Genomic DNA, 60,948 nt, shown 5'->3' with positions numbered 1-60,948 from the left:
GAAAATAACGTGTACCATATTCAACCAATGTAATACGGGAGGTGTTGGGAAATAAGGGTTACATTACATTAGCAACAGTTGTTTGCCTGCAGTTTTGCATTTCGCCAACAGATGTCCCCATCTGTGTTTTTTCTGACCTTCACTGGGCAGTTTCTTGACAAGGATCACAAGACCACCACAACTACCCATTCATTAGTACCAGCTGTAGAAGTCACCCGGCGCTTTAACAATGAGAACCTGCACATCACACTAACCCTTTCGTGAAAAACCAGCCCTGAATGATGTAACGATTGCGTTATCAATGGAGCATGGAACAAAAGGCATTCAGACAATAACTTGAAACTTTTTTTCAGCCAGAAGCAGATAAACAATACCCCATTGTATCTACTGTATACGCGTAAGTCCACGCATTTCGCAGCGTGTCTCCGCAAAGATGTTTTTTTACAGCCAGGTTTGGCTTCACATAGCCCCGGCCTCCTTTCTCCTCAGGTCTGTTGCCCCAGCTCCATGTTGTTCCAATTACAAGCGCTCAAGGAATCTCTTTACAGAATGTGCTATATATGCACAACACAATTGGAAATGTTGATATTATATATAAATAAATATATCTGAATAATGCAAAAAACACCCATAGCTTTAAATACACAATCTTAAACAGTGAGGCACATTTTCCAGGGCCCAACCAAAGAAAGGGTGACAAAAGCACGCCTTGTTGGAGGAACTTTGTTTTGCAGACTGCACTGTGAATGCACATAGAGCCGTGTGTGAAAAGAGCAATTCAGTTCGGTGATTGGATTAACACAAACAACACAAACTCGATCACACGAATCATCCATGTCATGCCAGTTTTGATTACAGCAACAGTATTTATTTATATAGCGTCACTCATCAAAGGACCTCAAAGCGCTTTCATGAGTGGAATTAAACGCTACAGTTGCGTACTGCTGTGTCGTATTGTTTGGGGGAAAATGACAGCCTTTATATTCGGCTTTTAAAACAAAACACAAATATCTAGAGAGAACAAAACTTATATTTTATTTATAATAGACAGGCGTACCTGTTGGAGAATGGGGCATTAATAGGACTAATACAATGAAAACTGCAGCTACACTTTTACAAAGCATTTTAATAAAGCGTGGAGGCTGTTGTGGAGTTTAGCGTTCTTGGCAACTTTATACACAAGTCTACAATAGACTTCTAAACGCACCAAGGGACGCAAGTTATACTTGTATTTCTGTCTGCTCATAAACAAAGGGGGAAAAAGTATTGGAGCAAAGGAAATAGCCGCCTCCCCTTTAAGCATTTTGAGCCGCATGAGGTGGAGAAACAGCTGAAAATGCAACCTGATCCTGTGGGAGTTCCCTTTCTCTTAATAACATCGCTATCCCTCCTCTGCTCTCATGCAAACATACCACGGTGCAAGAGAGTGAGTGAGTGAATGAGGGAGTACCGGGGAGACTTTCACTGTGAAACGGACTTCGAAAACAAAGTAGAGTTTTTAAATGTGTGGAAACTCGAACCAAACTGGAATTTGACAACTTGGCTACCGACAGCAAGTGCTGTAATATCGAGCTCCATTGCAGGATTGCAGCGTTTGTCACTGCTGGTGATTGGAGATCGTGTGAACACATTACTCATTAGCCATGGATCCAATAACAAAGTGGACCCCTAAACACGTTGTGGACTGGATGAAAGGTAAGAGATATGTTGAAAGGTAAGGGGTATGTTGAAAGGTAAGGGGTATGTTGATATATTAAAAGGTAAGTGGTATATTGAAAGGTAAGGGGTATGTTGATATATTGAAAGGTAAGGGATATATTGAAAGGTAAGGGGTATATTGAAAGGTAAGGGGTATGTTGATATGTTGAAAGGTAAGGGATATATTGAAAGGTAAGGGGTATGTTGATATATTGAAAGGTAAGGGGTATATTGAAAGGTAAGGGGTATGTTGATATATTGAAAGGTAAGGGGTATATTGAAAGGTAAGGGGTATGTTGATATGTTGAAAGGTAAGGGGTATATATATTTCTTTTAAAACAAACTCTGATACAGCAGTTTCTGTCTTGTCACGTGCGCAGTGTTACTAAGACTGCTTTTTTCCACCTTCGTAATATCGCTCGTCTACGTCCTTTTTTGTCACTAGTTGATGCTGAAAGGCTAGTTCATGCATTTATTACATCTAGATTAGATTACTGTAATGCATTGTTGTGTAGCCTTCCAAATAGTTCTCTAAGAAGGCTCCAATATGCGCACTCAAGGGGACAGGGCTTTCAGTGTCTGTGCTCCCAAACTGTGGAATTCCCTCCCAAATATTATAAGAAATTCAGACACTTCAGTGATTTTTAAAACTCGTCTTAAGGTGTACTTATTTGATTTGGCTTTTGTATAACTCTCTTTTTTTGTTTTTTGTTTTCCTCTGTGAAGTGCCCTGGGATACTTGTTATGAAGGGCGCTATATAAATGAAATGTTGTTGTTGTTGTTGTTGTATATTGAAAGGTAAGGGATATATTGAAAGGTAAGGGGTATGTTGAAAGGTAAGGGATATATTGAAAGGTAAGGGGTATGTTGAAAGGTAAGGGATATGTTGAAAGGTAAGAGGTATGTTGAAAGGTAAGGGGTATGTTGAAAGGTAAGGGATATGTTGAAAGGTAAGGGGTATGTTGAAAGGTAAGGGGTATGTTGAAAGGTAAGGGATATATTGAAAGGTAAGGGATATATTGAAAGGTAAGGGATATATTGAAAGGTAAGGGATACATTGAAAGGTAAGGGATATATTGAAAGGTAAGGGATATATTGAAAGGTAAGGGGTATGTTGAAAGGTAAGGGATATATTGAAAGGTAAGGGGTATGTTGAAAGGTAAGGGATATGTTGAAAGGTAAGAGGTATGTTGAAAGGTAAGGGGTATGTTGAAAGGTAAGAGGCATGTTGAAAGGTAAGGGATATGTTGAAAGGTAAGGGGTATGTTGAAAGGTAAGGGGTATGTTGAAAGGTAAGGGGTATGTTGAAAGGTAAGGGATATATTGAAAGGTAAGGGATATATTGAAAGGTAAGGGATATATTGAAAGGTAAGGGATACATTGAAAGGTAAGGGATATGTTGAAAGGTAAGGGATATGTTGAAAGGTAAGGGGTATGTTGAAAGGTAAGGGATATATTGAAAGGTAAGGGGTATGTTGAAAGGTAAGGGATATGTTGAAAGGTAAGAGGTATGTTGAAAGGTAAGGGATATGTTGAAAGGTAAGGGGTAGGTTGAAAGGTAAGAGGTATGTTGAAAGGTAAGGGATATGTTGAAAGGTAAGGGGTATGTTGAAAGGTAAGAGGCATGTTGAAAGGTAAGGGATATGTTGAAAGGTAAGGGGTATGTTGAAAGGTAAGGGATATATTGAAAGGTAAGGGATATATTGAAAGGTAAGGGGTATGTTGAAAGGTAAGGGATATGTTGAAAGGTAAGGGGTATATTGAAAGGTAAGGGATATATTGAAAGGTAAGGGGTATGTTGTTGTTGTTTTTTAATGATACAAGGTGTTTTTAGGCAGCAATGCTGAATGGAACGCTAGAAAAAACTAACTTCATAAAGCACAAGAGTGTTTACTTTCTCTGAGTTTCGGGACTTCAATAGAAACTAGGGAAACGCGAATTAGCTTCAGGATTCTCATTCTGTATTCTTATTATTATTATTATTATTATTATTATTATTATTATTATTATTACGTTTTAAATCACAATCATACATATTTGTAGGCTATATAAAGTTCGTCACCCCATAAATTATAATACCATTACTCTGTAATAGCGACGTTGTAATGCTGTAACCTAGTTCAGGAGTTGAATGTAACTCTCAAGCAGTGCTGCATTGTTACAATACGCTGACTGTACGTGTAGGTTAAACATATTGAGCGTCCAAGTTCTAGTACCTATTCCAGTCATAATAACTGTGCCTTTTATTTTTTATTTTTCTGACAACACTTCTCAGATTACTGAAGCGTGCTGATAACATTGGGAAACATTGCTTTGTTTTTCAAATGCCATCATTAGTAAATAAACAAAGCTGCGAGAAAGGAGGGTGTGGAGTCTCCTGTTTAGCAGCATATAACTGTTTAAATATTTAAGACAGGCATTTCACTTTGCTGACACAACATCCTGAGCCAAATATGCTTAGTGGGCTGTTGGCAGGAGTGTCCGGGGAAGACAAACAGAAAAGTATACTGAAAATTGACCAGGTTAAAAAGTCACAGAGTGGGCCCAAAGATGTTTAGTAACACCAAAAAAATTACCTTTTTGGGGTCTCCACCTAACTTTAATGAGGTTTGATGTATTTGTGTCCCTTATGGGGGACTACATCTTACCAATAAGGCTGGCACACACACACACACACACACACACTAACTGTATGCACACATAATAAAGGCTACAGTAAATTCTGCGATTGAATACTTATTTTTTTTTGTGTGCATGCTGGGGGGGGGGGCAGAGAAAATATATTCATTTCATCATTCAGTCTCATACTTGAGATGGTTCTTGCGATCGGGAATATCGCTAAATTACATTTTAAATCTACCCTTTTCTTATATTTGTTCCTCCTGATAGGTTGGCAGTTTGGGATTCCAGAGAAATCATATGACACCATGACCTTTCAACCCAATTGTCACAGTGTTGCAAGCGTTGTCTAGAATGAGAAGGACCAAATACAAAATGAATTTGTAGAAACCTTTGTCAGCTAGACTACTAAGAAGTCTTTTAGTTTTACTGAGAATTAGGAGCAGTCACACGGCCATACAAGGCCTCCAAGGAAGACCAAAGTGAGTAAGACTTCAGTATTGGAGAAGCAGAACTAGAACTGCTCAGAGTGAGTTCAAACAAACAGAAAGAGCATCACGACGTGGTTCAGGCTTTCCTTTCTGTGACGTGGTTCAGGCTTTCCTTTCTGTGTCGTTTCAAGTATTTGTTGCTTGAGATTCATATTTTGAAGTGCTCAAGTCCTGAGGGAAGTCTTCTTTTCATATTAGAAATCCGAACTTGTCTGTTTTCCATAAAGGAGCACGTATAGATTCTCCAGCTTAGCAGCCTTAAGCAGTTTCTCACGAGGGCCAGTGGAGCAGTGAATGCAGCTGGTATATGAAAGTGTACGTTGGCAGCGTTGACAGTCATTGTGCCTGATCAAACTGCTTGCTGTTTGAGGGATGAAACTCAATGTCTTTCTTGTTTTTGTAAGAGATTATTGCTAAATATGCATTTACACTTTGACACCGATATGTAACTTTGGCTGCGTTGTAGACAGCAGCTCATAAAGCCATAACAGTTAACAGATGAACAGGACTTTGTCCAGTAGCCACATTTGCAGACACATTAATGTATTTTCCCATCAGGATAATCATCTGTTTTTCAAGGCAATAGCATCGGCCTCTTGTTAAACCAGGGCTTCTCAGAAGAGGGGGTTATTTTGACAAGTCACTGTATGTCGCATCAATAAAAACCTATAAATAAATGAAAATGTATTGTAAAAACAGCTGCAGGAATTCCCATTGCATCAGCACACAAGGGGAATGCCTTCCTAAACAATTCAGTTTGTTATCGCAATCCTACATGCTTGTACTCGACTTTCCCAATATGTTTCTGACGTGCTGTCTCCAGCAGTGTGTTCCATGGTTGCTATGTGGTGTGGAGGGGTTCTGATCAGAGCTGTGCTTAGTATGCTTGTTTCAGGAAAGTGCTTTGTGTTTGTGTATGTGTGGGTAGATCAGTACCATTGACTGCTTCTCTCCTGATTGTCTACATACTGTAACTGTCAATAGTCAGCATATCATGACAAAGGTAGACTGTAGGCATGGGAATTTTAAACATTTAAACGTATAAACTCTAGAGAAGTGGTTAAACGTTGAATAATATGCTAGACGCATAACCGGTCACATCACAGATTTCACCAAATGCATATTTTTTAATGTGTTCACTTTAGTAATTTATCCTCATATACAGTCAGTCCGTCGCGTATCCGACTGCTGTGGTGCCACAGTAAGGGCGGATATTATAAAAAGGAAGGGGTTTGGCAATTGCCTTCAAGTAGTATTTTTAATTGGTGCACAGAAAGATTGACACTGGGGCGGGTTTTATTCTTGGTTGATCTGGCGCTTCATTGGTACGTTCTGTGTTCATGCTGTAGTGGGTGTGGTATAGTTCAGTGCACGGGGGTAAGAGAGTTAATGACAAGCGTGTTTTGTGACGTTTGTATTTATTTTTAATAAAATTGCATCTCTAAACAAAGGAATGAGGCAAAGCCACGTTTGGATGTATTTTGAGGAACCGGACTGGAAAAACATGATATGTAAATAATGATGCCAAACAAAATTGCTGTACCACAAAAACACAAGTTCAATGCTTCACCATTGTAGCTCTTGCATCCCTGTGAATATGTATACTGTAACACGATTTATTTATTTATTTATTTTGCAATATTAATTCATAGAATGACTAAGTGTAAATGAATTATGTATAGGCTTTAATTTACCAGTGCACTGTTATGCAAATCATTTGTTTAAAAAAAAGTCCTTTATCTATGTAATTTGTCAACAGAAGGTGATATTTAAAATAAAAAAAGGATTCCCCATTTGTGGCACAGTTTGTAACAATGTATTGGAATCTGTGCATTTGATAGATTCTGTCACATTATTTTTTGTTTTGTTTTGTTATTTCAATCTAATGTAATGTAAAAAGGTTTATTCACTTTGTGCCCACAGGGCCAGGCACATCTCAATACGCAGTACAAATATACAAAGAGAGACGTTTACTAAGACAAACATAATAATACAATAATGCTTTTAAAAATACCAAATTCTCATTGTTGTTTTTTCTTTCTTTAGATTTTTTTTTGTATCACATGCGGTACAGCCGCTATAAGATCGTTACCTTTATTAACAATGTGCATGGATGAATCTACCAGTTAATCAACTAATGGCCATAAATTAACCGATCAAAATGCTAATCGAGTGACAGCCCTAATTTCAATATATACTTTGGTCTGTATGTGTTTTTTTTTTTTTTTTTTACTTTGTAGTCTTTACAATGTTAAAATGTTATTTGCTTATTTAGGGTTTCTTTGCTTAGAAAATATTAACCAGGGCTGTCAGAATGTACATCAGAATGTAATATAAAGAGAGTGTGTGTACGTAGATATGGTTTAAACATTTAAACTCTGACCCCTGCATAGCATTTAAACGTTCGTAATGTACCAAAAGCACATCCCTAGTAGACTGCATTAGGTGTGACGGAGGGACTGGTAAATGTGAACAGCTAGCTGAAACCCACGTAAAGCGCTGGCTTTTTACAAAAGTCAAATGAAAGTATTGAACAAATCCATGCTGTTCCAGAGCGGCCCTGTGACATTCTTCTATTGTGTGTCCAGTGAAAAGTCAGCTGGCTCAGGACAGGCGGTCAGCATTTATGAGTTCCTCTTTGCATTTTGTTTAAAATAAACGGTGGACTTCGATGCAGTGTGATTCAGTGAGCTGTGATTTGTTTGTCTGATAACTGTAGAATGCAATCGAGATGTTGGCAAAATTTAAGGTGATCAGTCCTTAAACTGGGACAGTATGGACATTTTCACTTTGGCAATGATCTAATATCATATTGAAAGTGAATGCAGAGACCCATGGTGGTATTCACAGTTGAATCTTTAACTTTTCAAAAACTTTTTTTTCTCTTATTGTCTTTGTAATTTCATTTCTACACAACAAGTATAGTTATTACATTACACAGTAGCAATTCAATAATATCACATTCCGAGATTCTATTTTATTACTTATACTGCAAATCGAGTCCCTTTTCTGCCTAAGAAACTGCATCTTCTCTCTTTGATTTCCACTTTCTTGGCTGTTTATTTTTTTGAGTCAACAATATAGGCTGAGACATGAATCAAGGTGTAATAGGATTACATTCTATTCCTTTTTCTGATATAATAATGTTTTGGGGGCTGATTTCCACTGAAACGAACGAGTGGTGAATAATAGCCATTGTCATGTGCACCCCAAACAGTTTCCACACGGTAGGGATTGAATCTCAGCCAAGTCCAATTAAGAGAAGTTATCCTGTTCCTTCATGGGAGCCAAGGGCTGCTAGGATCAGCCGCAGTGCCTGTCTAGTGTGGGAGCAGAATCGGAGCACTCCTTACTGAAGGGAGAGAATGGGGCTGTGATCATTATTTAAACAAGCTTACCAAAAAAAGACAAGAAAAAGGGGGGGCTGGAGCCCACTAAGTTAAACAGCGGGTTTTGTAACTAAATATTTCAGACATGTGATGGAGTCATGAGACAAACAGTGGCTTCTCCGCGTTTACCACAGCTATGAAGAGCCTCAGAGAGGGATGTACTGGAACATGTGTGAGGAATCAGTGTGTTAGTAACACTGTGCTTATACACCATGGCCTGGTGCAGATTGGTATGTGAGGAATCGGTGTGTTAGTAACACTGTGCTTGTGCACCATGGCCTGGTGCAGATTGGTATGTGAGGAATCGGTGTGTTAGTAACACTGTGCTTGTGCACCATGGCCTGGTGCAGATTGGTATGTGAGGAATCGGTGTGTTAGTAACACTGTGCTTGTGCACCATGGCCTGGTGCAGATTGGTATGTGAGGAATCGGTGTGTTAGTAACACTGTGCTTGTGCACCATGGCCTGGTGCAGATTGGTATGTGAGGAATCGGTGTGTTAGTAACACTGTGCTTGTGCACCATGGCCTGGTGCAGATTGGTATGTGAGGAATCGGTGTGTTAGTAACACTGTGCTTGTGCACCATGGCCTGGTGCAGATTGGTATGTGAGGAATCGGTGTGTTAGTAACACTGTGCTTGTGCACCATGGCCTGGTGCAGATTGTTTTGCATTTACCTTTTTCAGCTTGTACTGCTTTGGAACTGGCGAAAGCTGAATTAGAAATATTGATCATACAGCAGTGTGTGGCATGCTGGTTATGTTTGAGATATGTAAGGTCTAGGATCTCTGCCCTGTATCTGTTATATTTATCATTGTGATCAATTAGGACCCGCATAATAGTTAATTGGTCCAAAAAGCATAGTTTGTCTATTGGGATTTTAGTCAATTAGTCACATACCTTATAGACGCCTACTGATAGCTATTCCGAGGTTATTGATTCTTCTTTTCCAAACCATATATTGACACAATCTACTTTTAACAGGAGAGTTACCAAATTAATCTATTACATTTATTAATAGGGGCAGCAGTGTGGAGTAGTAGTTAGGGCTCTGGACTCTTGACTGGAGGGTCGTGGGTTCAATCCCAGATGGGGGACACTGCTGCTGTACCCTTGAGCAAGGTACTTTACCTAGATTGCTCCAGTAAAAACCCAACTGTATAATGGGTAATTGTATGTAAAAATAATGTGATATCTTGTAACAATTGTAAGTCGCCCTGGATAAGGGCGTCTGCTATGAAATAAATAATAATAATAATAATAATCATAATAATAATAATTCACATTTTGTTTAGGGCCAACGTTTATCTTGAGTGGTGGGGGATCAATGGTTTTGATTTCTGTTTATGATAGTAGCACTGACACAGTGTCTCCAGATGAATACAGAGTTGACTGCTTTGCTTGAACCAGCATCTCTATTGTGGATGGATAGTGAAGGAATTGGTTTTGATTTCTGTTTATGATATTAGCACTGACACAGTGTCTCCAGATGAATACAGAGTTGACTGCTTTGCTTGAAGTGATCTCTATTGTGGATGGATAGTGAAGGAATGAATTGGACGAGCTCAGTTTGGTTTTATGGAAACGAGCGTGTTTTGAAAAGCTTCCTGAGCAAACCCAATACACGCACTGAGCTGGGAAAGTCTTTAAGATGGGATCTGTGTAAAATTCACAGGTCAAAGAGCAAAGGGGATTATGACCCATGCTGTGGTAAAGAAAATGGCATTTCAGTTTTTTTAACCTGCTGCTAATGCTTAACATCACCTCTGCTGCGTGAAAACATACAGATAAACGGGGCCCATCAGTCAGTGTCAGTTTTGCACAAGAGCACAATCACCCAGAGCACATCGTTGGCCTGGCCAGTGGAAATAGATCAGAGATAACCATACCCTCCTCTGTGCACACGCCACACCCCTCTGTGTCAATCCATTTGAAAGCTGCTGTCTCTCAATGTAAACACGGGGAGGTACAGTGGGGTTCTACTGTTTTTACTGAAACACTGTGTTTGAGCCACATGGCTGCCAGGTCTATGGTCTGATATATTGTACTTTGTGGAAACGGTACTAATTATTTAGGAGGCTTCACTGTGTAATGGGCTTTAGGTGATGCTCCAGTAGCAGGAAAGTGCAATTACAGCATGTGTGCTCCAGTGGCTGTATTGCAGCAGAGTGCCAGCTTCATGCAGAAAAAGCATGTGTGCTCCAGTGGCTGTATTGCAGCAGAGTGCCAGCTTCATACAGAAAAAGCATGTGTGCTCCAGTGGCTGTATTGCAGCAGAGTGCCAGCTTCATGCAGAAAAAGCATGTGTGCTCCAGTGGCTGTATTGCAGCAGAGTGCCAGCTTCATACAGAAAAAGCATGTGTGCTCCAGTGGCTGTATTGCAGCAGAGTGCCAGCTTCATACAGAAAAAGCATGTGTGCTCCAGTGGCTGTATTGCAGCAGAGTGCCAGCTTCATACAGAAAAAGCATGTGTGCTCCAGTGGCTGCATTGCAGCAGAGTGCCAGCTTCATACAGAAAAAGCATGGGTGCTCCAGTGGCTGTATTGCAGCAGAGTGCCAGCTTCATACAGAAAAAGCATGGGTGCTCCAGTGGCTGTATTTCAGCGGAGTGTCAGCTTCATACAACCATTATAAAACTTTTAGACAAGATCTCTAGTAGCTGGGATTAACCCTGTAATGCCCATTTTTGTATCACATGTGATCCAATGCTTAGCCACCCCTCTATTATTTTTTTTTTAAATCCAGCCTCACAAGCCAGGATTTTTCATATGCAGTACGTTGTGTTGCCGAACAGAAAAAACAAGAAACGGAATCTAGTTACATAAATAAAGCAGCTTTTCTCATTTAATAAATGCTCGGGCATTACAGGGTGTTAATTTCAAAGACTCCTCCGACACACACCTAAGATCTAAGTGGTTTCTTAGCATCTTTTAAACATTGCATTTATTCCGTCATGCACACACAATACAGTGATGCACATATCTGCAGTGTTCAATACGAGCGCTTCATACAGGAAGCATTGTGACTGGTGTGTGCCATGCACACGACAGTGAATTCCATTGGGTCATGACTGTTCAAAGACCTCTCGGACCGTATTCAGACACATTGTTCACGTATTGGCCCCGCAGTACACAGCATTGGTCAAGACAAGTCAGCCTCATAACATTGCAAATTTATCAGAAGTTGCTGTTCAACAGGTTTTGGATTAGCATGTTTGTTAGGCGGCTCCCAATCTGATTTCAAATCACTCCACCAAAGGCTTATATGCAGTGTTTGACCTGCTAGCAAGGCTGTACTTGCATGTTTCAAAGGGATCAGAACCCTTCTGTTCTATGGATGCGGTGTGCTCTTGACATGTGTAGATGAAATTGCCATCTTATGAAACCTTTTTGTAAAATTGTGTAATTACTTCTCAACAGATTTATTGAAAAAATAGTATCGTAAAATGTTTGACCTGAAGAGCAATAAAAAGTGCTTTCTTTGATTAATTGCTGGGCTTAAAGGTCACAATGAGTAGAAGCTACTCCCAGTTTGAGTAGCGCCTCAGACTGGCTGCATGTCTGGGCGAGCATGGGTATTTTTAACTCTGGGCAGGTGCAATTTCAGATATCAGATCAGAAACCTTCTGTTTTATTAGTGCTCTGTGAGCTTTTCTTGTACACTCTTTGTTTGTTTTAAATACTCTGTGGGTGTGTTAAAGACCTCTGGTGAATTGCCTTCTAAAGCAAAGTGATCTGGCTTTTCTGTTCCGTACTACATCATGGATGTTATTGCTGTGTTACCTGTTTGACAATGTGGGCATTAATCCTGACACTATCAGTGCACTGGAGCATGCATTTTGAAAAGAGCTTTGAAACAGACTTTAAAGTTATAAGTGTACAAAGTTATCAGGTTTTTAACAATGAAAAAGAAAATGACAGGTACGTTATTTAAATAGCTGTAGCAGCACGTGGGGACGTGTTAAGCTATATTTTTCGGAACCCCCGCTACTTACTCTTTAAGTAAACAGTATATTGCACACTAGATAGAAATAAACAAAGCTACTCTTGTGATATTCATATATACTGTGGCGATCTCGGTTCCTGCAGGCTGGGGTTTCTCACAGGTAGAGGTGGGACGGGAACCCGGGACCTCCCGCTCTGAAGCATAGCGCCGAGACCGCTGTACAAAAGAGCCGGCTCCCTTGCAGGAGCAGATATTGGGATTCTGTCTTCATGTTTAGATTGCGTTCACCTACCAGCCCTGATCCCTACCCCTCTGCACGCTTCTCTCTCTCTATAAATATATATAGGGCTGGTGTTCATTTGCTCTTTTTAATTTAAAACAAAATATTATGATGTAAAGGTGATGTTTCTTGTTTTTTTTTTTCACTGTTTTGCCCTTGAAAGGTTGGTGCAGACAGAAGAACAAATCCGTTCTGAAAGCATGGAAGTATTTTTTTTCAGCTATGAATGAAGCTGTCCAGACTTGCTTTAAGGACAGCGCAGGTATTTTAGAGTTTTAATAAGGGTCTGCTGAAACCTGCACTGCTAGGGGGACAGTTTTGATCAACGTTTTTAACCTTCTTTCCTTTTATTTAAAGAAACTATAATATTGTTTTCTTTTGTTTGCTGTGCTGACAGTTAATTACTTGATAGTGCATGCAGACTGCTTTATTTCTGCATGTCAACATGGAAACCCAGCACTATCGCCATGAATATAGAATAAGGTAAATGGAACCAATGCTGTCATCTAAATGTTTCTCACCTCTGGGCACCCTTTCTGCACAGTTACTGCATTCACACTGTCTGTCAGTAAAGGAAAGTGCCAGGGCTTCACCAGGCTGCTTAATGACCCTGCCTCCTGCGCTCTGCCCTGAAGCAAGTGAAGTCCGGTTCACACAGCACGATCAGGATCCTCAAGCACCTCTCAAGTTACAGGAGCTGTTTTGTGAAACTGCATGTGGAGTTGACTATGGTTCTTTGAACAAGCCATGCACAGCGTCCGCCTCGCATGTTTTCATTTTGCTATGGCCACTCTCTTCTGTGTCATTTCCTCAGCCATAACCCCAGTGCTGCTGGGAGCCAGATTATTTTTGCTTCATTACTCAATCAAATTTATTTTGTATAGCGCCTTTCATGCCAAGGCATCCCAATGCGCTTCACATTACAAATATACTATACAATAATATAATATACAATAAAATATCAAAAAACATCCAAAAACAAATACACATTAACAAACTGCGAGCATAAAAAGGAGGTTTCCAGTCAATGCTGGATTTAACACAGAAAATATAAATGCAGGGTACAGTAAATACGTGTGTGGGCTTTTCGTGCGCTTGCATCTATGAGCCAGACGTATATTTAAATTGTCATGTATGGAAAAGCGAAGTGGTAGATGCATTGCGAGGTTTCTACAGCGTAGTCCCTTTGCTCCAGCAGCCCTTGCTGCTCATACATTTCCGTTCAAGTCATTGTTTTGTTTTGGCAGGAGGAGGTGGCAATAACAGTACAGTACTGAAATGGGAACACTTCCTTAACCATTGTACTCAGAGCCCTGTAAAGTTCTTTTTCTTTTTTGTATAATTTGTTCGTTTTATTTTTCACAAATTGTTTTTATTACAGATACACATTAATAAAACAACTCAAATAGATGTGCATCAATAATAGTATAGTTGTATCATGTTTTAACTACATACATATTTTGTTATTAAACATTATCAGTTTTTTATTTTATTTTATTTAACACAAATAATTTACATACCATAATTTCTCATTAGCGGCAGTAACGGTAACATAGTCCCCCACTCTTTTCAATCAACTGCCTATTTACAGTAATATATATATATATATATATATATATATATATATATATATATATATATATATATATATATATATATATACAATTTACACTGCCCTACTATAGTGGGGCTGTCATAATAATTGCACATACATCAATCTACCCATTTAAAAAATATATATATTTAGGAATTGTAGGGCACCAAATTATACATCTGCGCAAGTGCTAGGCAGAGCTTCCGTTTCCCTTCAGACCGTGTCTATGGTAACGGCTGAGCCTTGACAACTACGGTTGCGAGTACTGTATATACTTAAAGTATTTTTTTGTATAAACCTCCCAATTTAAAAAAAATGTCATTCTACGTTTGCTTTATAATGTTTTTTTTTTTCTTTTTTCGTTTTCTATGTTGCATTTCGTATTTGCGAAAAACAGTACAGTACATGTAAAGCGCATTCAGTTTATTGCAGTAATCTCTTTGCTTGGATTGCTGACGGGGCACACGGACTGTGGTTTAGTGCTGGAGGAGGGGCTTTCTCTTGAGGCGCTCATGGCAAAGATTAACGTTTACTTCTGATAGACTCCATGTACTGTACTGTGGTACAGGAAGGCTATGTTATGAAAAATCAGCTGGATTTCATCAGCATTAATTAGTCAGACTACCTTTCAGAGCATAATCCATATGAGCAAGGATGCACAGGGCACCTTCTTGGTGTTGTCACTGTAAAGACTGAAAATAAGACAAGTGGAACAGGACCATCTTGTTGGATTTGTGAAGCTCTGCCTTGTTTAATGCTTCAGTGTAATATTTTTCTTGACACAGGTGCTTCCTGTGCTTGCTTGCTTGCTTTCTCATTGTACTCCACTGAAACTGAATGGGCGTTGCAGTCATGCCCTAGTCTGTGTGGTGAACAAACCACACTGGGAATTACTGGGAAAGTTTGGTTTCTGTTTCAGGCCTGCTTTTAAGAATGGTTTTGATGATTTCCACTGTACATGTTTCATAATGAATATGCAGACTGTCTCTCTTGTGTTCAGCAGTTTCTTTCTTTTTAGAAAAAGTGGATCTGGCCGTTCATTCATTTTACAAAGGAATACAGCCTGTATCTGGGTGTTTTGCCAAATTCTTAACCATTGGTTTAACATGTTGAGTCATTTACAGTCAGCAGATGGACTGAAACTAGAAGCCTGGGTTTTATTTTTATTTTTGTGGGATGTTGAAAGTGGGTCACCAGATTCTGTGGAGGTCTCCTTTATTGTGGTTGATAGTACAAAAACCCATGTGGTGGGGTAAAGGGCCCGAAGGCAGTAACTAATTCTGCACCATGCCGGCAGTGTGATCTAGACATAACGTTTCTGTCATTTCTTAAAGCTTGTTTCAAGGGCTTCTCACCATAAACAAGTAATTGACGTAAGACATTAACACACCTCTGCCATACCATTATTAACCTATTGTGGAAGTCCCCATAAGCCTCCAGCCACCTGTAGCTTGGTACACCACAGACCCACAGGAAATAACGGGGCATCCCAGTGCCTGAGACACACCCAAGTGAACAGGTTAAAGCAGAACCTTCTGTACTGTAGCCTAGGGCCCTGCCACTGATATGTGACCTTGCAGCACACAGCAACACAAAACGTTCTCCGGCAAACAGGAGCAGCAGTGTGGAGTAGTGGTCAGGGCTCTGGACTCTTGACCGGAGGGTTGTGGGTTCAATCCCTGGTAGGGGACACTGCTGCTGTACCCTTGAGCAAGGTAATTTACCTAGATTGCTCCAGTAAAAACCCAACTGTATAAATGGGTAATTGTATGTAAAAATAATGTGATATCTTGTAACAATTGTAAGTCGCCCTGGATAAGGGCGTCTGCTAAGAAATAAATAATAATAATAATAATAACAGTGTGCTTCGTCAGTCAGTGTATACTGAGAAAGTCCACGCTGAATGATCAGATGTGAAAGCCTTTGTAAGTGGCTATGATTGCATTCTTCAGTTCCCCTTCAATAGAATGTTTAGGACAATCTCCATTCCTTAAATCCCCACGGATTGAAAAGTTTTAAAGCAAGAAGATGGCTGTTGTAAGTCTGCTACTGCCAGCATAGCTGCTACCAGACTGGTCCAGTGGAACCGTGGGCAGATTGCCTGTGTTTACAATGAAGTGCCCTGGTGAACTGGTGTGGTTTCACTGGGCAACCTCTGCTGTATGTAATTATATATATATATATATATATATATATATATATATATATATACAGACGTGCTCAAATTTGTTGGTACCCTTACAGCTCATTGAAATAATGCTTCATTCCTCCTGAAAAGTGATGAAATTAAAAGCTATTTTATCATGTATACTTGCATGCCTTTGGTATGTCATAGAATAAAGCAAAGAAGCTGTGAAAAGAGATGAATTATTGCTTATTCTACAAAGATATTCTAAAATGGCCTGGACACATTTGTTGGTACCCCTTAGAAAAGATAATAATTGGATTATAGTGATATTTCAAACTAATTCGTTTCTTTAATTAGTATCACACATGTCTCCAATCTTGTAACCAGTTATTCAGCCTATTTAAATGGAGAAAAGTAGAGGAAAATCGACCCCAGATTGAACAGAAGGATAGTGCGAATGGTAGAAAAAGAACCAAGGATAACTGCCAAAGAGATACAAGCTGAACTCCAAGGTGAAGGTACGTCAGTTTCTGATCGCACCATCCGTCGCTTTTTGAGCGAAAGTGGGCTCCATGGAAGAAGACCCAGGAGGACTCCACTTTTGAAAGAAAAAACATAAAAAAGCCAGACTGGAATTTGCTAAAATGCATATTGACAAGCCACAATCCTTCTGGGAGAATGTCCTTTGGACAAATGGAAGCTGGAGCTTTTTGGCAAGTCACATCAGCTCTTTGTTCACAGACGAAAAAATGAAGCTTTCAAAGAAAAGAACACCATACCTACAGTGAAACATGGAGGGGGCTTGGTTATGTTTTGGGGCTGCTTTGCTGCGCCTGGCACAGGGTGCCTTGAATCTGTGCAGGGCACAATGAAATCTCAAGACTATCAAGGCATTCTGGAACGAAACGTACTGCCCAGTGTCAGAAAGCTCCGTCTCAGTCGCAGGTCATGGGTCCTCCAACAGGATAATGACCCAAAACACACAGCTAAAAGCACCCAAGAATGGATAAGAACAAAACATTGGACTATTCTGAAGTGGCCTTCTATTAGTCCTGATCTGAATCCTATCGAACATCTATGGAAAGAGCTGAAACTTGCAGTCTGGAGAAGGCACCCATCAAACCTGAGACAGCTGGAGCAGTTTGCTCAGGAAGAGTGGGCCAAACTACCTGTTAACAGGTGCAGAAGTCTCATTGAGAGCTACAGAAAACGTTTGATTGCAGTGATTGTGCAACAAAATATTAGGTTGGCGGTCCCATCATTTTTGTCCATGCCATTTTCATTTGTTTTATTATTTACAATATTATGTTGAATGAAAAATCAAAAGCAAAGTCTGATTTCTATTAAATATGGAATAAACAATGGTGGATGCCAATTACTTTTGTCAGTTTCAAGTTATTTCAGAGACAATTGTGCATTCTTCGTTTTTTGTGGAGGGGTACCAACAAATTTGAGCACGTCTGTGTATATATATATATATATATATATATATATATATATATATATATATATATATATATATATATATATATATATATATATATATATATATATATATATATATATATTACTTGGAAGATTAGTGTTGGTTGTACAGTAGGTTATGTTTGGAGATATATATGTGCTTGGATGATTAGTGTTGGTTGTACAGTAGGTTATGTTTGGAGATATACACTACCGGTCAAAAGTTTTAGAACACCTCCATTTTTCCAGTTTTTATTGAAATTTACACAGTTTAATGTCTCAATGTACTCTGAAATTAAAGCATAGAACAAATAAACAACTGGAGATAAAAAAGAAATCATGGAATCGTTTTGTTTAACAAAATTTAATCTAAATTTTTGACTCAAAGTAGCCACCTTTTGCAGATATAACAGCCGAACACACTTGTGGCATTCTTTCTACAATGGAAATCAAATATTGTTCGGAAAGTTCTTCCCAACACTGTTGCAGAAGTTCCCACAAATGTGTTGCACTTGTAGGTTGCTTTGCTTTCACCCTTCTGTCCAGTTCATCCCAAACCAGCTCGATGGGGTTTAAGTCTGGAGACTGTGCTGGCCATTCCATGAATTGAAGCCTACCGTCTTGTTCTTTTCTTCTAAGGTAGTTCTGACATAGCCTGGAGGTATGTTTTGGGTCATTATCTTGCTGTAGGATGAACCCCTGACCAACTAGGCGTATACCAGAGGGTATTGCATGGCGCTGCAAAATGCTGTGGTAGCAGTTTTGGTTCAGGGTGCCAGTCACTCTGTGCAAGTCGCCGACTCTGGATTCAGCAAAAGAGCCCCAGACCATCACGCTTCCTCCTCCATGTTTGACAGTTGGTGTCACACACCGAGGAACCATCCTTTCGCCTACTCGACGGCGTACAAAAACCCTGCGTGATGAACCGAAGACTTCAAATTTTGATTCATCGGTCCATAAGACCTTCTTCCAGTCTTCAGTAGTCCACTGGCGGTGCTTCATGGCCCAGGCAAGCCTCTTTTTCTTATTTTGCCATCTTAGCAATGGCTTTCTTACTGTCACTCGACCTGTCAAACCTGCAGCTCAAAGTCTTCTCTTCACAGTTTAAACTGAGACTTGCTTACTTCGACCAGTGTTAAGCTGTGCTTGAAGCTGTTGTCCTGTGAGCCGCCTATCACGCAAGCTGTTGACTCTCAGAAACTTGTCTTCTTATTCTGTTGTGGCTTTGGGTCTGCAAGACCTCTTCCTGTCAGAGTTTCCTCCAGTTTCCAAGTGCCTTTTGATGGTGTAGGAAACTGTACTCACTGACACCTTGGCTTTCTTTGCAATTTCTCTAAAGTAAAGACCTACACTGTCTGTCTTCCTTTGTTAATTGCCTTTTTCTCGCCATTATGAGAGCAATATACTACTTCCTGCAGTACAATACTGTCCAAATAATGCTTAAGAGGGTGTAGTAACACAGTCTGTTCCAACACTGCTTTTATACAGACAGAGGGTTTGCAGTTTACCGCTTACCTTTGTACCATTTCAGGTTATTCACTGGACTTGAACTGCTTAAATTTCAATAAAAACTGGAAAAATGGGGGTGTTCTAAAACTTTTGACCGGTAGTGTATATGTGCTTGGATGATTAGTGTTGGTTGTACAGTAGGTTATGTTTGGAGATATATATGTGCTTGGATGATTAGTGTTGGTTGTACAGTAGGTTATGTTTGGAGATATATATGTGCTTGGATGATTAGTGTTGGTTGTACAGTAGGTTATGTTTGGAGATATATATGTGCTTGGATGATTAGTGTTGGTTGTACAGTAGGTTATGTTTGGAGATATATATATATATATATGCTTGGATGATTAGTGTTGGTTGTACAGTAGGTTATGTTTGGAGATATATATATATGCTTGGAAGATTGGTGTGGGTTGTACAGTAGTTATATTTTTCTTGTACACTCAATATAAGCTGTGGATGAAAGCTGGTTATGATGCTGTATCTTTGTTTATTTTAAATACTGTGTGTGCGTGTGCATGTGCGTGTGCGTGTGTGTGTGTGTGTGAAAGACATCTGGTGAATTGCCTTCTTTAGCAAAGTGCATGTTTAAGAAAAGATTGTGCATTTTGTTTGTGCATTTTGTTTGACAACTTTTTACACTTATAACTTTAGTCTGTTTCAAAATGGCCACTCTAGTGCACTGGCATTTGAAATCTGGCCTCTAAATCATTGCAAAACCCCCCCCCCCCCAGAAAAAACACACAAGTGGCTCTGGCTTTTCTGTTCCGTACTATGTCGTGGATGGTATTGCTGCACTGCCTGTTTGACAATGTGGGCAGTAATCCTTACACTATCAGTGCACTGGAGCAGACATTTTGAAAAGAGCTTTGAAACAGACTTTAAAGTTATGTGTAAAAAGTTGCTGGGATGTTAACAATAAAAAGAAAAATGACAAGTACGTTATTTAAATAGTCGTAGCAGCACGTGGGAATGTGTTACGCTATATTTTTCAGAAGAGAGTTTGGAGAGAGAACACTAAGCAGATTAAGGATGTATGTCCAGGTTCCTCTAGGGTTAGAGTTGTGTTTGGAGAGAAAACACTAAGCAGATTAAGGATGCATGTCCAGGTTCCTCTAGGGTTAAAGTTGTGTTTGGAGAGAGAACACTAAGCAGATTAAGGATGCATGTCCAGGTTCCTCTAGGGTTAAAGTTGTGTTTGGAGAGAAAACACTAAGCAGATTAAGGATGCATGTCCAGGTTCCTTTTGGGTTAGAGTTGTGTTTGGACAGAGAACACTAAACAGATTAAGGATGCATGTCCAGGTTCCTCTAGGGTTTGAGTTGTGTTTGGAGAGAGAACACTAAGCAGATTAAGGATGCATGTCCAGGTTCCTCTAGGGTTAGAGTTGTGTTTGGAGAGAGAACACTAAGCAGATTAAGGATGCATGTCCAGGTTCCTCTAGGGTTAGAGTTGTGTTTGGAGAGAAAACACTAAACAGATTAAGGATGCATGTCCAGGTTCCTCTAGGGTTAGAGTTGTGTTTGGAGAGAGAACACTAAGCAGATTAAGGATGCATGTCCAGGTTCCTTTTGGGTTAGAGTTGTGTTTGGAGAGAGAACACTAAACAGATTAAGGATGCATGTCCAGGTTCCTCTAGGGTTAGAGTTGTGTTTGGAGAGAGAACACTAAGCAGATTAAGGATGCATGTCCAGGTTCCTCTAGGGTTTGAGTTGTGTTTGGAGAGAGAACACTAAGCAGATTAAGGATGCATGTCCAGGTTCCTCTAGGGTTAGAGTTGTGTTTGGACAGAGAACACTAAGCAGATTAAGGATGCATGTCCAGGTTCCTTTTGGGTTAGAGTTGTGTTTGGAGAGAGAACACTAAGCAGATTAAGGATGCATGTCCAGGTTCCTTTTGGGTTAGAGTTGTGTTTGGAGAGAGAACACTAAGCAGATTAAGGATGCATGTCCAGGTTTCTCTAGGGTTAGAGACCTGGCCAGGGGGTTGTGTTTTTACTTTCACTGCGTGTTCAAGTAGTGTTGCAGAGCAGCATCCTTTGTGAAGCTGCGGGGCTCATCTGGAATCTGCTTCATATCACTGTCAACCTTCCATCTGGAGCTTACCCAAGCGGAGATCATGTTTCCATTGCTTTCGTTGTCAGACTGATCTGTTTTAATATTGGATTTATGTATTTGTTTTGTCTACCTAATGTCTCTGTCCACAATAGTGTGCTGTTTTAAATCAAGTACACTTTCACCACGTCTAAGGCAAATGTGAGCTAAAGCAGTGGCATCTTTCAAACCTAGCGATAATGATCTTCCGTTTAGACATGCAGCATGTGTGTAACTCTGTGTTTTGAGTGTACACTGGAGATCATTTCCTGCTTGTTTAAGCAGCTGCCCCCATGTCCTGCAGGAATTGGTTAATAAGCACCCGTTTTTACACAGCACAGCCCTCATGCTGATGTGTTGTATTTTGTGTTTCCTGTACGTATGAATACATCACTCCAGTATTATTGCAGGCGGCTAGTGTCTTTGTGAGCAGGGGAGGGGTGTGTTTGTGTGTGGTCGAGGAGTGGACTGTTTTCCTTGCCACCTGTCAGTAACTTTCAAGCTGTTGTCGTCCAGTGCTGATGGGATCACTTTGGTGGACTTGCTCTGCAGGCAGATTGGCCGAGCTCTCACAGCTGAAGTCTTGAAACAAGGAGATATTGATTTCAAATCGATCCCAGGGAACCTAATACACATGTTTAACCTTTTGGAGAAGTCTTTCCAAGTGGCAGCAGCTTACGATATACATGTACCAGGTCCTTCCAGACAACAGGGGGCCTTCGTATTCCCCCCCTTAAATCAATCAATGGGGGAGTGCTTGTGCAGCAGTGTGTGTGTGTGTGTAAATGTAAATCTTGTATTGTTTTGTGCATTGTGTTAATCTCATACAGTATTTGTCATTTTTAAATGTGTTGTTTAACTATAGTAAATGCATGCTTAGTTGATATCATGTGAATATCATTGAAATGTCCGTATTTAAAATTTAAAGTATACAACGTCCAGTAATTCCTGAGTGCGATTCACCAGCCCATCTCTGTAATCTAGAGCATCCTAAAGATTTTCATCGTGTCACTTTGGGTCAGCCAGACAGTTTGTAGTTTTGGTTGCATTGTGTTTTGACACTGCTCTGTTAATGAAGGAACACTTGAAAAGTCTGTTTTTAAAGTGTAATGTATGCAGTTGTGAGCAGTGCAATTGCAGTAGCATCCTCATTCACACAGCAGCGTCGGATATCGACACAGGGTGATTTCAATGTGGTATTTCTACACTACCGTTACCATCTCAAACAGTAACATTGACTGCACCCAACACCTCTGTGTGAATACACGAATTGGCTTTCATTAGAAGTAGCTTCTGTTAAGCAACTTCTAACTCCAGTACTTTATGGCACTCAAGCAGTTTTTGAGTCTGTGGGATTGTGACAGGGATGGCTGAGGTGGTGACATCAGGCCAGAAGCAGGAACCGATAGACACACAAGCAGGCAGGTATTTGGGTATTTCCAACAAAAATAAAATAAATATTTAAACACAAAAGCACTGCTCACAGAGCGGAAATGAAAGTTTAAACAAAAACAAATCACAAACACAAAACTGACTACAGGTCAGGCTGGGCAGTCGCCTTCACTGTTCCTATAGTTTATATTTTACTTTCAGTTTGACTTCTCTCTCTTGCTTGCTGTCATTCATCCTCCAAACACCCACCCGAAAAGGGAGAGCTGCAGGCTTTTTACATAAGTGACCGAGGGATTAATCAGTTATCAATTATCTGATTATCCCTCGGTCACATTCTGCACGGGTTTTCTAATTACAAACTGGTAGAGGATGAGCTGCCAACCCCGCCTCTGCCAGAACACTTTCAAAACAAAACACACGGCTACGCCGTCACAAAATAAATAATACAAAATGATACACAAGGGGCGGAGGGGTACCCCGTTCTAAAATAAACATAAACAATACATTTATTTTAAATAATAAACACAATACATTTAAACAGCAGGGCTTTGCCCAGCCCCATTTCATATCTTCAGGGCTATTCTACTGCCCTGCTACAGGAATACATTCACTTAAATGTAAAATGTCATTCATTTCAGTAGGAACTTTAAGGTTTCCGTCACACTTTACAACTAGTGATTAAAATACAAACCTTTTTACACTCTGATCAAGTTGGGTTATGTTTTTATGATGTACCATATGTTTATGGAAATTTAGAACAGTCTACTTTAGACCTGCAAATCCTTGATTCTTCCTGTTTATCTGAACCCTTTCTGAACCCACATTTTATAATTTCCATCGACAGGAAGACCTGGGGTTCCTTCCGAAACAGCAGGATCCAATCAATTAGTTCCCATTAGTGCAGGCATGTGAGAGATTCATAGTATCTGCACACTTTTGTGGTTTGAAGTCCTGGGCCAAAAATCCTCCCAATTAGACAGTGTGCCTTGATTGCACAGCCCTCCAGGAATGCTGCACGTGACCTTCAGTTATGTAACATCTCTGCTATCCTTATAGCGGTTTTTAAGAAGCACCAAATACTCAAAGGAAACACTGCTGTCCAATATTTGTGGAAAGGAAGCTGTATGCCCCATATTCTCTTCAATTAAAATACTTGTGAGGCTGTGCTGAAGCTGTTCATGGTGTTCTTGAGAGCCGACCGCGTATTGGTAGGTGATGGAGCCAGCATTGCAGCACAACCCCTGTGTAATTTGAGGAGGCCTCCAGTCTTATCCAGTACAGTATCTCAAGTACCTGCTGAAGGATAATAGCATTGTACTGGAAGTGCAGAGTTAAGCTCGGAGTCAGTGTTGGAGAATTTTAAAGGAAGGTTATGGTAGATTTACCATGGGGCTTGTCAATAGGCAGGCTTTATTTCTGGTTCAGGGTTCGTTCTGAAACCAGTGAGAAGATCCCTCCTGCCCTGATTGTTTTCCTAAGCTTGCAATGGATCTTGGTAAGGATGACTGACCCAAAGAGCAGACCAGGCCTGAGTTCAAAGGAGTGTAAAACCACTTCAGTCATCATGGATGGAAATGTTATTTGCTGGTTAATACTTTGCCAAGTCCCTTGGGTATATAACTTTTAAAGGGAGTCCTGTTGGAATTTTCTTGTGTAGTTAATAAAGCCCACAGTGTTTACTAACCCTCTTTCAAAAAGACACTTCAGGTTCTACATGTGCCCTTACGAGAAACTCCTAAAACCTGTTTCTGAACAGTCAGTACTGTAATAACATAAAATAGATTTCCAAGTTTAAAGCATTGATGTCCTTCATACTGTGGGGCTGCTGGGTTAGCTCTCTCCTCCAATAAGAGAAATTTGATTCCGCACATTGATATTAAAAACCTTAACATATCTACAGCTTGTCTAAGCATTAACTGGGTATTCAACCTTGCTGCAAATTTGAACCATTTTCATGTTATATTTGGATATTTGTCCCAGCGCTACTAAAAAAGACAACTTTAAAGTTGTAAAAATGTTGGTGAATTTGTCATTTTGCAGTCTATAGTCTGCATTTACAGCACTTCATTACCATTGTTAATTTTGGATTGTCCCACGGTGTACCACAGTAAAGTTTTAATAAAGGATGGGGTGAACGGGGTCAGTCCTTGAATTTTAATTGGAGTAGCTCAAAAGTTTGTTTTTATTTATTTGTTTCTAAAAGGTGTTAGAGTTCTGCTTATTAAGGTTTCTTTCTTTCTTTCTTTCTTTCTTTCTTTGCAGGTCTGGATGACTCCCTTCAGCAATACGTTTGTAGCTTTGAACGAGAGAAGATAAACGGCGAGCAGCTGTTGAAGATTTCTCACCAGGATCTGGAGGAGCTGGGAGTTGCACGGATTGGGCACCAGGAGCTCGTACTGGAATCAGTGGATCTGCTCTGTGCTCTGGTCAGTTTCATACGATTCCACAGCTTGTGGGAAAGTGCTTCCCACGGCTTAAAAACAGCTTAGAGCAGAACCTGTCCGAGCATCTGATAAAAAGAAACCCAGGGAGTTCAAGGGGCTCCGAAAAAATTGAGCTTTCTGTCTGGTAGTTGGAAGTCTCCTTGACAGGCCAAACTTGCTTCATCGTTCCAAAAAATAAAAATAAAAAAAAGACTTGGATTGGAATGTTGAGTCAGCTGTCTGCTTCCTGCAGCCAAATTTGGTGATTTTTTTAAAGCATTCATCACGACAGCATTAAAAAGCATAAGTTCAACCCAGAACACTGGCTCTCCTCATCGCTGTCTTTAATGCTACAGTGTATGGAAAAGACATGACCTTCAAATCCGAACCCACATTCACAAACAAACTGGTTTACTTTTATTTCGAAAATTCAATACATTTCTGTTGCAAATATTTATTTACTATTTGCACTTTAGTCCAGTGGTTAAAGAAAAGGGCTTGTAACCAGGAGATCCCCGGTTCAAATCCCCCCTCAGCCACTGACTCATTGTGTGACCCTGAGCAAGTCACTTAACCTCCTTGTGCTCCGTCTTTCGGGTGAGACATAGTTGTAAGTGACTGCAGCTGATGCATAGTTCACACACCCTAGTCTCTGTAAGTCACCTTGGATAAAAGCGTCTGCTAAATAAACAAAATAATAATAATAATAATAATAATAATAATAATAATAATAATAATAATAATCTAAATCATGAAAAGCTATTTGTTACATAATGACCATGGGCAAGCGCAAAGCCCTTGACGTGACTGTGTCATTTGAATAGATTCAATCCCAGCCAGGCATGCCTGCACTACTGAGATGATGGGAAAGAATGTTAAGTGAATCATGCTGCGTGAAATATCCAGCATTCCATTCCTTACAGCACTTTCTAGAAAGTGTTAGCTCTGGCTTAATAAGGAAAGGGATCGGGGCAGGCAGGGTGCTTAACAACAGCATGCACAGTCCGTTCAAATGGGGGACAGCACAGCTACAGGGGAAGAGTCATTCAGCTGATGGCTTTCTGTAATTAAGACAGTGATTGTCCCTCCCTGAATAATAAGTGACGCTTTTTATTAGAGTTGCAACTATACAACGACTTGTCATAAATATGGATTATAAACGCTATGTCCTTAAAAGATAGTATTGCAAAATTAGTTTCATTTGTTTGAGGAAACAAAACTATGAATTAGTTCATAACTGAAGAAAAGTAACATTGAATTGTCCCCTTTGTGCAGCCACATGATGCAGTAGAACTACAAGCACAGCATGTGGGTGCAGTTTAATGACAGTATTTGTGTTCAGCACTACATGGAGCTTTTTTCTGGTCTCTATCAGTGGCATGTCTCTAGCTCCTCCTGTAGTTTTTATAATGATCTGATTCAGCGGCCTTTTTTTTCATAAGTCTCTGAGAACACCCATTTTTGTTTTTCTACAGCATATTTTTGGAAAAAAGGTCATCCTTCTCAGTATCAAGCGCAGGTGAAGAGGTGTAGTAATTCCCTTTCAACTGTAACTGCAGTTAGAAAAAAAGCCACTAGACCACAGAACTCAAGCTTGCTGCCTGTTACAGTGACAGGCTGGATATTATATTATTCACACTAGCCGTCATAACTTAGTCAGTTCTCAAACAGACCAGGCAGTTCTCCAACACACAATCATTTCATTCCTACCAATTCTGTGAATTGCTCACATTTATTTAATGACATTTACTTACTTTTGTTTCCCAGGTGAATTCATTAAGATTGAAATTGCCTTTTCAAGGATGTCCAGGGTAATGCATTGGGTTTTCAGGGAAGGCCGGGGTGATGCATTGGGTTTTCAGGGATGGCCGGGGTGATGCATTGGGTTTTCAGGGATGGCCGGGGTGATGCATTGGGTTTTCAGGGATGGCCGGGGTGATGCATTGGGTTTTCAGGGATGGCCGGGGTGATGCATTGGGTTTTCAGGGATGGCCGGGGTGATGCATTGGGTTTTCAGGGATGGCCGGGGTGATGCATTGGGTTTTCAGGGATGCCCGGGGTGATGCATTGGGTTTTCAGGGATGCCTGGGGTGATGCATTGGGTTTTCAGGGATGCCCGGGGTGATGCATTGGGTTTTCAGGGATGCCCGGGGTGATGCATTGGGTTTTCAGGGATGCCCGGGGTGATGCATTGGGTTTTCAGGGATGGCCGGGGTGATGCATTGGGTTTTCAGGGATGGCCGGGGTGATGCATTGGGTTTTCAGGGATGGCCGGGGTGATGCATTGGGTTTTCAGGGATGGCCGGGGTGATGCATTGGGTTTTCAGGGATGGCCGGGGTGATGCATTGGGTTTTCAGGGATGGCCGGGGTGATGCATTGGGTTTTCAGGGATGCCCGGGGTGATGCATTGGGTTTTCAGGGATGCCCGGGGTGATGCATTGGGTTTTCAGGGATGCCCGGGGTGATGCATTGGGTTTTCAGGGATGCCCGGGGTGATGCATTGGGTTTTCAGGGATGCCCGGGGTGATGCATTGGGTTTTCAGGGATGCCCGGGGTGATGCATTGGGTTTTCAGGGATGCCCGGGGTGATGCATTGGGTTTTCAGGGATGCCCGGGGTGATGCATTGGGTTTTCAGGGATGGCCGGGGTGATGCATTGGGTTTTCAGGGATGGCCGGGGTGATATATTGGGCAATAAACAGTCCCCACCCCCCCCCTACCCAAAAAAAAAGTTTAAAAGTATTTTAACAAACAGGGCGAGTTTGGACAGCATACCTGAGGGTAAGCGCTTCGTGATAACTATCGACTCCAACAAATATTTCTTCAGCTGCTGTGATCAGTCAATCTGCCTTGAATTGTACCATACATCTTAAACCTTTTTTTGGTGATAACATTCCTGCTAATAGGTTACTTGATCTGTTTCTCTCAAGCAAATCAATGCCCTTTTGTTTTCAGTGGAATGTATTTTCTAATGATGAGGAAGCAGAAGAGGGGACACATGCTCCTCCCACCTGTCAGGGCTAATAAATTAGGGTTTCATCGCTGCATTTCCTCTATGGAATATGTGTGCAATGAATGTATGTTTCCATGGTCCAGACGGAGTACATATTGCAACAGATGGACAAGTTTACACAAGGCAGGTAAGTTTAGGACGCTGTAAAATGTCTTGATAATGTCTGAGTAAGCCCTTCACACATCCTTGGTAGAATGATTTTAGTTTGTCCCTCATCTGCACTTTATTAAAGAGGTATTCAGGTTGTAAAATGAACACTCCAGGGTAGTGCACTGAAGAACAGTTTTAACATCTGTCTGCCCAGTAGTGTGTCTCCTTATGTAGTTACTGAGTTAATGATTAAGGAGGGTGGAATGTTTGATCTTAATTTGTTCCTGATGACTAGCTCTGGAGTGCTTTTTGTTTTTATTATTATTATTATTATTATCATTATTATTTATTTCTTAGCAGGTGCCCTTATCCAGGGCGACTTACAATTGTTACAAGATATCACATTATTTTTACATAGAATTACATTATTTTTTACACATTATTTTTACATACAATTACCCATTTATACAGTTGGGTTTTTACTGGCGCAATCTAGGTACCTTGCTCAAGGGTACAGCAGCAGTGTCCCCCACCCGGGATTGAACCCACAACCTTCCGGTCAAGAGTCCAGAGCCCTACTTAGAGACGACTTAGAATTCCTCCCAAACCAGAGACGTTTGTTTAGATAAGAAAGAAACTTGCCAAGAAAAAGATGTGATAACCTTCTGTAGTATAATGCAGTGTTAAAAATACCCTTCTGTACAGTATAATGCAGTGATAAAAAATACCCTTCTGTAGTATAATGCAGTGATAAAAAATACCCTTCTGTACAGTATAATGCAGTGTTAAAAATACCCTTCTGTACAGTATAATGCAGTGTTAAAAATACCCTTCTGTACAGTATAATGCAGTGTTAAAAATACCCTTCTGTACAGTATAATGCAGTGTTAAAAATACCCTTCTGTACAGTATAATGCAGTGTTAAAAATACCCTTCTGTAGTATAATGCAGTGTTAAAAATACCCTTCTGTACAGTATAATGCAGTGTTAAAAATACCCTTCTGTACAGTATAATGCAGTGTTAAAAATACCCTTCTGTACAGTATAATGCAGTGATAAAAATACCCTTCTGTACAGTATAATGCAGTCTTAAAAATACCCTTCTGTACAGTATAATGCAGTGTTAAAAATACCCTTCTGCAGTATAATGCAGTGTTAAAAATACCCTTCTGTACAGTATAATGCAGTCTTAAAAATACCCTTCTGTACAGTATAATGCAGTGTTAAAAATACCCTTCTGTACAGTATAATGCAGTCTTAAAAATACCCTTCTGTACAGTATAATGCAGTGTTAAAAATACCCTTCTGTACAGTATAATGCAGTGTTAAAAATACCCTTCTGTAGTATAATGCAGTGTTAAAAATACCCTTCTGTACAGTATAATGCAGTGTTAAAAATACCCTTCTGTACAGTATAATGCAGTGTTAAAAATACCCTTCTGTACAGTATAATGCAGTCTTAAAAATACCCTTCTGTACAGTATAATGCAGTGTTAAAAATACCCTTCTGTACAGTATAATGCAGTGATAAAAATACCCTTCTGTACAGTATAATGCAGTGTTAAAAATACCCTTCTGTAGTATAATGCAGTGTTAAAAATACCCTTCTGTACAGTATAATGCAGTGTTAAAAATACCCTTCTGTAGTATAATGCAGTGTTAAAAATACCCTTCTGTACAGTATAATGCAGTGTTAAAAATACCCTTCTGTACAGTATAATGCAGTGATAAAAATACCCTTCTGTACAGTATAATGCAGTGTTAAAAATACCCTTCTGTACAGTATAATGCAGTCTTAAAAATACCCTTCTGTACAGTATAATGCAGTGTTAAAAATACCCTTCTGTACAGTATAATGCAGTGTTAAAAATACCCTTCTGTACAGTATAATGCAGTGTTAAAAATACCCTTCTGTACAGTATAATGCAGTGTTAAAAATACCCTTCTGCAGTATAATGCAGTGTTAAAAATACCCTTCTGTACAGTATAATGCAGTCTTAAAAATACCCTTCTGTACAGTATAATGCAGTCTTAAAAATACCCTTCTGTACAGTATAATGCAGTCTTAAAAATACCCTTCTGTACAGTATAATGCAGTGTTAAAAATACCCTTCTGTACAGTATAATGCAGTCTTAAAAATACCCTTCTGTACAGTATAATGCAGTCTTAAAAATACCCTTCTGTACAGTATAATGCAGTCTTAAAAATACCCTTCTGTACAGTATAATGCAGTCTTAAAAATACACTTCTGTACAGTATAATGCAGTGTTAAAAATACACTCCTGTACAGTATAATGCAGTGATAAAAATACGTCAGCCTTTGGTGAAACACACAAAGTAAAATGACTGCTCAATGGGATTTGTTTTCAATCGAGTTCTCAAGCTTGACAGGGCCAAAGAACAGGTCGTATGTCTCTTCTTTCAAACCTGTGTGAATGCAGATCTTTGTGGGTTTGTGGCTGAAGCACAATACTGCTGAAAGTGTGAACTGCCAGAACTGAATGAATCCCATTCTAATACCTGGGTTGGCCTAAACAAATTCCTTCTGTTACATCATAGGCATACAACAGTCTGGAGTATTGATGTCTTCATTGTACCCTGAGCTTTTCAAACAACATATATTGTTTTTTATAGTGTAAGATTGTATTTTGCTTCACGTTGAACAGCCTGCTCCTTGTCTGTCACTGATAGATTCAGTACAGTCTGTGCTCAGTCCCTGTAGAGCAGCCTGCTCCTTGCCTGTCACTGATAGATTCAGTACAGTCTGTGCTCAATCCCTGTAGAACAGCCTGCTCCTTGTCTGTCACTGATAGATTCAGTAAGTCTGTGCTCAGTCCCTGTAGAACAGCCTGCTCCTTGTCTGTCACTGATAGATTCAGTAAGTCTGTGCTCAGTCCCTGTAGAACAGCCTGCTCCTTGTCTGTCACTGATAGATTCAGTACAGTCTGTGCTCAGTCCCTGTAGAGCAGCCTGCTCCTTGTCTGTCACTGATAGATTCAGTACAGTCTGTGCTCAGTCCCTGTAGAACAGCCTGCTCCTTGTCTGTCACTGATAGATTTAGTACAGTCTGTGCTCAGTCCCTGTAGAACAGCCTGCTCCTTGTCTGTCACTGATAGATTCAGTACAGTCTGTGCTCAGTCCCTGTAGAACAGCCTGCTCCTTGTCTGTCACTGATAGATTCAGTAAGTCTGTGCTCAGTCCCTGTAGAACAGCCGGCTCCTTGTCTGTCACTGATAGATTCAGTACAGTCTGTGCTCAGTCCCTGTAGAACAGCCGGCTCCTTGTCTGTCACTGATAGATTCAGTAAGTCTGTGCTCAGTCCCTGTAGAACAGCCGGCTCCCTGTCTGTCACTGATAGATTCAGTACAGTCTGTGCTCAGCCCCTGTAGAACAGCCGGCTCCCTGTCTGTCATTGATAGATTCAGTACAGTCTGTGCTCAGTCCCTGTAGAACAGCCGGCTCCTTGTCTGTCACTGATAGATTCAGTAAGTCTGTGCTCAGTCCCTGTAGAACAGCCGGCTCCCTGTCTGTCATTGATAGATTCAGTACAGTCTGTGCTCAGTCCCTGTAGAACAGCCGGCTCCTTGTCTGTCACTGATAGATTCAGTAAGTCTGCGCTCAGCCCCTGTAGAACAGCCGGCTCCTTGTCTGTCACTGATAGATTCAGTACAGTCTGTGCTCAGTCCCTGTAGAACAGCCGACTCCCTGTCTGTCACTGATAGATTCAGTACAGTCTGTGCTCAGCCCCTGTAGAACAGCCGGCTCCCTGTCTGTCATTGATAGATTCAGTACAGTCTGTGCTCAGTCCCTGTAGAACAGCCTGCTCGTTGTCTGTCACTGATATATTCAGTACAGTCTGTGCTTCTTGTTTTGGGACCCTTACAGCTGAATGAAATTGAGCCACTCCTGCAAGATCTACATTCCAGTCACCTGGGGTGCGTTCAATAGGCAGAGTGCCCCAGAGCGTTACGTCACTTTCTATTGAATGACCTGCACACCGAGAGCGCATCCTAACAGTAGCGAGTCGTCAAGCTCAGAGCTGCCAGACATGTGTCCTCCAATACATCTCTAGTGGATTTTAAGAAAGTACATGCAGAGTGTTGCAGGGGAACAGGGTCCTGGTTACACTCTGGTATACCAGCTGTACCTGGAGATTAGATCTGATTCTTGAGAGCTCTATTGAAGCAACAGAGAAGTGATGACAGAAAATGATGCAAAGTGATACAAAACAGGAAGAATACATTAGTTAAGAATATTCTTTCAGATCCCAGAGCCCAGCTGAATTTGAATGTTTTCCAATCAGCCTCACGTTTTCTAAACCCTCCCCTTCACTGTTTGAGGGTAAAACAAATGTCTGTGAGGTGTATAAATAAACATATGTTCAGGAGGCAGCTGTGAGTTTGGAAAGTTGTGCTTTGACCAGTTTCTTTTGAGCAGTGGATTCTGCATGTTTCTGTGGGCTGCTGCTGGCAGTCGTGGTACATTTGCTCGTGCTGACTGCCAATAAAAAAGGTTTTCTGTACCTTTAAGCGTGCTTACGTCTGCAAATTCAGATACTTACCCTGTAATGAGGGACTTGCTAGTTCACAGCTGTTTGATAGTCCATGGTTTTACAGTACAGTAGGTCGAGATAATATGATTTTAAGTGTTTTCTGTATGCATTTGTACACAAACAGGTAATCTGTTTCCATAATGCATTCAGTCAAACCATACAAGTTAAAGAACACCTGTCATAATACTGTGGTCAAGTTTGCTACACAGCAGATTCAGTCCATTGTTTTTATTCTGAAGAAAACTGCTGTCACCCAGAACTAAGTGTTCTCACCTGACTTCCTCATGAGGACTCAGTGCCCAGTCGGGCTATGTAATGTTAATTGGTGCATAGCTGCATAAGCCTACTAAACGTTCCCTTTAGCTGTTTCATATACAGCTACTGGAACTATTCCTGTTGTAGGTATGTAATAAACAGTTTTTTGCATACCAGTAATGCTAAATCCTTTACTAAACACAGTTAAGGAAACCATAAACCCCCTGATTACTGTACAATTAAATAGATGCAGTGTTCTTGTTTTGGCTACATTGTGTTCTGGCAGAGCTGTAAACCTCTTTAACCTGATCAGGTGGCACATTGTGTTGTGTGTCTTGCTATACAGTAAGTGCAGTATGGCATGTGCATTGCTCTGGAGTCTGGACCCAGAGCAGTGATTGGTTGTTGGTTGGTATAAGCTCAGTGCTTCGTGGTAAATCCAGTTGGGTCTTTCAGGGTTTTATTTTACATATTTTTAGGAATGCCAATGGACATGGGCTTGCTTTTGTACTTTGTAGAACTGAAACCTCCACAGAGAAACAGCAGTATAATACATGCTGAGAACCAAAACCTCCACAGGGAACAGGAGTATAATACATTATTTATTTATTTCTTAGCAGAAGCCCTTATCCAGGGCAACTTACAATTGTTACAAGATATCACATTATACATTATTTCACATTATACAGATATCACATTATTTTTACATACAATTACCCATTTATACAGTTGGGTTTTTACTGGAGCAATCTAGGTAAAGTACCTTGCTCAAGGGTACAACAGCAGTGTCCCCCACTGGGGATTGAACCCACAACCCTCCGGTCAAGAGTCCAGAGCCCTAACCACTACTCCACACTGCTGCCCTACATGCTGAGAACCAAAACCTCCACAGGGAAACAGGAGTATAATACATGCTGAGAACCGAAACCTCCACAGGGAAACAGCAGTATAATACATGCTGAGAACCGAAACCTCCACAGGGAAACAGGAGTATAATACATGCTGAGAACCGAAACCTCCACAGGGAAACAGCAGTATAATACATGCTGAGAACCGAAACCTCCACAGGGAAACAGCAGTATAATACATGCTGAGAACTGAAACCTCCACAGGGAAACAGCAGTATAATACATGCTGAGAACCAAAACTTCCACAGGGAAACAGCAGTATAATACATGCTGAGAACCGAAACTTCCACAGAGAAACAGCAGTATAATACATGCTGAGAACCGAAACCTCCACAGGGAAACAGCAGTATAATACATGCTGGGTTTCTGTCCGCCTCTCGGTGGTTTAGTGTCCCTAGGAATCCGGGTTTGTACCCAGTTCTTGGTAACGCTACAGACCATGTACTTGTGTTGTAGGGTTAAACTTGCAGAGAGCTCACATGGGGTAGTCGAGGACCAATGTGCAGTAAAATGCTATTCCTCAGAGATATCATAATAGTAATGCATTAGAAATAAGATGTCCAACTGCACGATAAGGCCATTGAAGCGCTTTGTTTGTTTTTTACTGTTTTAAATCAGTGACAAACATCTGAATAATAAATAATTTATCAAGGTTTTAAAAAAAAAATTGTATAATTATATTCCCTGCACAGCATTCAGATACCATGCAATATGGTATGGTAGTATTATATTTTATTTTGTGTGCTAAATTATATAGGGATCAATAAGCTACTAACAACCAAACAAGCAAAATGGGCCAAATGGCCTCCTCTCATTTGTAAACTTTCTTATGTTCTTATATAGATAATAGAACCGGATCCCAAGTGGCGCATCCAGGACAGCGTGTGTTCGTCTTCGCTCTCCCAAGTCAGCGCAGGGGTGGTAGCAGTGAGCTGAGCATAATAAAATAATTGGCCATTCCAAATTGGGAGAAAATAATAAAAATAATTGGCAACGACTAAATTTATATATATATAAAAACAAATATATATATATAATTTTATTTATTTATTTATTTTTCAGAATTATGGCCTTGAAACTGACAACCTGAAGAGTTTAGTTGTGAAGATGCGAGCCTCGATAGGCAACCTCCAGAACTCAATAGCCAGCAGGAGGAACAATCCCTCGTATGATGGAGGCACATCTCGCAAGCCTACCAATGACTTCCTGACCTCTGTGGTTGAACTTATAGGCCCTGCTAAGGCCTTGCTTGCGTGGCTGGACAGGTAATAAGTTAACTAATTAACAATGGTGTGAGTGGCTGATTAAAATGCAAAGTTGCAAAACAATAAGTTCTGTAACAGTGGCTTGCAAAAATCCCTGTAAGTATAGTAATGTGTGTCAGCACACCTCTATAGCTGCTGGCAGCCTTTACTCCGCTACAATTTGCACGCTGTCAGCTGTCGTGACTGTGCACCGTTCCAACATAACTACAACCGTGGGCTGTCCTAGCAAACCACAGCATGCTGCAGTATTGTGAGACACGCCCCAGTCTACCTGACCTGACATCACAGGTGAGCAGGGAAAGCAAACGAGCATTCGAAACCACAGCATGCTGCAATATTGTGAGACATGCCCCAGTCTTCACCAAAAAGTGCATCAACTAAAAACTCATCATAAACAACAAGTTATGTTTGTTTTTTTAAGCGGAACATGTTTTAATGGAGAAATATAACTAATAATGTTGTGCATTCAGTGAAAAATTGTCATTTGCAACACAAGGATCATACTCCAATTTGGTCAGCTGCACAGACACTGAAATTAGCTTGGAAGTACTTTCACTTTTACCTTTAAAAAAAAAAAATACTTGATTTTATATGAGTTTACTGCAAATCTATGTAGGAAACCACTGCCAAAAGCTTGTGTATCTCTCCGTGGCTGCAGTGTGTGCCAGTTTCAAAGGACATTTGTGTTTGGTTACAGGACACCCCTGACTGGGATCAGCGATTTCTCATCAACAAAGAACAAAATCATTCAGCTGTGCCTGGATCTCACAACCACAGTTCAACAGGTCTGCATGATCTTCTGCCCCCCCCCCTCTGCCTCCCCTGTCCGCTTGCACAGTTCAACAGATCTGCATGCTCTTCTGCCCCCCCTTCTCTGTGCCTCCCCTGTCCGCTTGCACAGTTCAACAGGTCTGCATGGTCTTCTGCCCCCCCCTCTCTCTGCCTCCCCTGTCCGCTTGCACAGTTCAACAGATCTGCATGGTCTTCTGCCCCCCCCTCTCTCTGCCTCCCCTGTCCGCTTGCACAGTTCAACAGGTCTGCATGCTCTTCTACCCCCCCCTTCTCTGTGCCTCCTCTGTCCGCTTGCACAATTCAACAGGTCTACATGCTCTTCTACCCCCCCCCCCCCTTCTCTGTGCCTCCCCTGTCCGCTTGCACAGTTCAACAGGTCTGCATGCTCTTCTGCCCTCCCTTCTCTGTGCCTCCCCTGTCTGCTTGCACAGTTCAACAGGTCTGCATGCTCTTCTACCCCCCCCCCCTTCTCTGTGCCTCCCCTGTCCGCTTGCACAGTTCAACAGGTCTGCATGCTCTTCTGCCCCCCCCCTTCTCTGTGCCTCCCCTGTCCGCTTGCACAGTTCAACAGGTCTGCATGCTCTTCTGCCACCCCCCTCTCTCTCTGCCTCCCCTGTCTGCTTGCACAGTTCAACAGGTCTGCATGCTCTTCTACCCCCCCCTTCTCTGTGCCTCCTCTGTCCGCTTGCACAGTTCAACAGATCTGCATGCTCTTCTGCCCCCCCTCTCTCTCTGCCTCCCCTGTCTGCTTGCACAATTCAACAGGTCTGCATGCCTTTCTGCCCCCCCCCTTCTCTGTGCCTCCCCTGTCCGCTTGCACAGTTCAACAGGTCTGCATGCTCTTCTGCCCCCCCCTTCTCTGTGCCTCCTCTGTCCGCTTGCACAGTTCAACAGGTCTGCATGCTCTTCTGCCCCCCCCTTCTCTGTGCCTCCCCTGTCCGCTTGCACAGTTCAACAGGTCTGCATGCTCTTCTGCCCCCCCTCTCTCTCTGCCTCCCCTGTCTGCTTGCACAATTCAACAGGTCTGCATGCCTTTCTGCCCCCCCCCCCTTCTCTGTGCCTCCCCTGTCCGCTTGCATAGTTCAACAGGTCTGCATGCTCTTCTGCCCCCCCCCCTTCTCTGTGCCTCCCCTGTCCGCTTGCACAGTTCAACAGGTCTGCATGCTCTTCTGTCTCCCCCCCTCTTCTCTGCGCCTCCCCCTGTCCGTTTGTCTGCTTGCACACTTGCCTTGGGCGTTATTGTTTAATGAGAAGGAAGTATTAAAATGGCAGTTGGTCTGCAGGATGTACTCTTGCCCACTAGTGTAAAGACTAGAAATTAGAAGATCCTCTTTCTTAATAAAGGGCTCAGTCAAAGCAAGGAAGTTGACAAGTGTTACAATCAGCTCAGCCTCAGCTAGCTCATAGTTTTATTTTCCATTTTCCAGCAACATGAAAAAGACTATTTATTGTATAAACTGTAGTGTAATTTAAGAGATGTCCTAAACAAACACAAACTACACGGAATCCTTTATGATGATTTTTCTTAAGTATTGAAGTATTTTATTCAATGTTATCACCAGGTGCTGCTGAGGAAACATGCTATAGTGAAGTATTTTATTCAATGTTATCACCAGTATTTCATCCTGGGATGTGTTCCTTTTTGTTGCAATTCAGCAAAGCATTAAAACCCTAACCAGATGAAGCCCTCCGGCTATTCACATAATTGTGCTTTGTGTATCTCTTTTCTGTTACTGTTTCAGTGTTCAGGCATGTGTTTTCATTAGGTGCACGTCTAGCACACCTAGGTGTCGAATTGGGCAGATACTATTTGGCACCCAGTGAAAGCCTGAGGGTTTAAGCAAGGGCATGACCAAACCAACAAACAGATTTTATAAGAACAAATTAAGTAAACCAAAAATCTTGCACACATGCACATTATCTTAATTATTATTATTATTTTTTTTTAGTCGGATTGTTTTATGGAAGTTTTGTTGGCTTTCCAAGTATAGAGGATACATGTACCATTCTAGTAACACTTCCACTGGGCCTCACAGCAGCTTGTATGTATGTGTATTTGGATGTGTTCTTGTTCATTGCTGGGACAGTGCTAGGATTTATTACAGAGGGACTGAGCCTGGAAGAAAGGGCAGAATGTACATAGTCTTTGAAGTTTTAATTGATTGTCCTGCAGATGTATTCAGTGTCAGCTGCAGTCGGATGGTGTCTGGCGGGCCCACTTCACTATTGCTGCTGTTTGTATTCATATTGCTGTACTCGTCATACAGGGCCTTCTATTCCAATTAGTTTTTTCTGATTTTAAATATTTCTATTCTAGTCGTGTATTTTATATAACACGCTTGCAGCCTTGACCCTAGTCTTTGCAGACATGTCTGGATGACCAATGAACATACTCCATCTGTGACGTTCAGTCTTTTTCATTCACATCCCTGCTGTCACTTTTTGTCCCATACACAAAGTCTTTGAAAAAGTCTATGTTAAACTGTTCAGTAAGCACCAAATTAACTGTAAAACAAATGTTCTTCGTTTTAGGATTGCACAGTGTTTGAAATGGAGGAGAAAATCCTTGAAGTCGTAAGTATATTCAGTACACGGCATCTTTTCAATGCATTAGTGGTCATGATAGCAGTGTAACAAACACTGGATCAATGGGTTGTAGCCACACCAGTGAAAGAATTCTGTACAATGTGAAATGTGCAAACTACTTGCTCTTCAGGAGCTGAACGTTTTTATACAGCATGAAATGGCTGTTTTGACAATGGAAACTAATTTAAATACGAATTACATGCAAACTATTTTAGTTAAAACCGGCACAATGCAATTCTTTGTTTCGTATTCCGGCGTCTCATGGTTTTCTGAGGGAAGAATGTGAAGATTTTATCCTGGGCTGGGAAGTGTCCTAGACTGGTTGTGACAAATCTTATTGACCAAAGCATGTTAGTTTAGTTAAACCTATTTAGAAAAAAGCACAGCTGAACTGCAGGATTATGAAGCTGTAAGAATTTACCTTTTCGTTCATTTATGGCTGCTTTATACAGTGACTGCAAAACCCATAACGCCATTAATTAGCACTTCCTGCTTGTGGCATTATCCAGACAGACTCCATTGCTGGTGGGCTTCCCCTTGTTGACTCTTATAAAGAGCTGCTGGTGGAGGTAGTTTATCTTCTTTAATACAAACAATTGCAGAACTGTATGAAGTTGCATGAACAGAGCTTCAGATCAAATGCTTGCCCAGATCAAATGCTTTCACTTGGAAGAAGTCAGCAGGAATTTTTGATAAACCAGTTCCTTACAGTAACAAAAAAGAAAGGAATTGACTGACCTGATAGGTCTCACAGTTGTCAGTAAGATATCTGGTGTTTTTAGTAAAGACAATAAAAAGACTATCTTGTCACCAGTGGATTTGATAAGCAGATCATTTCACAATGACAGTTTTGCCATGTACAGTTTATTGATCCCTTCCTGCTAACCTGCATATGTATATTCCAGTCCAAGATTTTGAATGGGATTTGTGACCAGACGATGAGGACCACCTCGGACCCTTTAAAGAGTCTGTGCACATGTGTGGAGGAGGTGCAGCTCACACACATCACAGCCGGGGAAGGGCTGGTAAGACATGCCTTTAATGAGTCTGTGCAGCTCACACACATCAGAGCTGGGGAAGGGCTGGTAAGACATGCCTTTAATGAGTCTGTGCAGCTCACACACATCAGAGCTGGGGAAGGGCTGGTAAGACATGCCTTTAATGAGTCTGTGCAGCTCACACACATCAGAGCTGGGGAAGGGCTGGTAAGACATGCCTTTAATGAGTCTGTAGCTCACACACATCAGAGCTGGGGAAGGACTGGTAAGACATGCCTTTAATGAGTCTGCAGCTCACACACATCAGAGCTGGGGAAGGGCTGGTAAGACATGCCTTTAATGAGTCTGTAGCTCACACACATCAGAGCTGGGGAAGGGCTGGTAAGACATGCCTTTAATGAGTCTGTAGCTCACACACATCAGAGCTGGGGAAGGGCTGGCAAGACATGCCTTTAATGAGTCTATAGCTCACACACATCAGAGCTGGGGAAGGGCTGGCAAGACATACCTTTAATGAGTCTGTGCAGCTCACACACATCAGAGCTGGGGAAGGGCTGGTAAGACATGCCTTTAATGAGTCTGCAGCTCACACACATCAGAGCTGGGGAAGGGCTGGTAAGACATGCCTTTCAAATTCCACCAGGGGTTTTCTCAAGTGTCCTAGTTTAACAGTCAATTTATAGACTCGTATCGACCAAAAAAGTTTTTAGAAGTTATGTATTTATATTTAATTTGCTCCATAGCTTTTTGAACAGGGTTTTTTGTCCTTATAAAATTGCTGACATTTGCATTTTGACCTTTGTCCCCTAGATTTGGGATTCCTGGATCTATGCTGTAAAGTAATATTGTTACCTTTTTGTTTTTGTCTTTAGGGCATGTATATCAAATCAACCTATGATGGTCTGCATGTCATCACTGGAACCACTGAAAATGTAAGTAAAAGCTTTCACCCACGATATGCAGGTACAAGGCTTGTTTGTTTTCTTATTAGAAATCTACAGCTTCATCGCACCGTGAACGATTTTATAGTTGTCCAAGTACATAAATAAAAAGAAGGATTGCAAATCATTTTTCAAATCAAAAAATGTGTTTGCTATACTGGCTAGTGTTCTGTTACCCATGATAATTTTACTGTTTGATTTGATGTTGAATGCATAACTATTATTTTCCTAAACTTTGCACTGACTGGCTACGTTCAGTGTGTCTGTATAATTAGCTATTGGTCATTTCAGTTTGGTTTTTATTTTTGAGCAACCACCTGTTTGGTTCCAAATGTAATTTCCTTTTAGAGAGTAACTTAGTAATATAATTGTTGCTGTGAATTAAGTTTTTGTTGTAAGGTTAATCATATTTAGAAACAAAGCGTGTGAAAGATGAATCTAGAAGGCAGAGCCTTGTGTTCTGTGGCCCCTAGCAGATTACTTTTGGGATGTCAATTTAAAACTATCAGTACGTTTACATGACAAAGTGTTTTCTGAAAACTAATGTTTTCGGAAAACTGGATCAGAAAACTGATTTTCTTAAAACCTCACTTTTCTGTGTTTACATGATGAACGATAGAAAGTCTAATTAGAATTCAACTGTATACATGGATTGAAGTTTTCGGAAAACGCAGGATATTTTCGCATGCAAAGTACTGCAGTACCCGTGCGATTTGAACAGACTGGACATTTTTTCTGCGACAGAACGGAGACCAATCCAATAACAAGTGCTTTATCGAAGTGTCGGGTCTTAAATTCAAAGATTACTATCCTATACCTCTATTCAGATTCCCCACAATGTGCAGTCAGCCTTTCAAACAGCTCATCCTGTTCTATATTACCAGTTTCTTTTGCAGACATTATTTTAAATTGTCACGTAATTTTAAAGCTGGAAAACATGTGCTGCTTCAGTATGGGCTATTCAAAAAATACATACAGACACATATTACTTTATCCCTAACTTAGCAGACGCCCTTATCCTGGACGACTTACAGTCGTAAACAAAAATACATTTCAAGAATCACAGTACAAGTATTAATACAATTAAGAGCAAGATAAAATACAATGACTTCGGTTCTAGCAAGTACAAGTATATGACAAAATACGATTCAACGGAGCAAATGGATCCATGCAGACTGACTACATATTATTATTATTTTCTGTTTTCTAAAACCACGTGCAGGAATGAAGGTCAAAGTTTGCACATGTGCAGTACGCTATCAGAATAAGTTTTCCGAAAAGTGCGTTTACATGATATACATTTGGTTCATTTTCGACCTAAGGAATATTCTGATACAATTTCAGAAAACTGTGTTTACATTACTTTTGATATCGGAATTAGTTTTCCGAAAAATATCAGAATTCTTATGCTCATGTAAACGCACTGTATGAATCAACGCACTGTATGAAAATAGACTTCCCTACACAGAAACAACAACAAACATTCCTCCTAGACGAAAGTGTAGCCTTGAGAACATACAGTGCCTTGCAAAAGTATTCAGACCCCTGACCAATTCTCTCATATTACTGAATTACAAATGGTACATTGAAATTTCGTTCCGTTTGATATTTTATTTTAATACACTGAAACTCAAAATCAATTATTGTAAGGTGACATTGGTTTTATGTTGGGAAATATTTTTAAGAAAAATAAAAAACTGAAATATCTTGCTTGCATAAGTATTCAACCCCCACACATTAATATTTGGTAGAGCCACCTTTCGCTGCAATAACAGCTTTAAGTCTTTTGGGATAAGTATGTACCAGCTTTGCACACAGTGTCGGAGTGATTTTGGCCCATTCTTCTTGGCAGATTTGCTCCAGGTTGTTCAGGTTGGTTGGACGATGCTTGTGGACCGCAATTTTCAAATAGTGCCACAGATTCTCAATGGGATTGAGATCAGGACTTTGACTGGGCCACCGTAGGACATTCACCTTTTTGTTCTTGAGCCACTCCAATGTTCCTTTGGCCTTGTGCTTGGGATCATTGTCCTGCTGAAAGGTGAATTTCCTCCCAAGCTTCAGTTTTTTAGCGGACTGAAGCAGGTTCTCTTGCAGTATTTCCCTGTATTTTGCTCCATCCATTCTTCCTTCAATTTTAACAAGATGCCCAGTCCCTGCTGATGAGAAGCATCCCCACAGCATGATGCTGCCACCACCATACTTCACTGTAGGGATGGTGTGTCTTGAGGCATGGGGAGTGTTAGGTTTGCGCCACACATAGCGCTTTGAGTTTTGGCCAAAAAGCTCTATCTTGGTCTCATCTGACCACAAAACCTTTTCCCACATCGCAGCTGGGTCACTCTCATGCTTTCTGGCAAACTCCAGAAGTGTTTTCAGATGGTACTTTTTGAGTAACAGCTTCTTTCTTGCCACCCTCCCATACAGGCCAGTGTTATGCAAAGCTCTTGATATGGTTGACTGGTGCACCATTACTCCACTCCCAGCCACTTAACTCTGTAGCTCCTTGAAAGTGATTGTTGGCCTCTCTGTGGCTTCTCTCACAAGTCTCCTTCTTGTTTGACCACTGAGTTTTGAGGGACGGCCTTTTCTTGGCAGTGCCTGGGTGGTGTGATGCAGCTTCCACTTCCTGATTATTGATCCAACTGTGCTCACTGGGATATCCAAACACTTGGATATTATTTTGTACCCTTTCCCTAATCTATGCATTTGTATTACTTTATCTCTAACTTCTGTAGAATGCTCTTTGGTCTTCATTTTCCTTCAGATTCACAGCCTGACCAATGATCCTTCAACAGTGGGGTTTTTATCCAGAAAATGTGACAGCAACTTTAATGGTTCACAGGTGGAGGCCAATGTTAAGGTAATTGTGTCCTCGGTAGGGCAATTTCTTTCATCGGTGTAAACTGGGAGCTTCCACAGCACAGGGGTTGAATACTTATGCAAGCAAGATATTTCAGTTTTTTATTTTTCTTAAAAATATTTCCCAACATAAAACCAATGTCACCTTACAATAATTGATTTTGAGTTTCAGTGTTTTAAAATAAAATATCAAACACAACGAAATTTCAATGTACCATTTGTAATTCAGTAATAGGAGAGAATTGGTCAGGGGTCTGAATACTTTTGCAAGGCACTGTATGTTCACAAAAAATGCTATTCAACTAGTTTTTAAACATTCGTTTTAATAAAAATTGAATCAGTTATTAAAAGAAGATAGACAAAGGTTTTGTCAGAAACCAGTCTGCTCTTTGCTTTGTGCCAGACACTTTCCATGGCCAGTATGTTGCCATGGTAACAATAATGTTATGAGCAAATATTTCAATGGTCTGTGCTTGGCACTAAAGGCAGAAGATGAATGAAAGTGCTGTAAGTAGTGTTTAATCTCCGCTGGTCATTTAAAAAGCAGGGGTTATTAATGTGCCGCACTGTGCCTGAGACTGCTTAAGTAAACCAATCTAAGTGGTTATGTGGTCTCTTAAACAGAGTATACGGAGTTCAATGGCAAATGGCTGAAGATCTGTTCTGAGCTGGTAGTTGCATTGAAGACTTTGATCTTTTGTGTTAAATGTGTTAAAGTTCCCTAGTTGATTTTCAAAGGTTGATGTTGACTGCACCACTCCTAGTCTTTCTTCTGTTTTAATATACGCACAACTAGTTTAATGACGTGATTTACATCGAAGCATGCATTTGTCTCTTACATTCCTGTGTGATTTACATAGAAGCATGCATTCGTCTCTTACATTCCTGTGTGATTTACATAGAAGCATGCATTCGTCTTTTACATTCCTGTGTGATTTACATAGAAGCATGCATTCGTCTTTTACATTCCTGTGTGATTTACATAGAAGCATGCATTCGTCTCTTACATTCCTGTGTGATTTACATAGAAGCATGCATTCGTCTCTTACATTCTTGTGTGATTTACATAGAAGCATGCATTCGTCTTTTACATTCCTGTGTGATTTACATCGAAGCATGCATTCCTCTCTTACATTCCTGTGTGATTTACATCGAAGCATGCATTCCTCTCTTACATTCCTGTGTGATTTACATCGAAGCATGCATTCGTCTTTTACATTCCTGTGTGATTTACATAGAAGCATGCATTCGTCTTTTACGTTCCTGTGTGATTTACATAGAAGCATGCATTTGTCTTTTACATTCCTATGTGTGATTTACATAGAAGCATGCATTTGTCTTTTAGGCATGGTCACGCTGTAGATAAGGTTTGTGTGTCCCTGTTTTTGCAACAATGGCTCTCTATTAAACACTACTTACCAAAAATTTAGGCCAGGCAAAGCACCAAGAAAGAGACAGGGGTGAGAGCTTGCATGTTAACCAAGGAGTCCTCCTAAATGAGTCTGCAGCCTCCCCTCCACCCCTTATATCATACATGAGTGCAGCCTCCCCTCCACCCCTTACATCATACATGAGTGCAGCCTCCCCTCCACCCCTTACATCATACATGAGTGCAGCCTCCCCTCCACCCCTTACATCATACATGAGTGCAGCCTCCCCTCCACCCCTTACATCATACATGAGTGCAGCCTCCCCTCCACCCCTTACATCATACATGAGTGCAGCCTCCCCTCCACCCCTTCCATCATACATGAGTGCAGCCTCCCCTCCACCCCTTACATCATACATGAGTGCAGCCTCCCCTCCACCCCTTCCATCATACATGAGTGCAGCCTCCCCTCCACCCCTTACATCATACATGAGTGCAGCCTCCCCTCCACCCCTTACATCATACATGAGTGCAGCCTCCCCTCCACCCCTTATATCATACATGAGTCTGCAATGATGTGCTTGTTGTCACTACCAGCAATATACAGCAGTACTTCCAGTGAATGTTGCAATAGTCTGTGTACCAGCGAGCCACAATTAAAGCGCCTGGTAAGATGGTGTCAGAGGGAGTTCCAGAGTTGTTCATTCTTCCTGTTTGTTTTCAGTCTCCTGCTGACAGAACACACAAGATCCATGCTGGGGATGAGGTGATACAAGTCAATCACCAGACTGTGGTAAGCACTGCACCTGCGCTGTCCCTTCATAACTTAGAGCAACTTAGTACAGGGATTAAATATAATGGTGATCTGCATCTCATCCTCATGACTTCTTAGAACTCAGACGGACCCCTCTGGCTTTAATAGAGCTCTTTGTGCAGCTGGTACACCAGAGTGTAACCATTAGTCTGCCCCTTGCAATACTAGCCTGTCCCCCTGCAATACTAGCCTGTCCCCCTGCAATACTAACCTATCCCTCTGCAATACTAGCCTGTCCCCCTGCAATACTAGCCTGTCCCCCTGCAATACTAACCTATCCCTCTGCAATACTAGCCTGTCCCCCTGCAATACTAGCCTGTCCCCCTGCAATACTAGCCTGTCCCCCTGCAATACTAGCCACATTTATTGGCTGTGGTATTACTTACATCCACCGGAGACAGTGTTGCAGGGTGACAGGGTTACACTCTGGTGTACCAGCTGTCCTTGGAGATTAAGCATGTTTGAGACTTCTGTTGAAACAGAAGAAGAAATACAATGTGAATCTAAACACTAAGAATACATTAGTTAATATAAGTGGCATGTCATACCCATGCCAAGGTGCTCTTGAAAGAATAACTGAGAAACCTCTGTAAAGTTTGATAATGCAGACTTCAGTCAACCAAAAAACTTGAAGTTGCATTGACAAAGGTGCTGCTTTACAAGATTAGGCTGATTGCTATCACAAGTTATGTCCTAAACCTAGATGTTAGGTTTAGGACATAAGAGGCATAATCTGTTGTTTTTTCCCCAATAACTGGCTTTGCAAACTGCAATTAATGGTACTAATAGTACACTATAGTAACCCTACTGAAATATGAGCAATGCAAATGTGTATGCTGTATTTCAGACAGTCTTGCAAGCTAAAAGGGTGTGCATAAACCCTTTAGCATGTTAATCAGCAGGTTTTCAAATGATATGAAAAAAAATCTTATTAAGATTATTAAAACAGGGCTGGGCAAAGGTGGGCATGCAGCTACCCACACCAACAATAAAGCACAGAACCCTGGTCCACAAAGGTGTGCATGCAACTACCCACACCAGCAATAAAGCACAGAACCCTGATCCACAAAGGTTTGCATGCAACTACCCACACCAGCAATAAAGCACAGAACCCTGATCCACAAAGGTGTGCATGCAACTACCCACACCAGCAATAAAGCACAGAACCCTGATCCACAAAGGTGTGCATGCAACTACCCACACCAGCAATAAAGCACAGAACCCTGATCCACAAGCAGATAAGAACTTGAAGCATATGTGGGAGCTGCTGCAATTCAAGGTCAGTACATTAGGTCTAAAAACAAAAATGCTATCCCTCTTCCTTAGTTCTAATATCCCGTACCTTTTTGTTTACAAATGACCCCTGTTGAAGGCAATACTATAACATGAAGGGGGCGGAAAAGCCCTTTGGCTTGTCAGGCACAGCAGTGAAAAGCTGCGGCTTCCTCTGAGTGATTTCTATACCATCATGCAATGCTTTCAGGGCTCTCTGTGTTTAACTCTTGGATCTTCCTGCTATTGAAACAGGTTGGCTGGCAGTTAAAGAACCTCGTTGGCAAGCTCCGTGAAGATCCTTCTGGTGTTGTGCTTCTCCTGAAGAAAAGACCCACGGGCAGCTCCAACTTTACCCCTGCGCCGCTGAAAAACATGCGCTGGAAGCCTCCTCTCGCACAGGTAACTGCTGTTTATGACTGGGGACCAATTGCATTTACACAAGGACTGGATTAGGGATAGTGACTTGCCAGCTGGGGCATGTTTAAAAACCACGCCGATACTGCTGGGAGGGAAATGTGTACAATAACAAGTAATCTTTTCACATGAGTTGTAATTTTAGATACTCATTTACAGCTTTTTTTTTTGTATTGCCTTAAAGCTATAGTTATAATTTGTACTGTACTTTTTCTTTCTGCCTGTATTATTTTCGTACCTTCTTTGAAAAGTACAGTACAGAGAGTTGATCACCCAGCAGTCTGCTAGCCAGTTTGGCATTAGCCAGACCAGTACAGACAGCTGATTACCCAGCAGTCTGCTAGCCAGTTTGTTAATTTGGGGTTTGCAGCTCTAGAAGGGTTCATAGCTGACAATGTTTTAAATATTATATTCAATAATGATTGAAAAGATTTGAGCTTTTCTTGAGACATGACTTACAAAGCTACTGTTAGTTATGTTGTATATGTTTATTTAAACAGCATTGCTAGTACATAGCATATCCTTGTGGTCTCCTAACTCTACACTGTCATGTTTGTACCAATATTAGATGTTGAAACTAAACTTTCATTGAAGTCTCATAAAAATAACTTAATCACCCCATTATTATTATTATAAAAAAATCTGCTGCTGCTGTTCTTTCTTTTTGCATTGAAATTGAGCATCGACAATGTGGAAATAAAAAGGCTTTTAAACCAGAATGAATCCTGACCAGAAGACAATACATTCAATGTGCTTTTAAATTAAACTTTAATGTAAAGTCTATCTTATTAGTGAAAAGCAGTCGATTACAGGCCGTTTTTCCAGCTATTGACCCTTTGCCTGTAACATTACAATAGCCCTCTTGAAAGATATTGAGGTCTTTGGCACTGATGTTAAGATTTTCTAAACTGCCTTTTCTTTGTTTCAGACCAGTCCTTCTCAAAGCTCAGCTCAGTCCCCGAGCAGCACAATGGACACCTCCATGAAGAAAGAGAAGCCAGCTATTCTGGATCTCTACATCCCTCCACCGCCTGCTGTTCCATACACCCCACGGTATGCAGATTCCCACAGAGCAGCTCACAAAGGCTCATTTATATCACACTTAGCTGCAGTCGGCACACAATGTAAGACCTAGTGAAATGAACAGTGGGACAATGTGGGTGGGTGAGTTTTGAATTAGTCATGGGGATGCATAAACTATCGATGGTACTGTGTTTATATGGAGCAAACTGGCCAAACAAACTTTAGCTGTAAACTTCTCCAGCTACAGTACCCGAAAGAAGAATGATACATTGTTCATTCTCATTGAGTGACAATAAAATGTATATCAAAACCTAGAAGAAACCAAAGTCAAGTGTATGTGTGTGTGTATATATATATATATATATATATATATATATATATATATATATATATATATATATATACACACACACAGTGGCTCGCAAAAGTATTCACCTCCCTTGAACTTTTCCACATTTTATTGTGTTACAACATGGAATCAAAATGGATTTAATTAGGAGTTTTTGCCACTGATCAACACAAAAAAGTCCATGTCAAAGTGAAAAATAAAATCTACAAATTGTTCTAAATTAATTACAAATACAAAACAGAAAATAATTGATTGCATAAGTATTCACCCCCTTGAGTCAATATTTGGTAAAGGCATCTTTGGCAGCAATTACAGCCATGAGTCTATTTGGATAAGTCTCTACCAGCTTTGCACATCTGGACACTGCAATTTTTGCCCATTCTTCTTCTTCTTCTTATTATTTATTTCTTAGCAGACGCCCTTATCCAGGGCGACTTACAATTGTAAGCAAATACATTTCAAGTGTTACAATACAAGTAATACAATAAGAGCAAGAAATACAATAACTTTTGTTCAAGCAAAGTACAAGTGTGACAAACCACAATTCAATAATACAGCAGATAATAGTGATAGTTACATCAGGATATGATTAAATACAAAGTACTACAGGTTAAACACTTGGCAGATTACAGTATTCTGAAGTACAGGATTAAATGCAGTAAAATAGGGGGCAGATAAGAGCAAAATAAAGCACATTTACATGAAGGGTGATAGTGTCCCAGGATACAAACAGAGGAGTTCTACAGGTGCTGTTTGAAGAGGTGAGTCTTAAGGAGGCGCCGGAATGTGGTCAGGGACTGGGCAGTCCTGACATCTGTAGGAAGGTCATTCCACCACTGCGGAGCAAGGGTGGAGAAGGAGCGGGCTCTGGAGGCAGGGGAGCGTAGCGGAGGTAGAGCCAGTCTTCTAGTGCAGGCGGAGCGGAGAGGTCGAGTGGGGGTGTAGGGAGAGATGAGGGTCTGGAGGTAGCTGGGTGCAGTCTGGTCAAGGCATCTGTAGGCTAGTACAAGAGTCTTGAACTGGATGCGAGCGGTGATCGGGAGCCAGTGGAGCGAGCGGAGTAGTGGAGTAGCGTGGGCGAAGCGAGGCAGAGAGAACACCAGGCGGGCAGCAGAGTTCTGGATGAGCTGGAGCGGACGGGTGGCGGACGCAGGGAGGCCAGCCAGGAGGGAGTTGCAGTAGTCTAGGCGGGAGAGTACCAGGGCCTGGACCAGGAGCTGGGTAGCATAGTTGGTGAGGAAGGGTCGGATTCTTCGGATGTTGCTCAGGAAGAATCGGCAAGTGCGTGCCAGAGTGGAGATGTGCTGGGAATAAGAGAGGCAGGGGTCCAGGGTGACTCCAAGGTTCTTAGCTGAGGAAGAGGGAGAGAGTGTGGTAGATTCCAGAGGAACAGAGATAGAGAGATCAGAGGAGGGGGAGGAGGAGGGAAAGAAAAGGAGGTCAGATTTAGAGAGGTTGAGTTTGAGGTGATGCGAGTGCATCCAGGAGGAAATAGCAGACAGACAGGTAGAGATACGGGAGGAGATGGTGGAGTCAGAGGTGGGGAAGGAGAGGAAAATCTGAGCATCATCAGCATAGAAATGGTATGAGAAACCATAGGATGCGATGAGTGGGCCCAGGGAGTGGGTGTAGAGAGAGAACAGGAGAGGACCCAAGACTGACCCTTGGGGGACTCCAGTTAAGAGAGGGTGAGGTGTGGAGGTTGCTCCACGCCAGGTTACCTGGTAAGTGCGGTTGGAGAGGTAGGAGGAGAACCAGGCCAGAGCAGTGCCAGAGATCCCCAGGTCAGCAAGAGATGATAGTAGAATAGAGTGATCAACAGTGTCAAAGGCAGCAGAGAGGTCGAGGAGAATTAGGACAGAGGAGAGAGAGGCAGCTCGGGCACACTTAAGTGAGTTGGTGACAGACAGGAGGGCGGTTTCAGTAGAGTGAGCAGAGCGGAAGCCAGATTGGAGAGGGTCAAGCAGAGAGTGGTTGGACAGGAAAGCAGAGAGCTGGCGGTGTACAGTCCGCTCGAGGGTTTTGGAGAGGAAGGGTAGGAGGGAGACAGGACGGTAGCTCTGGAGGGAGGTGGGGTCGAGGGTAGGTTTTTTGAGGAGGGGAGTGATAGAGGCTTTTTTGAAGGCAGAGGGAAAGATACCAGAAAGTAGAGAGGTGTTGAGGAGGGAGGAGATGAAGGGGAGTAGAGCAGGAGCAGCAGCTTGAAAGAGGTGAGTGGGGAGGGGGTCCAAGGCACACGTGGTGGGTTTGTGACCCTGGAGCAGGGAGGAGAGGTCAGAGTCTGAGAGGGGCAAGAAGGTGGAGAAGGAGGGCGAGTTAGTAGGGGATGTAGGGGTTGGAGCAGGAGGGGGTGCGGGGGAGGGAGAGGTGTTAAAGAGTTTGCGGATATCTGAGATTTTAGAAGAGAAGAAGGAGGCAAAGTCATCAGGGGAGATAGAGGAGGGAGGAGGGGGGGGAGGGTTTAGGAGGGAGGAGAAGGTAGAGAATAGTTTACGTGGGTTGTTAGTGGAGGCTTGGATTACAGATTGGAAATAAGCATATTTAGCTGAGGAGAGAGTAGAGGAGAAGGAGGAGAGGAGAGTGCGGTAAAGGTCTAGGGCAGCAGGGAGTTTGGTTCTCTTCCATTTCTTTTCAGCAGATCGCAGTGTGATTCTTGCCAAGCGGAGAGCAGAGGAGAGCCAGGGATGGGGAGGGGAGGGGCGAGCAGGTCGGGAGGTGAGGGGACAGAGGGAGTCGAGGGAGGAGGTGAGTGAGGAGAAGAGGGTGGAGGTAGCAGAGTCTACGGAGAGTTGTGAAAAGGAGTCGATAGGAGGGAGGTGAGAGAGAGCAGTGGAGGCAAGGACAGAGGGGGAGAGAGAGCGGAGGTTACGGCGAGAGGTGATAGTGGGGGTAGGAGGAGCAGGGAGAGGGGGGAGAGACAGAGAAAAAGAGATGAAATAGTGATCAGAGAGGTCCAGGGGGGTGACAGAGAGGGTGGAGGGGCAGCAGGCCCTGGAGAAGGTGAGGTCCAGTTGACAGACAGCTTTGTGGGTAGGAGGGGATGGGGACCTTTGGTTAACAGCATTTTTCAACTCTTTCCACATATTCTCAATTGGATTGAGGTCTGGGCTTTGACTGGGCCACTCCAGCACATTGACCTTTTTGTTTTTAAGCCACTCCAGTGTGGCTTTGGCTGTATGTTTGGGGTCATTGTCCTGCTGGAAGATGAATCTTCTCCCAAGTCCCAGGTCTCTTGCAGACTTCAGCAGGTTTTCCTTCAGGATTTCTCTGTACTTTGCTGCATCCATTTTGCCCTCTATCTTCACGAGCTTTCCAGGCCCTGACGCAGAGAAGCATCCCCATAGCATGATGCTGCCACCACCATGCTTCATGGTAGGGATGGTGTTCTCAGGATGATGTGCGGTGTTAGGCTTGTTCCAAACATAGCTCTTAGCGTTGAGGCCAAAAAGCTCTATTTTGGTCTCATCAGACCATAGAATCTTCTTCCACTTGGTCTCAGAGTCTCCCACATGCCTTCTGGCAAACTCTAGCCGAGATTTGATGTGAGTTTTTTTCAACAATTACTTTCTTTTTGCCACTCTCCCATAAAGGCCAGTTTTGTGAAGCACCAGGGCTATTGTTGCCGTATGTACAGTGTCTCACAGCTCAACCGTGGAAGACTGTAACTCCTTTAGAGTTGCCATAGGCCTCTTTGTGGCCTCCCTGACTAGTGCCCTTCTCACCCGAGCACTCAATTTTTGAGGACGGCCTGTTCTAGACAGATTCACAGTTGTGCCATATTCTCTCCATTTCTTAATAATGGACTTTACTGTGCTCCGGGGGATAATCAATGCCTTGGAAAGGTTCTTATATCCTACCCCTGATTGGTGCTTTTGAAGAACCTTATTCCAGATTTGCTTTGAATGTTCCTTTGTCTTCATGATGTAGTTTTTGTTAGGAAATGTACTAACCAACTGTGGGACCTCCCAGAGACAGGTGTATTTAACCTGAAATCATGTAAAACACCTTAATTGCACACATGTGGACTCCATTCAACTAATTATGTGACTAACTAAATATTCTAAAGACAATTGGTTGCACCAGAGCTTATTTAGGTGTGTCATAGCAAAGGGGGTGAATACTTATGCAATCAATTATTTGTATTTGTATTTGTAATTAATTTAGAACAATTTGTAGATTTTATTTTTCACTTTGACATTATGGACTTTTTTTGTGTTGATCAGTGGCAAAAACACCTAATTAAATCCATTTTGATTCCATGTTGTAACACAATAAAATGTGGAAAAGTCCAAGGGGGGTGAATACTTTTGCAAAGCACTGATATATATATATATATATATATATATATATATATATATATACACAGTGCCTTGCAAAAGTATTCAGACCCCTGACCAATTCTCTCATATTACTGAATTACAAATGGTACTTTGAAATTTCGTTCTGTTTGATATTTTATTTTAAAACACTGAAACTCGAAATCAATTATTGTAAGGTGACATTGGCTTTATGTTGGGAAATATTTAAGAAAAATAAAAAACTGAAATATCTTGCTTGCATAAGTATTCAACCCCTGTGCTGTGGAAGCTCCCAGTTTACACCGATGAAAGAAATTGCCCTAACGAAGACACAATTACCTTACCATTGGTCTCCACCTGTGAACCATTAAAGTTGCTGTCACATTTTCTGGATAAAAACCCCACTGTTGAAGGATCATTGGTCAGACTGTGAATCTGAAGGAAAATGAAGACCAAAGAGCATTCTACAGAAGTTAGAGATAAAGTAATACAAATGCATAGATTAGGGAAAGGGTAAAAAATAATATCCAAGTGTTTGGATATCTCAGTGAGCACAGTTGGATCAATAATCAGGAAGTGGAAGCTGCATCACACCACCCAGGCACTGCCAAGAAAAGGCCGTCCCTCAAAACTCAGCGCTCAAACAAGAAGGAGACTTGTGAGAGAAGCCACAGAGAGGCCAACAATCACTTTGAAGGAGCTACAGAGTTCAGTGGCTGGGAGTGGAGTAATGGTGCACCAGTCAACCATATCAAGAGCTCTGCATAACACTGGCCTGTATGGGAGGGTGGCAAGAAAGAAGCCGTTACTCAAAAAGTACCATCTGAAAGCACGTCTGGAGTTTGCCAGAAAGCATGAGAGTGACCCAGCTGTGATGTGGGAAAAGGTTTTGTGGTCAGATGAGACCAAGATAGAGCTTTTTGGCCAGAACTCAAAGCACTATGTGTGGCGCAAACCTAACACTGCCCATGCCTCAAGACACACCATCCCTACAGTGAAGTATGGTGGTGGCAGCATCATGCTGTGGGGATGCTTCTCATCAGCAGGGACTGGGCATCTTGTTAAAATTGAAGGAAGAATGGATGGAGCAAAATACAGGGAAATACTGCAAGAGAACCTGCTCCAGTCCGCTAAATAACTGAAGCTTTGGAGGAAATTCACCTTTCAGCAGGACAATGATCCCAAGCACAAGGCCAGAGCAACATTGGAGTGGCTCAAGAACAAAAAGGTGAATGTCCTACAGTGGCCCAGTCAAAGTCCTGATCTCAATCCCATTGAGAATCTGTGGCACTATTTGAAAATTGCGGTCCACAAGTGTCGTCCAACCAACCTGAACAACCTGGAGCAAATCTGCCAAGAAGAATGGGCCAAAATCACTCCGACACTGTGTGCAAAGCTGGTACATACTTATCCCAAAAGACTTAAAGCTATTATTGCAGCGAAAGGTGGCTCTAACAAATATTAATTTGTGGGGGTTGAATACTTAGATATTTCAAGATATTTCAGTTTTTTATTTTTCTTAAAAATATTTCCCAACATAAAACCAATGTCACCTTACAGTAATTGATTTTGAGTTTCAGTGTTTTAAAATAAAATCAAACAGAACGAAATTTCAATGTACCATTTGTAATTCAGTAATATGAGAGAATTGGTCAGGGGTCTGAATACTTTTGCAAGGCACTGTGTGTGTGTGTATATATATATATATATATATATATATATATATATATATATATATATATATATAATATATCCTATTCATCAACCCACAACCCACTGAGAAATGGTAACCCCATAGAAACAGAACCTGTATTATAAAAGCATTAGGGATTTTTTGCTTTCAAATGCTGTGGTAATCAGGTGTTTGTTTGTTTTGAAGAGATGGGAAAGGTAGTCTTCACTTCTCTGGAGTGTATAAGAGTCCTTTAAAGCCAAAAGGCTTGGAGTCTCCCAATTCCTTTCTGGATCAAGAAAGCAGACGCCGGTTCACCATCGCTGATTACGACCACCTGGGCGTCTCCCCTATCGAAGCAAGCTTGCTGCCCACAAAGATGAGGGGAAGAAGCCAGTGCCACGGTTAGTCCTGTATAAAGTACAGTCCTGTATATACTGCAGTACTTTGAGAGGGCAGTCATAGAGGAGGCTGGCACAAATGCGGTCTCCATTGGTTCCTAATCTGTACATAAACAGATCAGTACTTTCAATTGGCTTTAATGCATAACACAATAAATCTGGAAAGAGCATTCAATGGCTGGCAAACACCCCTGACCTTTACAATTGTGTCGCTATTAACTGTTGCAGCCTCCTGGGTACAACATATTGTTGCAGATTTATTTTTAAACGTAATTGCAACAAAAATAAATGTGAAACCATGTAATAGAAGGCAGTTGAAATGAAAGACCAGGTGTTTCCTAACATATTAAAGTAATGTTGATATCTGAGGAAAGTTTTATTTCTGTAGGAAAGCCTCGTCCTCTCTCAATGCCTGTTGATGGGAGCCGGTTGGGGGCGGTGGATTCTTGTTCAAAGCCATGGACACAACGAAGAAAAGGTATGTTACACGGTGTCAACAGCGTGCATGGGGCTTTTCCAAGCTGTAGTGAGTCTGCAGCATGCATGGGGCTTTTCCAAGCTGTAGTGAATCTGCAGTGTGCATGGGGCTTTTCCAAGCTGTAGTGAGTCTGCAGCGTGCATGGGGCTTTTCCAAGCTGTAGTGAGTCTGCAGCGTGCATGGGGCTTTTCCAAGCTGTAGTGAGTCTGCAGCATGCATGGGGCTTTTCCAAGCTGTAGTGAATCTGCAGTGTGCATGGGGCTTTTCCAAGCTGTAGTGAGTCTGCAGCGTGCATGGGGCTTTTCCAAGCTGTAGTGAGTCTGCAGCGTGCATGGGGCTTTTCCAAGCTGTAGTGAATCTGCAGCGTGCATGGGGCTTTTCCAAGCTGTAGTGAATCTGCAGTGTGCATGGGGCTTTTCCAAGCTGTAGTGAGTCTGCAGCATGCATGGGGCTTTTCCAAGCTGTAGTGAGTCTGCAGCGTGCATGGGGCTTTTCCAAGCTGTAGTGAGTCTGCAGCGTGCATGGGGCTTTTCCAAGCTGTAGTGAGTCTGCAGCGTGCATGGGGCTTTTTCCAATTATATATCGGTACAGATTTAAAAAGGCTTTTAAACAGCTATTAGTGGATACATATAAATGTCTGACTTCAGGCTGTGCTATTAGAATTGGCAGTGGCTATGCACTTAAGTCTAAACAGTCCATCAGCGGGATAATGGCTCTGTCTGTGATAACAGTCCTGGAACTATGTAGCTTACAGGGCACCTGCACTTGTACTGTCATGCCTGTAAGTACCATCCATAACTATTACACACGCAATAGTGCTTCATTTAGAAATACTGAAAGAAACCTAAATTCAATGACAAAAGCTTTGACTAAGTCAGTGTCTTCTAGAAAAAGGCTTCTGATCGAAACTTTGTCATTAAATATTAGGTTTTGGTTAGTATTTCTAAATGTCTGTGATTTACCCGGTAATGGACCTGGAGTTGACCTAGAGACTGTGTCATGAGGAAGGAGGTTGGAAGCAGAGCAGCTGAGAGCTTGATAGCTCCAGAGTGTGGATGGGACACACCTTATTGTTCTAGATATTGCAGCACAAAGTAGCTCCTAGTAAGAAAACAGCTGTTTGATCGGAATGATCCAGTAGCATGAGAGAGGTTTCTAGGGCTGGCTTATAAAACAGTAAAAGTCTGAGTTTCACTCGGTTACTGTCAATTAAAAACATCTTTACTGATGTCCTCCCAGTTCTGTCAGCAGTCGTTTAGAAGATGGACTAGCCGTGCATACATGTCTAGTTTTATTTTTATGGCCATAGCTATACCATATCTAGTTGGATCTCAAGCTTATAAGTGGGTCAGATCAGTAACAACAATCAATTGGAATGTTCACAAAACAACCTGAAACTTGGTACAAACTTGTATACAACCAATGAGGTACAGAACCCTATTGAAAACCATTGGATCATAAGTGAGGTCATTTCACAGGAACGCACTCATTGGCATGCCATTGTTTAATCCCTCATTGGATTTTTTGCTTGGGTATATAATGTTTATTAACCAGGTTTACCAAGCAGTGTTTGCTGGTTTCTGAGTATGGACAGGGCAAGAAATGGAGGGCAAACAGAAATCCCCTGTCTTCTTTAGGAATCTGTGGTTCGTTGCCTTAAGATGAAGTCAAGCCATTGGTTGTATTTCAGGAGAGGACGTCTTGTACAGAAACATGAGCAACGAGCGGATCCCAACGATTATTGAAGAAAGCCCCTCCATGCAGCAGCTCCACAGATCTGTGACTGAAAGGAATTTCATGCGAGGCGTGGATCACATCAGAGGCAGCAGATACTTTGTGAATGCAGACCTGCACAGCAGCGCCACCATCCCCTACCAGGAAGAGACAGCCCGAAAGACTCCCGTCACCCCTCCCACAAAAACCACGGCCGCAGAGCCCTCGCTACTGGTCAGTTGGATCACAAGGCTTAAGCTATTGACGCAGTGATTGTGTGGCTTGTGGGACCTCCCTTTCAGTCTCCAAGCTCCTTTGTTCTCCTGTCCCAGTTGTCTTTCTGCACCTTCAGTATTAAGCTATTGTGCTGCTGGGGGGGAGGGAGGGGGATGTGGTCTTCCCAGCAAGGCTGTTGTTGCTTCAACAAGTGTCTTGCTTTTGACTGGCTGCCAGTGCATTGCACATGTTTTCACAGGTGAACTAATTCTGATCCAGGACTCAACAGTTTTGGTTACTGAAGTTAGCTTTCTGGTGTATACTTATTAACCTAATAAAAACTGTCAGAAGCCTTATTGTACAGCTGTGTTGATTTTCACTTGCCAAAGTGTTGAAAGGGTTCGTTACATTTCAGTCGGTAGTTTGATAGGATAGCAGTACAGATTTTTTTTTTTATCCGTAAAATGTCACTTTAGCAGTTCTAATTTTGTATTTAACATGTTAAAAAAAAAAATGTTTTCAAACTACTTTTCTATATTTAAATATAGTTCTATGTTTTTTGTTCTGTATTTGTGTGAGGTTTTTTTGTGGGTTTTTTGTGTTTTTTTTTTGTTTTTTTTTAAATGCTCAAACAGCCAATTGTTGCCTCTAGCACTATGCATTAAGGAAAACATTACTGTTACATTAATCATTTCATTAGCAACTGTCTTTCACCTTTGATCCACTAAATTTGGGATTACAGATATTACCACTTTTTATAATATGGGTTTCCATCTAAACACTGTTTGAGAGATGACTTCTGGACCACAAGCACTGCCTCCACTATAAATACAGCCCCTGTCGCTGCACAGTGTTCAGAGCAAGTGTACTGCCAATGGTCTTAACCACACTAAAGAGACTGGGGGTGCCGCAGTTGGGTTTGTTCGATTGGACGTTTATTTATGTGCCTTGTTAACCTCCGGGTGATCATCATCACAACATTACCAAGGGAAAGAAATAATTGTCTTCGAAGATATATTCAAATTTGAAATGGTATTGCAATCTTGCTGTTAGAAACTGTATTCTGTTGATACGTGAGATGTACCTGAGCTCCTTTTGTAACAAAGCTGAAAATAGTGTTTATTAAAGGCCCACTTGATTACAATGAAGTTTCCTTGTTTTTTATTATAGTTTTTTTATTGCTCATCTTAAAAATGTTTTCTCAAATTCCATGGTATACTGTCTATACAGCTTCACGTGTTCTTTCTGTTTTAAGAGCAGTGGGGTTGTGCTTGGGTTACTGTAGTGTAAATGTGTTAATTAAATCAATCCGTTAATGCTTTACTTAAATTTCTGTCTCAATGACTAAGTAAGGGGAACTTGTTAATCAAAATGCATGTTAATGAGATCAAGAAAAATGAATGGAAGCATAATTCACTGTTATGGAAACTGCAGCGAGACGGCTCTCTCACCAGCGAGCAGCAGCCAAATGGAAATGAAATAAAAAATAATGGGAATATCTATTTTGTAAACTTCATTTAAATAGACAGAAGGAGATTTGATACCTTTTCGTCTTCAGAGGCCATGCCGAGGAAATATTTTTATTAGCGCTTTCCTCTAATAAGCAACTAGAGTCCTGACATTAGCTGAATTTTCTTTGACCTTCTGAAATGAATTCCGGTCCAAGTGTTCCACCAGATGGTGAAATCGGATATCCGTGCTGTGGCTACATTCACATGCTGACTTTCACTTTTTTTCCATTATTCACATAATGAATATCTGCAAACACAAAGCCTCTCTTCTACTTTTTAAACGTTAACTTGTGTAAAACAACTCAGAGGAGCCTGTATGAAATATTATGTATTTACTTAAAAACATCTAGCAACTTCCCTTCAGTTCATGTTTTATACTGCAGGTTGGGTAGAAGGGTACAGTTTCTCACATGCAGTTCTTAGTTGAACTAATCACCTGACAGGGTTCCAAACCCGCACAAAGCCAACAGCGACTCATTCACACCCTGAGCGAGGAAACGAACTTGCTAGTTCAGAAGTATGACAATATAATGTAATAAAAATATGTAATTTAAGTAAATAATAAAACTTTGGCAAGTTGACTATCCTTGTACTCCATGAGGGATGAGATGTCACTTTTTTTTATATCTGGGGCTCCAGGTGGGATCTGAATTAGCTCAAACTGCTGCTTTCTCTTACATGTATAAGAACTCAAATTGCTGCAGATAAATAAATGATTTATATATATATATATATATATATATATATATATATATATATATATATATATATATATATATACACAGTGCCTTGCATAAGTATTCACCCTCCTTGGACTTTTCCACATTTTGTAGTGTTACAACCTGGAATTAAAATGGATTTAATTGGGATTTTTACCATTTGATTTACACTTAACACTTTGAAGGTGCAAAATATTTTTTATTGTGACACAAAAGTTAATTAAACAAAAAAAAGACATTTGTTGGTTGCATAAGTATTCACCCCCCTGAGTCAATACTTGGTAGAAGCACCTTTGGCAGCAATTACAGCTGTGAGTCTTTTTGGGTGTCTCTCTAACAGCTTTGCACATCTGGATCCTGCAATTTTTGCCCATTCTTCTTGGTAAAATTGCTCAAGCTCTGTCAAGTTGGATGGGGACCGCTGGTGAACAGCAATTTTCAAGTCTTGCCACAGATTCTCAATCAGATTGAGGTCTGGGCTTTGACTGGGCCATTCTAAGACATTCAGGTTCTTGTTTTTAAACCACTCCAGTGTAGCTTTGGCTGTGTGTTTAGGGTCATTGTCCTGCTGGAAGGTGAACCTCCGCCCCAGTCCCAGGTCTCTTGCAGACTGAAACAGGTTTTCCTCTAGAATTTCCCTGTATTTGGCTCCATCCATCTTGCCCTCAATCCTGACCAGTTTCCCAGTCCCTGCCGATGAAAAGCATCCCCATAACATGATGCTGCCAACACCATGCTTCACCGTGGGGATGGTGTTCTGAGGGTGATGAGCAGTGTTGGCTTTGCGCCACACATAGCGTTTTGCGCTAAGGCCAAAAAGTTCAATTTTGGTCTCATCAGACCAGAGAACCTTTTTCCACATGTTTGCTGTGTCTCCCACATGCCTTTTGGCAAAATCCAAATGGGATTTGATATGGGTTTTTTTCAGCAATGGCTTTCTTCTCGCCACTCTTCAATAAAGCCCAGCTTTGTGGAGCGTCCGGGTTATAGTTGTCCCATGGACAGTTTCTCCCATCTCAGCTGTGGATCTCTCCAGCTCCTTCAGAGTTACCATTGGCCTCTTGGTCGCTTCTCTGACTAATGCCCTCCTTACCTGGTCACTGAGTTTTGGTGGATGGCCTTCTCTAGGCAGATTCGCGGTTGTGCCATATTCTTTCCATTTTTTAATAATGGATTTAACGGTGCTCCGGGGGATGTTCAAAGTTTGGGATATTTTTTATAACTTTATCCCGGACTTGTTTTGATAGCTCCTTGGTCTTCATGATGCTGTTTGTTTAGATATGCTCTCTAACAAACTCTGGGGCCTTCCAGAAACAGGTGTATTTAATCTGAGATCATTTGACACTTGCACAGAGGTGGACTCCATTCAACTAATTATGTGACTTCTGAAGGCAATTGGTTGCACCAGAGC

At 41.4% G+C, this 60,948-nt stretch overlaps 1 protein-coding gene across 1 annotated transcript; it reads left to right on the top strand.

Annotated features, from left to right (window-relative positions):
- The first annotated feature begins 724 nt into the window (after positions 1 to 724).
- Positions 725 to 58,445, top strand: cnksr3 (cnksr family member 3). Its single transcript, XM_059023501.1, has 13 exons — positions 725 to 1,695; positions 24,862 to 25,025; positions 34,904 to 35,106; positions 35,804 to 35,891; positions 38,431 to 38,472; positions 39,390 to 39,509; positions 40,355 to 40,414; positions 45,379 to 45,447; positions 46,996 to 47,142; positions 48,086 to 48,210; positions 54,707 to 54,903; positions 55,289 to 55,378; positions 57,069 to 58,445. The coding sequence occupies exons 1-13, from the start codon at positions 1,644 to 1,646 to the stop codon at positions 57,362 to 57,364; spliced, it is 1,653 nt and encodes a 550-aa protein (XP_058879484.1). The 5' UTR covers positions 725 to 1,643; the 3' UTR covers positions 57,365 to 58,445.
- Positions 58,446 to 60,948: the final 2,503 nt, after the last annotated feature.

This window comes from Acipenser ruthenus, chromosome 5, assembly GCF_902713425.1.
Source record: "Acipenser ruthenus chromosome 5, fAciRut3.2 maternal haplotype, whole genome shotgun sequence".
In the NCBI taxonomy this organism is placed as follows: Eukaryota; Metazoa; Chordata; class Actinopteri; order Acipenseriformes; family Acipenseridae; genus Acipenser; species Acipenser ruthenus.
This window is presented reverse-complemented; position numbering and strand designations above follow the sequence as displayed.

What these genes read in the sequence shown, in the direction of transcription:
- cnksr3 (XM_059023501.1), top strand. Translation starts at nt 1,644, where the DNA reads ATGGATCCAATAACAAAGTGGACCCCTAAACACGTTGTGGACTGGATG. An exon ending in GGAAGCCTCCTCTCGCACAG is followed by an intron (nt 47,143 to 48,085) that starts GTAACTGCTGTT and finishes TCTTTGTTTCAG; the next exon opens with ACCAGTCCTTCTCAAAGCTC. An exon ending in GGGAAGAAGCCAGTGCCACG is followed by an intron (nt 54,904 to 55,288) that starts GTTAGTCCTGTA and finishes TTATTTCTGTAG; the next exon opens with GAAAGCCTCGTCCTCTCTCA.